The sequence below is a fragment of the Condylostylus longicornis genome, unplaced genomic scaffold (assembly GCF_029603195.1).
Source record: "Condylostylus longicornis isolate FDR11 unplaced genomic scaffold, ASM2960319v2 ptg000088l, whole genome shotgun sequence".
Lineage (NCBI taxonomy): Eukaryota > Metazoa > Arthropoda > Insecta > Diptera > Dolichopodidae > Condylostylus > Condylostylus longicornis.
In genome coordinates this window covers 32,717-95,000 of record NW_026578056.1, presented here as the reverse complement: position 1 = coordinate 95,000, position 62,284 = coordinate 32,717, and the positions used below count along the sequence as shown (strand labels likewise).

Sequence of the window (62,284 nt, the reverse complement as noted above, 5' to 3'; positions counted from 1 at the left end):
AATAATAATAATAATAATAAAATAATAATAATAATAATAATAATAATAATAATAATAATAATAATAATAATAATAATAATAATAATAATAATAATAATAATAATAATAATAATAATAATAATAATAATAATAATAATAATAATAATAATAATAATAATAATAATAATAATAATAATAATAATAATAATAATAATAATAATAATAATAATAATAATAATAATAATAATAATAATAATAAATAATAATAAATAATAATAATAATAATAATAATAATAATAATAATAATAATAATAATAATAATAGTAATAATAATAATAATAATAATAATAATAATAATAATAATATTAGTAATAATAATAATAATAATCACTTCTAAGATACTGAAGTAATTACCAAAGAAGGGTATAACAATGTTGACCTTTTTTTAGAGAAGATAATTTAACTACTGATCAAATTCATAGAATTGCAAACATTATTGAGCCCTAGAGAAAAAGGAAATTTGTGCGACAATTTTTGTAGACGTGGCACAGACAAGGCTTGGCACGAAGGATTAATGTAAAAGTTAGAAAAAATATTATTAGTAATTTAAAATATTAAATAGGAGAGAAAATAATGTAGATACTTTCTCTTCTTATTTAACCGTTAGATTCTTTTTAGAGTCAAACAGGGGGAATATACGACACTTAAAAAAATGAAAGCATGTGCGACTCAGGGCTGATTTGAGTGTAATACTATATCTACTCTTTACAAGGGATGTGCCTCAAAGAGAAAACACAATTGGAACTACATATGCTGACGATACTGCAATTATGGCAGTAGCATCAAATATTAAGGACGCCACAAGAAAAATGCACGTCACCAAATCGGGAAGCGTTAAATCTCTTTCATCCTATATTAAAGAAAATTTGGTGGTTGGTCTAAGGGGACTAGTATCAGAATATAAGGAAGAGGTTTTTGTGGTAAAACATATAACTAACTATGGATTGCCAGGGAATGACATGTTAGTAGCATTCACACTTTCCTCCTTCCTTCGATGAAAAAAAAAAAGAAATTATTTCGCAACAGGGTTATTTCAATTCACAAATGGTTTAATTCAATTCGCAAAAGGGTTAATCCTATTCGCAAAAAGTTTAATTCCATTCGCAAAAAGATTAATTTAATTCGCAAAAATTGCGTATTAGATAAAAAATATGAGTATCTGGCTGTGATAATAGGTGAATCTTTAACATGCAACTGGCAGGTCAAAGAGGTTAATAAAAAAACAAGATGAATTGCAAGTATTTCTAGTCAACGAATTGGTCCACGAATCCCACATTTACTGAAAACATTTATATTATATAACTTATTTCCTAGCACATTACCATACGGTGTAATCATTTGGGGAAACACTTTCATTGTACATATACTCGTACATATGTTACAAAAAACGCAAAGAAAGCAATCAAAAATCTATTTGGTTTACCATACAGAATATCTATATTATATTATATAAGCCAAATCTGATGGCGCAACCATCGTGTTAACATAGAAAAAGAAAACGAAAAAAAAATGATTCTGAATGCTTCAACATTTTAGGTATGTACATCATGTTGCAAAATTGTCCACAGATTTGTTTCAGAATCATTTTACGTGTTGTGTTTATTAAGTGTAATAAGCCTGTTGCGCAGCGTCGGAACGATAACATACGTTTCTTTATAACTTATTCTTAACATTGTTGTTTTGTTATACATTTTCTACAAAATGAATAAAATCAGCAAAGAAATATAAATCGTGCAAAAATCATAATAACGCATATGAAATAAAGTAATACTCAAAACAGAGTTCTTTTTATGTTTGGTTTTACTCATAAACTTAAGTAGGAAAAAAATTTTGCCTTAATTGCAAGCATTTATATTATGTTTTAATAGAAAAAATAATTTTTATATAAATGTAAATCAGTAAATATTCACATAATAATTAAGGTTGAATTCGTTTACAACCGAGGTGATCGAGACATCCAACATATCATAAATATGAGGTAAATAAAACAAAAATACGACACAAGTTTACGTTTTTGCGCATATAAAGAGAAATAGTCATACCATTTCTTGAAATTTAACGTTTACATTCAGGATGTTTACACCATGAACTTATAAATCTTTGCGAATGTCAGGGCTCGGAAACCGAACTCGAAGCCCAATTATGATTTGTTATTATATAAGTGGAAGTAATTGACGGAGTTTTTTGAAATCAAAAATTTCAGTTATGTTTGCTACCAAAACTAACTGACGACCTTTTAAGGGGAATTGGATAGCATAGAGCGAGTCTTTGATAAGAGCTAAATTTACATTTTTCTAGATATCTTAACTAAAAGCGTACTAGCCTCCCTAAAATTTGTGAGGAGTATTTAAAAGGGTTTTTCGTAGTATTATGTAACAATTTAGCTAAACTAGACAATATCTTGCGTTCGGTTATGTGTTGACGACATCAGATTTTTTTTTTAAAGATAATAAACATAATACTTACAAGGAATATTATAACATAATTATTATGTTAGTTGATATGATAAGTTTATATAGAACCTAATGTGTATGTGACATTGTACAGGTGCTAGAGCAAACCAACAACATATAGAAAGGTTATCTCTTTATTTTTTTTTTTGTAGCTTAAGTTTATGTTCATTTCAAATCATTACTTATTGATTGACTATAACGAGCAATGTGGGTATATGAATTTAATGTTTTATATTTTGCGAGTCAACGGCATAGCTGATTTAAGTTTTAGTTTTCCTTCGTTCATTAAATGAATTTTATATATGTAGCTCTTTTACTTATTCATATATTTAGTTTTCCTAAATTGTAGGATTACACCTGTGATGAGTCGCTCACGGTGAGTACGGACTGTACGGACGCTTTTAGACTTGCTCAAGGGTTAAGCGTTGGAACTCAAAGTAACTACTTTTTATATTTTTGTTTATATAGTTAACGTGTTAATTTTGTTTACTGTTAATGTTTTTTACTGTTTTTATTGTCAAAAATACTTGAAATTAGTTCGACTTACACTAGGGGCTTTTAGTCAACAAATACAATACATTATAAATATGTACTACTGAAAATACATGATTATAAAAGTTTAATGCGAATTCTACGTATACGCAAATTAGAATATAAATAAAAAAAAAGTGATAAACCAATAACTGCTAATAGTAACGTTCGTCAATATAACACAAGATCCGCAAACTACTTGCGATGTCAAGCTGTCGATAATAATTGAAGGGGAATAGATTTAGTTACGGCTACAATAAAATTGTACAACAACATAAACATGGAAAAACAAAACATACCAAGCAAAACATTAAAGAATGAAATAAAAAAGGCATACATTACAAACATATAAGAATGAATAAAAGCTGATGATTGAATAATAAACATATAAGAATGAATAAACTTTAAATTTAATTACTTTTCATTATTGAGATACTGTAAATTGTTTTTAATTTCTTACAACTGTTATATTTTCACTTTTTTGGATTTTTATAACGTGATTTATTTTGTTTTAAATTTTACTTTTTTTTTCTACCTTAAATATTAATTTATTGCCTTTCGTAAATTGCATTTTAAATTAGATGAATTGAAATTTTGATTCTTTTCTATAAAATCTTTATATTACACATTCTATACGACCTATTTGAAAGCTCTTTTAAGACAAACAAATGAAAAAAAAAAACAAAAATAAGGTGTGCAAAAAAAGAGTGACTTAATCAACAGGAAATAGAAAAATTACAACAAATCGACAATAATTTCAATCTTCATAAAAAATAGTTTCGAAAATAATCCGAAATTTGTATGTAATCCAAATAAATATAAATATAAAAAATGAAATATAAAAAACGTGAAGCCGTAATGGGATATTCACAATTCGGTTTAAAGTAGGTTCGTTATAAAGACGTGCAAAAGGATGTTTCATATACTTCACAGATTACGAAAAAGTTTTCGATCGAGAATAGCACGATAAACCAGTCGAAACTTTACAAATAGTGAACATCGACCAGAAAAATATAACCTGTATACACAGATGATATTGTAAGACAAACAGCTTCGGTCAAAATTGAAGTGGAAGCAACACGAGAAATTTAGATTTTTATATATGCTAGACAAGGCTCTACAAACATATTCAATTTAAAAAAACTTTGCTAAAAACCACTACAATGAACAGTTTGCTCATATTAACACTGATAAAACGAAATATATGGTCGTAAGCAGAAAAAACATTTTGCGGTGAGGCAGTTTATGTAGGACCAATGAAGTCGAGAGCTGAGTCGGCGGATACTATAGTAACAGTGTCTTGTAGGTTCAACCATGAGAGTTAGGTCTGAAAATCAAGAAAATTTCAATGGGCATGAAGAAATGGCACTGGAATGTCTTCAATAAGAAGACATGTTGAAGACATAAGGTTGCTTAAAATCGGCCCCTTTTTTTTTGTTGTACTCAACGAAGCTGCTATAACATGGTACCTATATTTCTTGGAGCAGGAAAAGTTCCCTGATGAAGTCAGGAAACCAGCGGCGAACCGGAAAACAACAAAGGGTTGGCAAACAATCATCCAGTTTGAAGTCATACACTTTAAACCGGGTATGATAATTGTTGACTGTGCAGATGAGGAGATTGCGGAGTGGCTGACAGGACGTGCACCAGTCCTAGAGAAATGGGATGGCCACACACGGGTTGCTAAGAACGGAGGCGACATCCCGAAATTTACATCTTCGTCTCCACAACTGCGGGACGAGATCTTAACAGAACGGCTTTTTCGATCCAAAATAAAGATTCACATCCGGTTCCGGAAACTGATACACAAGTGAGCCAATCATGAAGATCGGTCATAGGCCAAGTCTTGCAGATCGGGTTGATGACCCGTTAGCTGAGGCCATCTAAAAGAGCGGTCATATATTGCATTATCGCTTGGGAAAAATCCTCGTTAGAGATTTCAGAATGGGCGGAACGTTGCATTTGCCCTATTACCAGAAGTACAAGGCCAAGTGGAGCACTGCAATAAAAAGAAGTAGCCACTCATCATCAAACGCTCATCACATGGAGCAGCAGCGATACAAATTACGCTAATAAGTGAGGCGTTGTTAGAATATATAACTAAAGAAAATGTAGAAATATGTAGGAAATTTTTACTAACAGCAGAAGAGTAGGAGAGCTAGTATATGCTGCGCAAGACAGGGAGGCATACAGGAGTACAAGCAGTAGTCGCTAACATCCATTAGTGAATACGCAGAAGAAGAAGAAGAAAAAGTAATCTTATTGAACCAAGGAGGGCAACCGGTGCGCCTTGGTGACACAAAGGTTAAAAGACCTGAGGCAAGGTTCGCAGATTTTCAATAAAGCTGGGCGAAAGAGATCTTTGACGTGAATACTACAATTTCGCTCTCGCTGTCCTGCATGCTGACTTTAACTGTTGCAAAAACGGTAGTCGCGAAGAGCGCGGAAAGCATATGCGTAACAAGGCGATGTCCACACGGTCCAGTTCTTCCTCCACTGATATGGAACCTTATGGTGGATGGACTACTTGGGTAATTTGGTCGCCAGGGTATAGACGTTTGAGCCTACGCTCATGACATTGTTATTATCGCTAGGCGAAAGTTTAGGAGCATCTTTTTCACATATTGAAGAGGGGCTGCGGGTGACACAAGCCTGGTGTTACACTGTGGGACTCAAATTTAACCCAACAAAGACAATCTTGGTGCTCTTCATTAGGAAAAGAAAGCTAGAACGTCTGCATACTGTACGGGTTTGCGGAGAAACAGTGAAAAGAAAAACGCAGGTGAAACACCTAGTTGTGGTATTTGATTGTAGTTTTCGTTGGTGCAGACACGCAGAAATTAAAAATGTTACGCGGGCCCACTTGGTGTTGAAAGCCAACTCAGGTGAAGCGTTGAGAGCCTCTCATGAGGGGGATGCATAACATGATGGTGGTGCCACTCCATACATACGCAGCTGTGGCTTGGGGAAGAATAGTTTTACTTGAAACAACAAGAAAACTCGAAACGGTTGCAGAGACTTGCATGAGTCTGCATATTTTGGGGCTATGAGGACTTGTCTCGATGTGGAGATGGCAGCGAGGACGGCCAATTTCTAAGTTTGGGAAGAATGGGTTAGCTGAGCTTGGAGCGGAGGATCGGGAACGTATCACCGGCGAAGTTCTGCTCGTTTCACTTCCAAGGAATGATATGGTCAGAAGATATAGCTTCGAAAAAAACTTCACCTGGTTGCTGAGCTGCAGAGAAATACGTACTACCCTGTTGGGTTACACTCCATCTTGTTGTTTGCAGATTAATTAAAGACCAGTGAGAGGGCAGATGCAAGCGTTTTTGGGCCAAGACACAAACACCTCAATCCCATGGGAACGTATCTTAGCGCCTTTCAGACGGAAGTACATGCAATTAACATGTGCGTGTCAATCTTAAATGGAAATATCGAGGCAGGAAATTTTGATTATGTCGTTCAGTCAGGCCATACGAGCGATGAATTATTTCTCGGCATCGTGCGATGTAGCGTGGCGTTGTTTTAAGAGTCGGAATAAATTGGGCAGATGCAGCCAGATCGCACTGTTCTTGGTGCCTGGATATGTGGGCGCGAAAGGAAACAAGGGCGCTGACGCGTTGGTAGGGAAAGGACCAAGCACACCTCTTCTTGGGCTGGAGCCCTTCTAGGGAATGGAACCACATACGGTTCGAAGACAATTAAGGAAGGAAATGGGGAGGCGGTGATTGAGGTGCCGGAGAGGCCCTAAGGCCAAGGATCTTCAAGGAGATTACGACAAGGGGCGCTTTGGTTAAATCATAGGGTCCAGCAAGAATCAAATGAGAATTGATATATCTTGACCAGTACCTTCACGGGGCATTGTTAGCTTTGGAGTCACCTTAAGAACCTTAAAAGTTTAGATCTTGGAAATGAAAGTACTTGGTGAAAATTACTTCTAGGAGAATGCCAGGAATACACCTTCTAGGCGAATTTTGAACCCTACCTTTGCTGGGCAAATTGTTTAGTTTCGTTTGCGTATGTACATATTCACAGCGGAGAAATATCATTTTCATGTGCGTCAGCGGAGAAATGTCATTTTCATACTCTAGGGCTTCATATAACTTCGTCGAAAAGCACATTGTACTGTAGGAGGAAAAGCAGAATTGGCTCCTTTACGCCAGCTTCTATTTAGAAAGGTTCATTGATCTAACGCCTTTACGTAGTGTTAATCCATATATGGTGTATTTGATTCCCTATTTGACCATTCAGTCAAATTTTCTTATGCCATTTTGCGAGTTGACCGTAACAGCAACAACCTTTTGAAAGGTTAGCCAAAACAATGCCTTTGATTGTAAAAAAAACGTCACAGTTTACTGAAGAAAAGAAACGGGCAAAGTTTAATAAAAATGTACCCAGTGAAGAGAACGGGGTAATCTTGTTGAAGAAATGCGAAAAGTACACTTGAATAATCTGGGATTAAAACAGGCGGCAACGTCAACAATGTAGTAATTGTCATCAGAAGAAGAATTTAAGCTTGTTTCAAGAAATGGAAACAATTCAAACTGAGAAAACAGTAAATTACATTTAACGTTCATTTACAAGATGCCCCGTATAGAAGTGCATCTCTGTATATTATTGTGAAGGCACTTATAAGTTTGCAAAACTTTTGTGAAGGAAATATTCAACATGATGCGAGTTAAATTTTAAGTATACTTTCTTTCCTGTGTGAGATAGTTGAACTATAATATAATATGAAAACGTTAGAAAAAATTATTTTCACATGAATATGCGAATTAGTTAAAATCTGTTCAGATTTCAGAATCATATGATTTTAAAAATCGAAAAATTTTTATCTTTTCATTTTCAGAAAACGTTATCATTTTAGGCGACGTAACGTTACAATATGCGCACATTTTACCACAACTGGCAACCCTGTTAACTGATTTTTAATTTGGTATATCACCTTTCCATCTATTATGATTTAGAAATTATTGAGAAAAATTATGTACTGCAAATTTTTTTATACCAAATTCTTCAACGATTTAAAAAATGTACAACAACTGTTCCAAATAGTGTTTCACTTCTGCTATGTAGATTTTTAACTTACCAACAAAGTTTCCTTTATATTTGCGAAAATTAATGACCCTGTGAATATCATATAACATCTTGGATACGGTTTATATTTTATTTTTGATTTCAACAAAAATAAAAGCTATTTATAATAAATTTTATTATATTTATATTAGCTGTTTAACTATGGGTCCGTTGAAACATTGAGCTCTGAACATTGTCTCACTACAAAAATTTTGTCTACTAATGAGATTCTATACAATGGTATATAACAGTGCTCTGAGATGCAAGTCACTCTATAGGTATAAGAATAATGCTGGCGGTGAATCCAGCAGATAACAGATTAAGGTGCAGCAGTTGTGAATCAATTAACGCACCTCTTGAAAGACATCTTTCTATGTTTATAATCAAGCATGCCTTTACTTCCTTACCATTTAAGCATGATTAATTAATAATTAAGCATTCTTTAATTGTTTGTAATCCAATCTATAGTATTATTGACAAATATTGGCAATAAGAAACACTAAAAGGGGTACAAAAAAACACATTCTTTACAGCTCGTGAAATCGATAATAGTTTTTTTTTTGTAAAAAAACATTGCACAAATAAAAGCTTTACTAGGGGCCCCTGTGGTTTGCTTATAAGCAGCATTATCTGTTGTAAAAACAGGATTGTGGCAATCAATTTTAAAATAAGTTTAGAAAAATTTGTAAATATTATGGCATACATATGCAGGTATATACTTGTATATGCATAAATATCATATTGGTTTGAATACTAATGATAAATAAAAGTAATGGAAATATTTTTAATTTAATAAATTTTAAGATGTAATATGTGTCACTGTTAATTACATAGATATGATTAAAATTCAATTTAAGAATTAGTTAACAATTAAGAACGAAAAATTTCCTTCTAAACAACGTTATCTAGATAAGACGTAACGTTATCTAGATAAGTACGTAACGTAACATTATTCGTGTTCTTATATCTCTCACAATTTTTAGTTTTAGTTTTTTTAATTCCATTCCATGTTAAATACAACAACAAAAAATTATTTCACTCTTACTTAACTCATTTAAAATATTTCGCTTCCTTTTGCTTTTTATTTTTGTTTATGGTAGTAAAGCAAAAAAACAAAAAAAATATTACTACTCTTTTTTATTCTCTTTCGCTTTTCGCTTTTCGCTTTTCATTTTTTGTTTTTGTTTTACAGTATGTATAATCAATTGAGTAATGTATCTACCCAGTATTCTCTTTTGCTATTTTCATTTTTTTGTTTTTGTTATTTATTAGATTATATGTATACCTGTTCATGAACTGGAAAAATCTTGTAAAATATAATATAGATAATACCTCTATGATATGAGGTTTAAAAGTTCTCATACTTGAGTGAATATGAAATTAGAGTGAAACACATTCCCGGAAAGATAAAAAAACGATTACAAAAATAGATTTGTGTCAACGAAATTTCGAATTAAGGGAATATAAATAGAAATAAATCATATAAAAATAAAAATACAAAACTTACTTGTACTCTGGACTCTGTTAATCCAATTCGCATGGCAATTTCTTCTCTCATAAATATATCAGGATAATGAGTTTTGGAAAAACACCTCTCTAATTCATTTAATTGTGCTGGTGTAAATCTTGTTCGATGTCTCTTTTGTTTTCCAGATTTGTCAGAATTCTAGAAATTTATAAAAATACCATGAATTTGCTTCGATTTATAAATTATTTTAACATTAACTTGATCCAATTGCATAGTATTGGCATCACAAAGACTTCCGGTCATAGATAGCTTTACACCTACAAACCCACAATCCACAGCTTCTAAAAATTTATTAAATAAAATTAAAATACCTAATTCACAATTATTGTGGAGGTTGAGACGTTGCCTGTAAAAGTTTAGTTGTTTATTTAGTAGTGTTGATAAATTTTAATAATATATTAAAAATCAAAATAATAATAAGAATATTCGCGAAAAAATCATAATCTTTTAATTTTTGTAACGTTTATATAAAGTTCAAATTTGCTACAAAGTGCTTATAGTGAAAATATAAAAATTGCACATATTAACTATTGCTTTGTTTATATATGAGAATTACAATATACTCATTATACCCTGCACTTCGTGAAGGGTATATTAACTTTGGTATGGAGTTTGTAACTACTTGAAGGAGTCATCTGCGGTATGGACATATATATATATTCTTGCTCAGCGTAAAATTCTGCGTCGATTTAGACATGTCCGTCCGTCCGTCCGATCGCACGATAACTCAAAAATGAATAGTGCAATCGACACCAAACTTTCACAAGTTTTTTCTTTTGTGCCAAGGACGAACCCTATTGTTATTGGACTAATTCGGACAACGGGTTCGGGTAGCTGCCATACAACTCCAAGAGTTTATTTTAAATATTTCAAAAACTAATAAAGGTACAAATATAAAATTTTGTATACATGTATCCAATTATATTCTACAATGCAAGTGTAACAACAATACTATTCAAATATTACTATGTAAAAGGGAAAAATATCAAATAGAAAAAAGGAAAAAGAAAAAACAGTAAGATTAACGTAGTAATTAGCTTTTAGTCGTTACAGCAAAGACTGAGATAAGTTCATAACTTGATTGTGTATTATTACATTGTTGTATTTACATTTATCAGGGGATCAATTATCCATCTCTTTTACTAAAAATTTAAGTATTGAAAAAACCGCTTCGGTTGGAGCCTGTTCTTCATAGTATCAGTTTTACTTAGAGAAAGAGCAAATTTCACAACCAAGTCTCAAATCAAAAGTTCATGCAGAATGCAAAGAACAAAAATCTGATGTGGTCAGCACATAACCGACCGCATTGTGTATTGTCTAGTTAAATGAAAGTGTTACAGAATATTATAAAAATGTCTGTTAAATACTTCTTTCCAATTTTTAGGACATTAGTAAGCTTATAGTTAACATACTTAGAAAAATGTAAATTTGGCTCTTAGTAGAGTTTTGCTTTGTGCCACCCGAATTGCCTGAAATGCTCGCCAGTTAGTTCCGGTAACAACCAGAATTCAAATATCAAATTTCAAGAAATTCCATCAATTTGTTCTGTGGATATGGTGAAAAATGTAAAATCGGCCCGCAAATCAGTTCTCGAGCCCTGATCTTTCCAAAAAAGTTATATGTTCATTGCTTTAATATGAGGAACTCATATATTAAATTTCAATGAAATCGGTTGATTATTTCTCTTTATATACACAAAAGTGTATGTTTGGCCCGTAGTAAACGTCTAGTTGCCGATGCCTGATCTTTCCCAAAAATTTACATGTTCATTGTTTTAATACGGGGACTTCATATATTAAATTTCAATGAAATCGGTTGATTATTTCTCTTTATATACACAAAAATGTATATTTGGCCCGTAGTAAACGTCTAGTTGCCGATGCCTGATTTCTTCCAAAACATACGAATTTTTGCGGACGGTCCAGCTGAGCTTATATATAAAATTTCAAGTAAATCGGTTGAATATTTTCTTCAAAATGTTCAAAAATGTAAAACAGGCCCGCTAAAAAGTGCAGTTCCCGAGGCCTGATATATACCAAAAGTTGATCGATCCGTGCCATGGTGGAAACAAACTTACATATAAAATTTCATCAAAATCGGTTCAGCCGAACTTGAGATACACGCGTGCACACACAGACCGACAGACCGACAGACCGACAGACCGACAGACGGACAGACCGACAGACCGACAGACCGACAGACCGACAGGTTGCTAAAAATAGTTTATTTACACTTCCCCACTAAGGAGAAGTACGTTCCCACCGAAAACTCGATATGCAAAATTTGTTGCCATCACATAACCTACCTATTGTTTACACAATACGGTCTGTAAAAAGTATAAATACCCAAAGTGGTAATCCAGCTATGCTCTGCGCAGACTAATTTCTCTATGAAGATCGATCTAAAGTATGTATATTGGCTTGGGTTATTTACCGTACTCACTTTTTTCAATACTGTTTGGGTGGAAATAGAATTTTATTATACGATAAATATATTTTATTTCGAAGAATTTCTTATAAAAAAAAAATCTGATGTGGTCAGCACATAACCGACCGCAATGTGTATTGTCTAGTTAAGTGAAAGTGCTACAGAATATTATAAAAATGTCTGTTAAATACTTCTTTCCAATTTTTAGGACATTAGTAAGCTTATAGTTAACATACCTAGAAAAATGTGAATTTGGCTCTTAGTACAGTTTCGTTTTGTGCTACCCGAATTCCCTGAAATGCCCACCAGTTAGTTTTGGTAATAACAAGAACTCAAATATCAAATTTCAAGAAATTCCATCAATTCGTTCCGTAGATATGGTGAAAAATGTAAAATCGGCCCGCATATCAGTTTTCGAGCCCTGATCTTTCCAAAAAATTTATATGTTCATAGTTTTCATACGAGGAATTTATATATTATATTTAAAAAATCGGTTGATTATTTCTCTTTATATACACAAAAATGTATATTTGGCCCGTAGTAAACGTCTAGTTGCCGATGCCTGATCTTCCCAAAAAATTTACACGTTCATTGTTTTAATACGAGGAACTCAAATATTAAATTTCAATGAAATCGGTTGATTATATCTCTTTATATACACAAAAATGTATATTTGGCCCGTAGTAAACGTCCAGTTGCCGATGCCTGATTTGTTCCAAAAGCTAGGAATTTTCACGGAAGGTCAAACAAAGCTCATATATGAAATTTCAAGTAAATCGGTTGAATATTTTCTTCAAAATGGTGAAAAATGTAAAATCGGCCCGCAAATCAGTTTTCGAGCCCTGATCTTTCCAAAAAATTTATATGTTCATAGTTTTCATACGAGGAATTTATATATTAAATTTCAATGAAATCGGTTGATTATTTCTCTTTATATACACAAAAATGTATATTTGGCCCGTAGTAAACGTCCAGTTGCTGACGCCTGATTTCTTCCAAAAGTTAGGAGGTTTCATCGCCGGTAGAGCAAAACTTATATATGAAATTTCAAGTAAATCGGTTGAATATGTTCTTCAATATGCTCAAAAATGTAAAACAGGCCCGCTAAAAAGTGCAGTTCCCGAGGCCTGATATATACCAAAAGTTGATCGATCCGTGCCATGGTGGAAACAAACTTACATATAAAATTTCATCAAAATCGGTTCAGCCGAACTTGAGATACACGCGTGCACACACAGACCGACAGACGGACAGACCGACAGACCGACAGACCGACAGACCGACAGACCGACAGGTTGCTAAAAATAGTTTATTTACACTTCCCTACTATGGAGAAGTACGTTCCCACCGAAAACTCGATATGCAAAATTTGTTGCCATCACATAACCTACCTATTGTTTACACAATACGGTCGGTAATAAATCATGTCTCATGGAAAAGTCCAGAAAATATAAAATATAAAATGAGGTTTTTAGAGCGCCGTAACGTACTTAGGCGAAATATTAGGCATTCTTCACGAGGAATCTATTCTCAAAGAGCACGAGAATCAAACTTCAAATCAAATAAAACAAACTTCAATGTAAAGGAAGAATAATATGATTTAGTTACGCAAGTGGTACTCAAGTCAATCTAGAGAGTCAAAACTCGTTTAATGATAGTTTGCAGGTTCTGGGGCACAATTTACTGCATAAAACAATAATTAAAACTGATCTTCCTTAGAAGCTGTTGGGGAGGGTCATGTGGAAAACGCCGTGCGGTAAAAGCAGACAAAATATGTGCAAACGCGGAAATCAGAAAAATGCTAGTATAGGTGTAATAAAGTAAAAAATCAGAAAACTAAAAGCAATTACTTAAACTTTAGAATAAGTGAGCCAGAAATATACGCATCTTCTCCAGAAAGAAAGCATAAACTATAATTTTAGTAAAAAACGTTTAAATAATCAAAGAAGCAAATAAAGAAAAAGTTATAACAAACAAGCGGAATTTTGTACAAAGGAGTAGAACCTCGCCAACTAAACTAACTACTTTCTCAAACGAAACGGGAAAAAATAGATTTGACCGTGTTAACTCTGTGACGTCCTTACGAATTTCTTATACTATGTGCGAATAAGTATGCCATTGCTCACTGTGGAAGAGACTACGACTTTAAGTTGTCATAAACCATATTAATTTATGTAAAGTTTTAGTACTGTGCTTCCAATATTTGCTATGATATGGCCAAACTACTATTGAGGTGGTATGGCTGCTCCCAGAAAGAGCCAAGCAATTTTCACGACTTTTATCAAACATATTAATCACTAATATATTTAGTTGGGCAAAATTTCAATACTAAAGCTTTCATAGTTTTTAAGATATAGTTAAATAAATTTTGAAATTGTATGGCAGCTACCACAACCAGTATCCTAATCATATCCAATTTAAATAGTGTTCTGTCATTTACTATAATAAATCATTTGTGAATTTTTTTTTTTTTTTTAATAGATTTAATAGATTTCTTCATAACAAAACGAATTGCGAAAAATTTCATCGAGGTACATGATAACTATGATCTTAATTCCGATCACTTGGTGGTTATTCTTGAACTTAAGGAAAATATAGTTATGAAAAGAGCGAAACCTGCGGTGACAAATGGAACTACAGATTGGTCAAGATTTCGCTTAGAGGTTGAACGACAAATAGATCTAAGGAAAAGAATAAGAACGACCCAGCACATAGATGAGGAGGCCAAAAACTTTACTAAGATTATTTAAAATGCGGCTTGGAGTAGTTCCAAAATTAATGCTATTAGAAGGGGGGGGGCATTAACTATCCTCCACATATACTAGCAAAAGTGAGACGAAGCAAGCGGGCAAGAAAGAGGTGGCAGCAAACGCGTGATCCTACTGATAAAACCAGATAAAATCGTGAATCGCAGCAACTAAGATGCTGTATTAGAAAATACAAAGAGGATTTGGTTGCTAATTATGTTCAAAATTTGACGGCGTGTGAGAAAACCAATTACTCACTGTGGAGAGCAACAAAGAAAATGAAGCAACCTATCAAACATCTCGCTCCTATTAAACACAAAGATGGAAAGTGGGCAAAGATTAACAAGGACAAGGCAAATGCGCTTGCGGATCATTTGGCCGATATATTCTGCCCGCATGACAGCCAAGGCGTGTATGAAAATGAGGAATCTGCTTTTGTTGGGGATAGCGTGACTATTCCAATTGTCAAGGAAAGAGATGTTATAGAAGAAATCACGACTCTTAAACCTAAAAAGACCCCAGGATTTGACCTAATAAAGGCCGATACTTTGAAAGAATTACCCAAAAGGGGTATAACGATGCTTCCGCACCTAATAAATGCATGTATAAGGTTCAATTACGTGCCTGAAATTTGGAAAGTTGCAGAGACATAAACTGCACAAACATACTGCACAAACATGTGATATTCCTGAATCGAAAGGAGTGACAACAGCTACATTCGCTGATGATACAGCAGTTATCGCAGTAGAACGAAATGAAAATGAATCTACACAAAAATTGCAAAGGGCCAGTAATGAGATCTGAAAATGGACTAGAAAGTGGAATATAAAACTTAACGGGGTGAAATCAGTACACGTAAATTTCACTTATAGGATAACTGACAATTCATTTTCGGTTCGGATAATGGCGTCTTAATTCCGCCCGCAAACACGGCGAAGTACTTGGGAATGACGTTGGACGCGAAGCTCAGATGGAAAGAGCACATAAAGAAAAAGAGGTCTCAACTAGAGGAGGAATACAGAAAGTTTGAATATCTTTTGGGGAGGCGTTCTAAATTGACAATACACAACAAAGTTTGATATATAATCAAATATTTAAACCTGTCTGGGCTTACGGTATTCAGTTATGGGGCACTGCGCAGACTCATATCCAATCTACACAAAGATTTCAAAATAGAGTATTACGGGACATTGTAAACGCCCTTTCGTATGTCCGTAATGCCGATATACACGGGGATCTCACGATCCTAAATGTCAGAGACGAAATTAAAAAGCAAGCAGCCAATCATAAAATGCGTTTATCCAATCATGTCAACATCGAGGCGGCTCGATTGGTTGACAATCAAAACTTTGTTAGGAGACTTAAAAGTACGAGATCTCTCAAGTTAGTTTAAAGTTTCTTGTCTGGAACAATGAGTAATTAGTACACTATTGTGCCAGATCAAAAGCTTGTAAATAATCAAAAAGGTTAGAGCAAAATTAATGGTTAATCGTTTCCGACTAGTTTTATAGTTTATTTTGAGGAGGGTGTTTTTTAGTGGATTACAGTTCCACACTACTGCTTTTCGTCCGGCAGTGTCTTTCGAGATTTTTCACCCTTCCTCTCGGAAAAAAAAAAAAAAAATATTAACACTAATTTCACAATTATTGACAATTATGGTTAGTAAAACTAGAAAAAATCGTCAAGGTCGCCATTTTTGTAACTTTTTATGAAAAATGGTAACCTTATTACCGACCGTATTGTGTAAACAATAGGTAGGTTATGTGATGGCAACAAATTTTGCATATCGAGTTTTCGGTGGGAATGCACTTCTCCATGGTAGGGAAGTGTAAGTAAACTATTTTTAGCAACCTGTCGGTCTGTCGGTCTGTGTGTGCACGCGTGTATCTCAAGTTCGGCTGAACCGATTTTGATGAAATTTTACGAGTATATGTAAGTTTATTTACACCAAGGCACGAATTGATCAACTTTTGGGATATATCAGGCCTCGGGAACTGCACTTTTTAGCTGGCCTGCTTTACATTTTTGAACATTTTGAAGAAAGTATTCAACCGATTTACTTGAAATTTCATATATAACCTTTTTCATATATAACCTATGTTTTGGAAGAAATCAGGCATCGGCAACTAGGCGTTTACTACGGGCCAAATATAAATTTTTGTGTATAAAGAGAAATTACCAACCGATTTCATTGAAATTTAATATTTGAATTGATCGTATTAAAGCAATGAACACGTAAATTTTTTGGAAAGATTAGGCATCGGAAACTAGACGTTTACTACGGGCCAAATATAAATTTTTGTGTATAAAGAGAAATTACCAACCGATTTCATTGAAATTTAATATTTGAATTGATCGTATTAAAGCAATGAACACGTAAATTTTTTGGAAAGATTAGGCATCGGCAACTAGACGTTTACTACGGGCCAAATATACATTTTTGTGAATATAAGGTGAAATTACCAACCGATTTCATTCAAATTTAATATATGAATCCCTCGTATTAAAACAATGAGCATATAAATTTTTTGGAAACATCAGGGCTCGAAAACTTAATCGCGGGCCGATTTTACATTTTTCACCATATCTACAGAACGAATTGATGAAATTTCATGAAATTTGATATTTGAGTTCTGAGCATTACCAAAACTAACTGGTGGGCATTTCAGGGAATTCGGATAGCACAAAACGAAACTGTACTAAGAGCCAAATTTACATTTTTCTAGGTATGTTAACTATAAGCTTACAAATGTCCTTAAAATTGGAAAAAAGTACTTAACAGACATTTTTTTAATATTCTGTAACACTTTCACTCAACTAGACAATACACAATGCGGTCGGTTATGTGCTGACCACATCAGATTTTTTTTGTTTGTTAACTTAATATTCAATTTGGTACTTTTTAAATTCAAATAATAAATTTCCTTATTTTGCTACAGTTTAAAAATAAAGATTATTAATTTTAGACTACGTAGAAAAGTGTAAATTTAGTCTTAATGGAAATTTCTTCATGCAACTGCAGAACAGATGGATGACGTAATCAAAGGAACGAGTTAAAGGCAGAAAAATTCATTAAAAAATTTTTCTCCTCGAACTGGAAATGATGGCAAAATTTGTTGCCATCATTTAGTCGGCAATTTCTTCATGTCTCTGTAGCTCAGTTGGTAGAGCGTCCGCCTAGAAAGCGGTAGGTCACTGGTTCGAGTCCAGTTCGAGGAGAAAAATTATTTTGATGAATTTTTCTGCCTTTAACTCGTTCCTTTGATTACGTCATCCATCTGTTCTGCAGTTGCATGAAGAAATTTCCATTAAGATAAATTAGTAGTGTAATAGGCACATTCTTATTGATTCCGCAACTATGATGTTGTATTAGTAAAATTCATAATATAATTAGTGGAATAGGCACTATCCTATAAATACATATGTTCTTGTTATTGTATGTTTCAATGGATTGTATGTAGCAATCAATGCAAGCAAAAAAAAAACAAATACTTAGTAATCATGTGAATTACAGAATAAAACAATGTAGAGAACATTTCGTCGGCAATTTCTTCATACCTCTGTAGCTCAGTTGGTAGAGCGTCCGCCTAGAAAGCGGTAGGTCACTGGTTCGAGTCCAGTTCGAGGAGAAAAATTTTTTTAATGAATTTTTCTGCCTTTAACTCGTTCCTTTGATTACGTCATCCATCTGTTCTGCAGTTGCATGAAGAAATTTCCATTAAGATTAATTAGTAGTGTAATAAGCACATTCTTATTAATTCCGTAACTATAATGTTGTATTAGTAAAATTCATAATTTAATTAGTGCAATAGGCACATTCCTATAAATATATATGTTCTTGTTATTGTGTGTTTCAATAGTAGATTGTATGTAGCAATCAATGTAAACAAAAACAAATACTTAGTAATCATGTGAATTACAGTATAAGCAATGTAGAGAACATTTCGTCGGCAATTTCTTCATGCCTCTGTAGCTCAGTTGGTAGAGCGTCCGCCTAGAAAGCGGTAGGTCACTGGTTCGAGTCCAGTTCGAGGAGAAAAATTTTTTTAATGAATTTTTCTGCCTTTAACTCGTTCCTTTGATTACGTCATCCATCTGTTCTGCAGTTGCATGAAGAAATTTCCATTAAGATTAATTAGTAGTGTAATAAGCACATTCTTATTAATTCCGCAACTATAATGTTGTATTAGTAAAATTCATAATGTAAATTTAGCTTTGTGCATCCCAAATTCCCCGAAAAGCTCGCGAGTTAATTTTGGTAGCAACCAAAGCTCAAATATTAAATTTCAAGTATAATTCGTTCCGTAGGTATGATAAAAATGTAACATTGACCCTCATTTTGGTTTCTGAGCCCGGCTCGTTTCACAATATTTATGTGTTCGTTGTTTTATTGGCAAAACTCTACTATGAGCCAAATTTACATTTTTCTATATATGTTAACTATAAGCTTACTAATGAGCCAAATTTACATTTTTCTAGGTATGTTAACTATAAGCTTACTAATGTCCTCAAAATTGGAAAGAAGTATGTAACAGACATTTTTATAATATTCTGTAACATTTTCACTTAAGTATACAATACACATTGCGGACGGTTATGTGTTGATCACATCAGATTTTTTTTCTATGCTTTTCGATATTCATATATTTTCTTAAAAAATAAAGAGCAATCGGTCATAGAAAGATTTTGTGCAAAAATTAAAGTAATTGCAAACAATTTACACAAATTTATTTTTCTTTTATTTTGAGTCTATTTTAGAGTTGAAAATTTGGAAGGTATCTATAGTAAGGTTTGATATTATAAAGTTTTAAAACCAACCTTTTATAAATTTCTTAAAAAACTGTATAATCAGAGAATTTATGCTTCCTCTGGTTGTATTAATACCAAGGTTTTCATGTAATGAGACATTGGTACTACCGTTGGTTTCTAACACAAAAATTGTATAGATACATAGATATAGTTCAATATGTTTATTTTGTTTATTATTTCTATTAACTATCAAAAATGAAATTAGTAAAAACGAAAACAAAATATTTCGGATATTTTTGTCTATTCGAATAGAATATTGAAAATTCATATACGTGCTATATTGAAATCACATTTTTTTTTTGCGCTTTTCCCTTCTGAGAATAATAAATTAACATGGGTATTATTTACGTACAAACAATTTTACCATAAAAAATATATTAAATTTTAACACCTATATGCGACATTATAACCTGAGGACAAATAAAAAAAATTACAAATATTTTGGTTGACTAAAGTCGGAGTTATCAAATTTTTTAGTGCTTAAAAAAATTATTTACATTTATATTTTAAAAAATTCGTCTTACTCTAAAAATACTTACAGCAAACGATATTTTACGGATCTCTTTTTACATGAGCGTTGTATAGTTTTAAAATCGCAAATAGCCACGGCAAAATGTATGGAATGTTTGAAATGTTTATACGTTTCATAGGCTTCACATTTCGAGTTTACATTTCACAAAAAATACAATATTCTAATTTCCACTCAGATTTAATTTATTCTGTAATGCACAATTCAAAAAGGTATATCTGTAACAATTCTAATATAACCGTGTTATTTTTTTTTATTCACCATAGACATCCACCATTACATCGTAATTTGAACTACTCGTTGTCTCCCTATAATATTATCATAAAAAATGTTCTATTTTAAATCTGGCGTAATTCTTGTAGTTACACACTATCTACAAAACTTAATATTTTCATGCGTATAAAATTATTGCAGTTATGACTTGTTCTAAAACAAAAAGAACTTTTGTTTCTTTTCTTAAGTAAAGTGGCACAATGCTTATTATGGAAATTATGCATATATTATATTTTTAAGCAATTAAAGCAAAATTTCAAAGTGTTTTAGACCTTTTCTAGTGATCTTTATGAAATATAAATTATCACATGGTTTTTTATACCCTGCACCTTCGTGAACGGAATATTAACTTTGGTATGGACTGTGCAACCACTTGAAGGAGTCGTCTCCGGTATGGAAATGTATATATATTCTTTCTCAGCGTAAAATTCCTCCGTGCCCTCCGAATTATACGAAAAGTTCGTCAGTAGCTTCTGGTAAAAACCAGAACTAAAATATTAAATTTCAAGAAATTTCATCTATTTGTTTCGTAAATATGATAAAAAATGTAAAATCGGCGACCAGATCAGTTTCCGAGCCCTGATCTTTGCAAACATCTTATAGGTTCATTGTTTTAGCACCTCGAATTTAAATATTAAATTTCAATGGAATCGGTTTGATTATTTCTTTTTATATACGCAAAAAAGTATATTTGGCCCGCAGTAAACGTCCAGTTTCTGACACCTGATATCTTCCAAAAGTTAGAAGGTTTCGCGGACGATCAAATGAAGTATATATATGAAATTTCAAAAAAAAAAAATAAATTAAAAAACATTACACATACATACGAGTATGTACATATTATATTCGAGTTTATTTTCTAAACTTACTTCTACTAAATCTTTGTTCCAAAATATATATTTTTTGTATTTAGAATTTTTGAAATAAGTAAGCAAAGAAATATTTATAATAAAACATATACTGAAAAGTTCTCTAAAGGCTTAATAATTTAATTATAATAAATTGTTGTTCCTGCCTTTGTGTTTTCTCGAATTTTTTTATTGTTTTAACAAATATTTTAAAAATTTATTAAAAACTTTTCTGAAATTATATCGGACAAAAATGTTTTAAAGAATATAATAATAAACAACACAATTGATTCCAATTTTATTAGTTTAGAAAAGAGATTAAAAATAATAAAAAATATATTAAATTAAAAAGAGAAGAAGATAAGCCATTATAATGAAAACAGACAAAAGATTAACTCGACAGATTTAAAAAATTCATAATTTTGTATAAAAATATGTTTACAAAAAGCTGTCGCAATTATTCCGCTACACGTTTTGTATATTTTGTTTCTACTGCGTATTCGATACATTTTTATAAAATGTACATACAATGTCAAGAGCTCTTAATATATATTATGGAAGGTGACACATTGTAAATTTTACATTTTAACTGTGTTTTGAAGTCAAGGTTACTTAATAAATTTTGAGAATATACTTAATGGCCTGATCTCTTCTTTTTCAACTTATCAAAGTCTGTGATACATCCCATTTAACAACGAATTTTGCTTTATGTAACAATGTTGGTAAATTATTTCTAACCAATTCGTCACTTCACAAGCCAAAGTTTGGAAGGTAAATGTCGCATCTATAACTATAAAGTGTCTGAGCTTCCCAGATTCCGTGATGCGCATAAACCTTACTGTTTTTCATAAATTTTATATCTGAGATATTAGGCTCTTTCAAGTACGTACATCTTGTAATGTGACATCTTCCTGCTCCTTATCATTGGTCTAGTACTAGATCTCATCATTGGTCTAGTACGGATCTAAAATACACCTTGCAGTTCGAAACAGAAAATTTTCAAAAACTTCATTTCATTCATACAACTCTCAAAAATACGATTGATAACATTTGTTACAGATGGTATAAAAAATTGGCAAAAAAATAAAGTTGGGTCAAGCTAATGGTATAAGTTGTAGCACTTTTCCCTTCAACAAGTGATAATACTGCTTTTAAATACAGTCTATGTACACCTTCCACACTATTAAAATTATTTCATTCATAAACGAAACTATTTCTAGGATTGCATATATTTACCGTTAGCTTTCTGCGTTTATAGAAATTTGAAAAAGCTTGCGGTTTCGGAAGTATAAGGCGTCGAAAATTCAAATTTTACACATTTCAAGAGGGAGTGGAGATGAAAAGAAATTTTCTTCTAACGATGTTAACTCTTTATTAGTATCTAAAATCTGCTAAAAAACTAGTTTCACCCTGTCCATCACAGGTTCGAGTAATCACCGTTTTACAGTGAAAAATATATAGTTCTAGATATTTCAAAACGCGGTAGAAGAAGCCAATCACAACTTTCCCACGTTTACAAAATTTGAAAAATGCTTATGGTTTCGCTGTAAAAAATGGTTAAAAATGGCATTTTTAGGGTTTGGTGGAGCTACAGCTTTAAAAAATTTTTTTAAAGTGTTAATAGCAGATTTTTATAATGGTAAATTTTAACGGCCATTTTGTTTTTTTAAAGTTCAACTAAGCTGTGGCATAACATTTCTGCCTTTGCAGATTTAAAAAAATATATGTGGAATCGTTAAAATAAATATGAAAAATATTACTATTATTGAGGCCGCTACATTGTTTTTGTGGAAAACGAAATGTAGTAATTCCAGGGATAAGTTGATGAGGTCTACTCAAAAATCATTGCAAAGCTTTAATTTAAAAATTGACTCCATTATTTGTGTGAATAACCACATTAAAATTTGAACAAAACTAACACTTAAAAGGAAACAAAAAATAAAAATGAATATGTATGTTTGTTTGTGAAAAATAGTATGTATATGATAAAAAGTAATAAAAGGTTCTTTTCAATAAATTCTGTTTATTTACTTTTAGTTATTTTTAATTAAAAAACAGGTAGACCGTTCTGTAAAACCTGTGAATTAGTTATTCATACAAATACCAGCCGATTCTAAGATTCCACAGAAGAAAAATTTTACTTATCATTTTCTGTTTTCTTTCATAAAACATTTGACTTTGAATTGATAAACCAGAAGGTGTGAAATAAAATATAAACGTTCCTTGTAAAGAATTACATAAACTATTTGTTGATATTTCAGTTTATTACAGTAAAATAACGTTGTAAAAAATAAACATATTTAAATAACAAAATGTACGTAACGTATCATTCGTGCACGTTAATATATTTACATCAATGTTGCTATACTAAGTTTTGCATTTTTACCAACCGCTTTACATACGAAATTTTGCGATCGCATCAGAAAACACATGCCGAGTTTTTAATCAGCGTAGTAAACCGATTTAGCCAAAAATAAGTAAGAGATTATAAATTGAAACATTTTTTGGTTAAATGTCACTACGAACACCAAAATCAAGTTTTTCAGAAACTAAAAACTAAAAAGGGGCCTTTTTTCTTTTGGGCACAAAATAAACATAAAAACAATAAAAAAAAAACATAAAAAAAACTGAAACTTTAATATTTTACAAAATATATAATTTTAAAAATGATGTTGATGATTTTGATGCTTATGATGTTAATTTCCATTTTTTATTGAACAATACTATTTTTAATAATAATTTTTTAAATTTGTAAATAATTTTGTTCAAAAACCATTAATTTTTCTTCTTTGAAAAATTTTAGCTATAACCCCCCTTCCTTTAAAAGAAAGAGCCATTTTAAAGAAACCATAAACATTCAAAAGCAAAAAAGTTGCGGCTGGCATTTTTTACAGCTGCACAGCATAACTGAATATTAAAAAGAAATGTCGGTTAGACTTAACCGTTACCTAAAGCCCATTCCTTTTTAAAATAGGTTGTAGAAGTTTGAAACTTTTGTAACTTTTAGATACTAATAACAATTTTTTTCCAATTTTACACCTTCGCAAGTCTCGAAATTTGTAAAAGTCGCATTTTTGATAGCACATATTTCCGAAACTGCAAGTTTTTTCAAATTTCTATGAATCAAAGCTAACAATAAATGACGCAATCAACACTTGAATTCGATCATTATGTTAACACCTCAACTTTTTTTTAAAAGCAGTATTCTCACTTGGAAAATTGCTACTCTACAGACCATTTAAAGTTTTAAACAACTTTATTAATTTTGTTAGCTACTTTTAATAAGAAATATTTTCAATTTGTAAATAATTTATTTTGTTCATAAAAAACTAATAGATATCTATGTGTGAGTGTACACATACATGACAAAATGTGTACATATTAACGCAGTCAGTACTTTTGAAAACAAGTAAAAACATTTTAGTCGGTATAAACCGACTGCATAGTAGCCTGCACTTTGACAATCTGAGTTCAAAAATTTGTATTTCAAATATTTAGAAATAAATTTGATTGTTAAATGGCGATAACTGTCAAACCACTTCCAAATATTTAAACTTAATTTTCAGAGTTGTATGGCAGCTACCCGAACCTGTTCAGCTATTTCATCAAACTTCAGAAATATATCTGACTTGAAATTGGACACATGACTGCCGAGTTTCATAATTCTAGCTTTAATATTTTTCCAAATATTTAAAATAAACTTTCGGAGTTGTATGGCAGCTACCCGAACCTGTCCAGCTATTTCATCAAAACTTCAGAAATATATCTGGCCTAAAATTGGACACACGACTGTCTAGTTTCATGAATCTAGCTTTAATTTTTTCCAAATATTTAAAATTAACTTACGGAGTTGTATGGCAGCTACCCGAACCTGTGCAACCATTCCATTAAAATTTTCAGAACATATGTGAAGTGAAATTAAACACATATTTGCAAAATTTTATATCAATATCTCCATTACTTTTTGAAATATTTAAGAAAAAACTTTTTTGAGTTGTATGGCAGCTATCCAGCGAATTGGTCCAACTACAATAGCAGCCGTCGTTTGAATAAAAGACGAAACCTGTGAAAGTTTGGTGTCGATTGCATTATTCGTTTTTGAGTTATCGTGTGAGCGGACGGACTTGTCTAAATCAACGCAGAATTTTACGCTGAGCAAGAATATATCATATATATTTGTCCATACCGGAGACGACTTCATTAAGTGGTTACAAGCTTCATACCCAAAGTGAATATAAACTTCACGAAGTGCAGGATATAAAAAACATGGTGTCCTTTTGAAAAAAAATGTTGAAAATCAAATCATAAGATTTTATCAAATTTTGGAAAATTTTTGAATTATAAGTATTTTTTATAAGTATGTGGGAATGTGTATCTCTAACAAAAATATTTGTACTTGTGGTTGCATTTTTCAAAAATATACGCTCACAAAGAAACGCTTTTTATTAATTTTTTTTAAGGGATATTTCTACTTTTCAGTTTTTTTGGAAAGAATATTCGTTCAAGTCGTCAATTATAATTTTACTATTTGGTTTTTGTACTTACTTGAATATTTTCATATATTTTGTAATTTACAGAATATTTTCTTAAAAAATAAAAAGTAAAAATTTCCCGTTCAAAAAAACTGAAAAGTAGAACTTAAAAAGCTAAAAAGTAGAAAAATAAAATGTTCACGTTTTTTTGTATTAAATTCTAAGTCTATAAAATAGTTTATGATTGAAGTATTATGAATTCGAGTGTAAAAACTTTAAAATTTTAAAGGATTTTATGAAAAAATTTCAAACAAACATCGCATTTATAGTGTAAAGCATAACTCATAACTTCACTTTTCACTTGAATAAAACGTTTTTTGTCATTTAATTAAAATACTTAGAATAATCAGCATCGAACTAATTTGCCACAACTTAATTTATTTAAACATATTTAAATTAGGAAAATAATTTAATTCTATTTAATTGTCAAAAAACTATTTTTATCAAATCTACAGTAGGGGTTCCATCTTTCTTTGTAAATGCGTGAATTTCGGAACTGTTTTCGTTGAAAATTGAGATTTCAGTTTACTTTGAAAGCGTAATAAAGTAATCAACTTTTGAGACACATCGGGGTCTTAAAGATTCTACTTTTGTTTTTCATTTCACATATTGGCTATTTTTAACAGTACATTTTAAGAATTTGCTTGAAATTTAACCTTTACTAAGAGCCCTACTATTTTGTGTTTGACCAACACTAACGAATTTACTTGAAATTTTATATCCCATTTCTACATATTAATGAAAGAATGTAAAAAACTTTTTGTGGAAAAAGTCTCTATAAGAAGGGGAATAGCCTCAATAAAGAGAAAATGTTTATTACTTCTAATACTTCAATATTTTTATTACTTGCAATACTTCAATGCCATCTTCAAATTCGCCAATATTAAAATTTAAAACACATTGTTTACAGCATTTTCATCTTAATTCCTTATAATAGCTAATAAATTTATTTATGAATTAACTTATATAAATATAATTTGAAGAGCATATAATTTCATCGCTTGTGTGCTGAGCTTAGAAAATTGTGTATATTTGTCTCCTGCTGGAAGGAGAAAAACTCGAATCCGATCCAACAAAATAGACTTTATTACACAACAAATTTAGACTTGATAAGCTACTCTTTATATTTTACTATTCTTTTTAACTTTAAAATTTTTTGCTGATATGCTTTAGAAGAAACTTTTGTTTTTTTACATTCAATCTTTAAATTCATTAAATATTTTTAAATGTTAAATATTAAGGTAAAAAGTAATCAGATCAAATAAATTACCATGCAATTAATGCGTTGTACTCTAAATGCAATGAGAAATGTAAGCACTGAGTTTCAAAAAATGAAAATTGTTTGAAATCAAGGAAGGTCATTATATTTTTCTACAATTTCCAGTTTATTTCTTTTTATCTTTCTCAAAATCCACTTTTACTCCGGTGGGTAAGGAAGTAAAAATACGCACAACAAGCATACTTGCAGTTCGAGTCCACTTACATTCCGGTAAAGTCCTGGTGTGTTTTTAATTAAGCGAGATTATTTAGAACTTAAAGAGATTTGTAAACTAAAGGCAGAAAATTTAAAACTATTGCGTCAGGAGAATACAGTCAATTGGAAATGAATGAAAAAGTTTTGGCTAGAAAAAGCGATTGCATTCTTAAATCCAAAAGAACTCAAAGACCAGTTAACCAGATAGACCCCGGCACTAGAAAACAGTCAGGTGTCGTTCGCCAACGAACTAATCTTAAAGAACGAATTACTTCACTGAACTTAGCTGATTAGTTAACTTCTTTTAAAATGAATCGTCCATCGTTCACTAAGAATTTCAATTCTCTTTTTTAGTTATTAAAATATAATACTGCATATACATAAAATTGAACGACATACTAAATACGCATATTATGCAATACTTATAAAAACGAACGACATACTCTAATATGCAATATTGATAAAAGCAAACGCGAAGTAAAATAAATGAAATACTATACACACAAAAGTGACCGAATCAGTTGCCAAAATAAATACATTACAAATAAAATTGAACGTTATACTAAATTCAATACTCATAAAAACGAACCACATACTTCCATATCACAAAATCTTTATTTCGTTTAAATATTATCAAAATTAAATTTCTTGTATTATTATACACCTGTAATAAATTACAGGTAACAAAATATTATTTAGCTAAAAATATTTTCAAAATACTAAACACATAACAAAATTGTTTTTGAATAAAATGCATAACATATTTACATAAAAAGAAAAAAAACAATTTAATCAATTTTTCTTAAAACTAGTAAATCTTATGACATAAATGTACCTATGTATTCAACTAAATTCTTATAGCTTATAATTAAAATAGCTAGAAAAATGGTTCTTAGTAGAGTTTCGCTTTGTGCTACCCAAATTCCTTGAAATGCTTGCCAGTTAGTTACGGTAACAATCAGAACTCGTATATCAAATTTCAAGAAATTGCATCAATTCGTTCCATTGATATAGCGAAAAATGTAAAATCGGCCCGCAGATCAGTTTTCGAGCCCTGGTCTTCCCAAAAAATTTACATGTTCATTGTTTTAATACGATGAACTTAAATATTAAATTTCAATGAAATCGGTTGATTATTTCTCTTTATATACGCTGTATATAAGAGAACTAATATCCAGTTGCTGATGCCAGATTTCTTCCAAAAGTTAGGAGGTTTCGAGAGAACCTTATATATGAAATTTCATGTAAATCGGTTGAATATTTTCTTCAAAATGGCCCAAACTGTAAAACAGGCCTGCTAAAAGGTGCAGTTCCCGAGGTCTGATATATCCCAAAAGTTAATCAATCCGTGCCATGGTCGAACTTGGGATACACGCGTGCACACACAGAAAATAGTTTGCTAAAAATAGTTTATTTTCACTTCCCTACCATGGAGAAGTGCATTCCCACCGAAAACTCGATATACAAAATTTGTTGTCATCACATAACCTACTTGTTGTACTCAAAATACGGTCGGTAAAAAGAAAAAATAAAAAAAATTACTCATTATAAGTTAACATTCTAACCAATTAAGGATTAAAATAAAAAGTTAAAGTAAAATAAACAAAGGTTTAAAAAAATTATTCAGTTTTTAGATAGGCTTTCAGTTTTTTTCGAGGATTAGAGGGGAGAACTTCCAGAGGGGGGAGAACTTTCTATCTTCAAGGATGTAGAAGTTTTGTAAAAATGTGCACGGACGGACAGAGTGAAGTTAATAAGCACTTTTTTTCACAAATTTTTTGGAAAAGTGCTAAAACGGATATTATATATAAGGAGATGAAACATAAAAAAGGATATTATTCAGTATATTGTCCTCTGCGCGTGCGGAAATAGATTCTTACTGGGAGGTGACCACAACCTCAACCATGTGGATTGGGGTTCTAGATTATCCTCAGCTAGAAGTAGAGAATTAAGGAAAGCTATTCGAAAATTGGGATTTCGAAGAGCTTTCCTTAATTGAGACTATCGCCCTACTGATGCGAAGAAGGTCCCGATCTTATTGATTTTTTTATATCTAAAGGTATTTCGGAAAATTTTTTTAATTTGGAAAATGATGTTAATTCGAATTCCGATCCCTCTGCTATCATATTAACCCTAATGAGAAAATAGCTAAGAAATGGAACGACCCTACTTTAGTTAGCAAAACCATAGATTAGGTAGACTTCCAATATGGTGTTATTAGAAATATAAATCTTAATTCTCGGCTACAGACTAGAGATCAACCAAATTCTGAAGTGGAGGAATTTATTAAATTGATACAGAAGGCCACTTGAAAAAAAGGGTTCCCTCAATTCAAACCTGTATCAGGTGACCACCTAGATGACAAAATGATTGTGAATAGACTTTTTACAACACTCAACAGAAAAATAGAATGTTTTAAATTGGTACCATAAGTAAGAGAATTTTATAAAGGGCTTATCAATAACTAAAGATGGAAGGCATGCATCAATAATGACTAGTGTCAACTGCAGTGCAACAAACGTGGTTATTGTGCCGCTTGTAACACCTGCAGTCTCCAACTGGACAGTGATTTAAGCGGTTATGAGTTCAGCACCATTGACGTCGGTAGTCTATATAGGATCAGCACTGCTATTGCCCTACCAGGACAAATGAGCGAAGATAAACTATTGTTCGAGAGAAGGACTATGACTTAGGTACCTACGGGAAGGGATAAGATGAGGGTGCAGCAAAAAAGTTGTTTAAATGCCTGCTGGACCAAAGAGTAAACATAAGTGAAATTAAAGTGCTTTGCTGTAACTCCTCTCAAAAAGAAGGAACAGATCCAACAGGTCAGTAGAAACACCGCAAAACGATCTAAAGAAATTCGAATTGGAGAGTCGGAATGAGAAACTACTAGTTATAATCCAGTAGCTCCGTGAAGAACCAGCAGACCGTAATGGCTAATAATGCTACGAGAATGTCAAAGCGGAAGCAAAACAACCGGACGTTCCTCATCCAATAGGAAATATTGGAGAGGATCTTCAAAAATCGAGATCAAAGTGTAGAGCCTCAATTTCTGGAAGGTTCGTCTGGATAAGTTGGCTTCTGCAAGTCTTTTAAGAGAAAAGCGGTGCAGACTGGCTCACAGCGGAGATCTACAGCAAAGCTTCGTCGGAATGAACAAAGTTGCGACAGTTGAGGAAGAAAGCATTCCGAAGGTGAAGGTCTTAATAGGCCTTTTCTTTCAATTTGCAAATACATCGCTGAAAAAAAAAGAACTCCCAACTACAAACTGATTAATGGATAGCCATTTCGAATGAAGTAATCGGAGTAAAACCCTCATAACAATCTCGGACGATCTACTGTCTGCTGGAAAGTTGCGGGAATTGGACAGCACCAACAGCTTTCGCTTTGAGCAGGTTCAACCCCGCCAATGCGGAAAGATGAAAAATGAGTAGATGGACACTGACCACATTCCGCTGGAATTGCAGCAGTTGCCGAACCGAAACACCAGCCGATAAACCAATTTGGGACTCCTATAGCTGATGTTTCGGTTGCACCGAGAGAAGCTCCGCGGAGACCTGGGGTGATTGGCCTCGCAGCGAAGGCTGCCTTACCTTGTAAAGTCGTCGGATGCAAACATAACCAATGTGTAAGTTAAGGACATCTGAGTGAACCATCACGACGCTGAAGCAGCATCAAACTGCCTGAGCAGCTGGTTCACCAAAGAGAATTTTGACGTAGACTTTTCAAAAAAGAGTTCAAAACTTTTCGGAAGGAACGTTGAATTTAATAGAAATAATTTTTTTTACGACAACCACCGAAATCCATTTTACAAATTTTCTCCGAAAAAAAGAGTTAGTAAATATTTTTCAGAAGTTCTCATTTATGATCATTCGACATGTTTAAATTAAGCACAAATAAGTGTTTATAAGTGTTCAACCTATACTAATGTCTCAGGTACTCTGTTCAATAAAGCCTCATTTTTCAATATCTTTCTCATGGTCTTCGAGAATCGCAGAATTAAACGTCCATTTTATTCACTATTCTAACGATAATAACAAACATCCTAAATATGAATGAAAAGTAAAAATTTGACACTCTATTAAATTTGACACGGTATTAAAACTCTAATCCACATACAAGAATTTTTGGCTTAGACTCATTGTACCTGACGATTCAAGAATTTTTGGCTTAGACTCATTGTATTCTGTTTAATTTTTGCATTAATTTGAAGTAAAAATTTTGATTGAAGTAAGAATATTTATTAAATTTATTTAAAACTTAATCCAAATGAAGGAAAACGAGTCACAGAACCATTCCCAAAACATGTGTTCTCGGCCTGTAACTATGGTAATTTTTTTTACCACTGCACAGTGACGATTTTATTTGGAAACATAAATATAGTGCACCTTTTACCAAATTTTCGCAATAAGCAGATAAATTTGTTTTTTAAAGAAATTTTTGTGTCATGCATTTTAAACACCACAATCTTAATGTGTTAATTTCTATAAAAAATATTTTAAATTAATTCAATTATCTACAAAGAAAATTAAAATGTGGCATTAATTTATGTAAATAATTTAAATAAATTTTTTTTAATACGGATGTTAAAAATCATCGAAAGACAAAGATAAGCGGACCCAACTTGTCATCAAACCTACCAGTAGTGGGGAACTTAACCCCCACTATTGATAGGTTTGATGACAAGTTGGACTTTAACCCAAACTAAAGGCACCTGGATGGTCATAAACTCCTAAAACTAGTCAATTCTATATTCCGTTCAGGAAGGTACGGAAGTGCTGTCACATCATTATGGATTAATTACGATGGACCTTGTTCTGGAAAGTTTGTATTTGCTTGATGTGTGTTTACTTAGCACAACCCCATAACTGTAAGCTATACATCCTTATAGGCTTTATCATTTCGTTATATAACAACACTTTATAGTACGTTGACAATGCAGACCCATGACCTAAGAGCCAATAGTTTTCTCTATTTTTCTTTTATAATTCTATTCTTTTCTTCTTTACATGTTCTTTCCATCTGAGCTTGACATCCAAACTCATACCTAAGTACGTCGCTGTGTTTCGGATTGATACTTCAGCACCATTCAAACTCAATTGTGGTGCATCGATTTCACTGAAATTTAATATTTAAATTTTAGGTATTAAAGCAATGAATCTTTAAATTTTTTGGAAAGATCAGGGCTCAGAAACTAATCTGGGGGCCGATTTTACATTTTTTACCATATCTACGGAACGAATTGATGGAATTTCTTGAAATTTAATATTTGAGTTATGGCTGTTGCCGAAAGTTACTGACGAACTTTTCGCATAATTCGGACGGCAAAAAATGTAACTCTACTAACAGCCAAATTCACATTATTCAAGGTACGTTAATTACTCGTAAAAGCTTATTAGTGTCCTTAAAATTGTAAAGAAGTCTTTAAAACGAATTTTTATAATATTCTGTAACGCTCTCAGTTAACTAGATAATATAAATTGCGGTCGGTTATTTGCTGACTATATCAGATTTTTTTCTATTACAGTCATCAGCCTTGTTAACAACAATTTTTGAACAACTTTTGATATCATTGGTAGTGGGGAAATCAATCTATATGACTTTGCCTCATTGAAAAATTCCCCCAGTTTTACCTATCATAATAACTTCCGTTACTTTTGAAGCACTAGGAACGTACTTCAGGTTAATTACTGCTACATTAATATCTCGGCAGCAATGAAATCAAAACCAAGAGGCTTATTCAATTTTAGCGACTTTATCACATGGCAAATTTCCTTTTTATTAAATAAAGCTATAGTACTTTCATCCATATCAAAATCTCCTAAAAAAAAAATACTAGAATTCAGTTAGTTTGGTTAAAAAAATTCTTTTCAAGTGATCAGCAAATAGTTCAGCCTTATCCCCGTTGCTTTTTGCCCATGATCCCACTGCTTTTTCGCTTTGTCGACTTCTTGGTACTCTTCGCTGCTTTCCACAACGAATAATTCATTTCTCTAGTTGCCCAAAAACTCTTTTCCCTAATTAAAATAGGACTACCTTCTCTTGAATGGTTATCTTGCTTACCTTCGCGTTAATACGTGCTTTAGGAGCTTTTAGACATTAACAAATAGTTTATTCGTTAGAAGAAAATCTTTTTCCATCTCCAACTTCTCTCAAGTTATCTCCTCTTGAAATTTGTAAAATTTGAATTTTTGACTCCTTATATTTCCGAAACCGCACACGTTTTCAAATTTCTATAAACACAAAAAGCTAGCGGTAAATTCCATGAAACTAAAAAATATAATTATTTTTCTTAACTCACACAATTAACCCTTGAAATCGAGCATTATGTTAACCCCTTTTTATGTTAATTTTTGCTTTATTTCAAAGACTGTATATATACGTCATCCTAAATATATGCAATCCTTGAAATAGTTTTGTATATGAATGAAAATAATTTTTATAGTGTGATAGGTATACATTTTTTTTTTTTTTTTCCTTTGTTCACTCCTAGAAGGAGCATAGGGCTAGTGCATGATTTCTCATACACTAGTTTCATAGCGTCATAGGGTTTAACTAGGTAGGTGACTAGCCTGCCGTAGTTTTTTTTTATTTATATGTATATTAATTATTTGAGGTTATTAATATTTACTATTTATTTTTCTTAGTTTTTTTTTTAATATCGAATATTAGGAATATTTGAAAATTACTTGTATAATATTTTTATTAGTATTGTATATTAAGTTATAATAATATTGAATATAATTTTTATAGTGACCTGACCGGGGTTTGAACCCGAAACCCTTCGGTTAAAGGACCGGTGCCATAACCACTGCACCAATGGTCAGATAATAGGTATACATAGACTGTATTTATAAGCAGAATTTTCACTTGTTGAAGGAAAAAGTGCTACAATACAAACCATTGGTTTGACCCACCTTTTGCACAGGTAATTTTTGTTTTTGAAAGGACAGCTTTGGCGCAAAGAACAAAAAGCCTTATTTAAGTTTTCGAAACAAAATGTAATTACACACAGTAAAAACATAAATTGTCACTAAATCATTGGGCATTTAAAGGATAAAAAAGCAAAATAATACTTAACAATTAAAATTTACTTTTCAATAATGAAGGCGTTGCATAACGAAAAAGAGAAAAACTATTTAACCAAGTAATGTACCGTTTAAAACTTTTTTACAAATTACATACATATAGGTAGGAAACTTATATCGATGTTCTAATAACATAATGTAAAAACTTTAATACTTTCAAAAGCACACAAATTTCTGTTTTAAAAGTTATACCCCGAAAAATTTACCGAGCACCGAACTCTATTGTTACAAAAACCTTACGGTTTTTATACCCTGCACTTCGTGAAGGGTATATTAACTTTGGTATGGAGTTTGTAACTACTTGAAGGAGTCATCTGTGGTATGGACATACATATATACATATATATATATTCCTATCTCAGCGAAAAATTCTGCGTTGATTTAAACATGTCCGTCCGTTCGCCCGATCGCACGATAACTCAAAAACGAATAATGCAATCGACACCAAACTTTCAAAAGCTGTTTCTTTTGTGCTAAGGACGAATCCAATTGTAATTCGGACAACGGGTTCGGGTAGCTGCCATACAACTCAAAGAGTTTATTTTAAATATTTCAAAAACGAATAAAGGCATCAATATAAAATTTTATATTCATGTGTCCAATTATATTCTTCATATGCTCTAAAAATTTTAATGGGATAGCTGCACCGGTTCGGTTGGCTGCCATACAACTCCAAAAGCAAAATTTTTATATTCGGTAAAATAATAAAGTCAGATTCATGAAACTTGGCAGTCATGTGTTTTATTATAGGTCAGATATATTTCTGAAATTTTACTGGAATTGCTTGTCAGGTTCGGGTACCTGGTATACAACTCCAGAAGCTAATTTTAAATATTTGGAAAAATATGATTCATGAAACTTTGCAGTTGTGTGTCGAGTTGTAGGTCAGATATATTACTGAAGATTTGGTTGAATTGCTTGACAGGTTCGAGTAGCTCCTATAGAAGTCTAAAAGCTTATTTTAAATATTTGGAAAAATAATAAAGTCAGATTCATGAAACTTCGCAGTCGTGTGTCCAATTATAGATCAGATATATTTGTGAAATTTTGATGGAATTGCTTGACAGGTTCGGGTACCTGCCATACAACTCCAAAAGCTGATTTTAAATATTTGGAAAAATAATAAAGCCTGATTCATGAAACTTAGCAGTTGTGTGTCCAGTTATAGGTCAGACATATCCGTGAAGTTTCTATAGAATGGTTTCCCAGGTTCGAGCATTTGCTATACAACAACGAAAGGTGCAGGGTATAATTCAATCGGTTTATACCGACTGAAACGTTTTTACTTCTTTTCTTTATAACCCTAACATATAAAATTCCGCAATTAGGGAACGATACCTCTTAAGTTTCTTTAAAAGATTATAACGCTTAAACTGTACCTTAAACAATATATGCAACTGTTTGCACAGTTGTAGTATAAAAATAAAAATTGCTTATCTATATACCCAAGTAACAAAAAATAACCAGCGTTGTAAAATAACTTTACCCAAATTTTGGAATCAAGTTGAAAAATAACAATTAACTATTTAGACAGTAATTTACAATATAGCAGCCGTTTGTTGTGAGTTTTTTTTTTACAAATATGCTTTTTGAAAACTCTTTTATAACTTTTAACGTTTTTTCGACTTTTTAATCTTATTGTGAATCGTATTTTCTAAACCATTTTTTTAAGTTACAACTAAACACAGTGTACACGTTGAACTTTAGCTTAAAAGTCATAATGGGTTTTTTGTTAACTTTTAACGTTTTATAACTTTTAACTTTTTTTGGATATTTTTAAGCTTATTTTAGACAGTATTTTTCAAACCGTTAGTTTTGAGTTAATTTTATATTAATAAATTTTTTTTTATTATTTAATTTTATATTATTAAATATAGCTTACCCATTTACTTTTAAGTTACAATTTAACTTACTGTAACCTTTGTATTATTACTTAAAAGTTATATTAGCTTTTCGTTAGCCCTATTATAACTTTTAATTTTTTTGGATTTATTTAAACTTATTTTAAACCGTATTTTCCGTACCTTTTTCTTAAAATACTTTTAAGTTGAAGTTGAACTTACTGAAAACGTTGAACTGTAACTTGAAAGTAATATCAATACTCTACTACAACTTATTAGTTGATTTTGAATTTTATGTACTGGGATTGAAGCTTAGAAGTAGTGACGCAGATTTTGAATAACTTTTTGGATAATTCTTTAGTAAAATACAATTTTTTTGATTATATAACATAACTTTCTTGGGATTTTTTTGTTATAAAAAAACTCAATTATAACCCACAAAAAAATTAGAATTATATATATAGCTTACAATTATTATTTTTAATTTTTTCTAAAATTGTTTTGTTTTTAATGATTTGTACCCCTTTTAAATAGAAATTACTATACTTATATTATAACGAACTTCGAATTCAGTTTATGTTTCTACATGCTAAAATTTATGTTAACTTTTCAAAACGTTTGTCAAAGCGATTTCAAGTTTTAGCAATTTATTCTTTTTCATCAACTAAATTTGTTTTTCTTGTTTTAAACTGTTTATTTCGAATTATTGTGGGAATTTTAACAATTTTTAATTAAAAAAATTTATGTATTATTTCATATAAAAATGAATTATCATTTTAAGCTTCATGTACAAATAAATCTACAGTGTCTTATTATTTTATAGTATATTTTTTAAAAAAAATTTTCAGGCATCAGGTTGTTTTATTTTCTGAACTTAATGTTATAATAAACCTATAAACTGGCTTCAAATATTGAAATATTATTCTAAAAAGTTGAAAATTTCAGGTGTATTTAATATGATGTACGATCTACTAAAAACATAATTTTTTGTACGATTTCTTACGAGTGTAATAGTTCAACTTAGTACAGATTGATTAATATCAACATTGTTGTCAAAATCATTCCCCACGAAATTTTACAAATGTCTTCATTTCTCAATTATCATTGAAGATCAATAATCTTAATATTTTAATTAATCTTTAATGTTTTTGGAATTAATTTTTTATTTGTATTTAAAACAAACTTTACTAGAAATTAGAAAATTTTAGTTGCTTCGACAGTTGCTCATTAAAAGATACAAAATAAATTTTAAATATTATATGAAGATGCAAAACTCTGGCTGCAAATAAAAATAGTTTTAATATTTCTATACAATACTTGTAAAACTCGGCAATAAAGAAGGAATTGAATTGACTTAGAATTAAAAATTTCACTGAAAAATAATCAAAAAACATATAGAATAAATAATTATCAACATTTTGGTTGGATTGAAGGTAATTTATATTTTGTTAGCTAATAATTAGTTAAGTCATAACCAATTTGAAACTTCACAAATATCCAAAAAGTTAAACTTTAACTATCTTATAGCATTAAGGTAAATTTTTAGCTTGAATATCACTTAAAAAATTAATTTTTTTTTGTTTCGTTCTTTTTATTGAAACCGGATATTTCAGCTAGTTTTAAAAGAAGCGTCGATGGTTAAGCACATAAAATGCAAATCTTTAGAAATATTTAATGAGAATAATACTAGTAAAAGTGAATCTAAAAGTGAAAGAAAGAAGAGCAATTTGATAAAACAGAATACAACACAATTAAATATTTTTAGTTTTAAATCCATCAGCTTACATAAATGTGAAGAAAAATGTGATTGCAATTTTCATTATTCATCTTCAACTGATGACGAAGAAGATTTAAGCCTTAGTTCATGTCTCAAGATATGGTGCATTAAATGTAATATTAAACAAACAAGTATTAAATATTTATGAAAAACTTTAGGTTGTTTTTACCCTCGGAAGGGAAGGCTTCTAAACTCTAGAAGCTTCCATCGGAAGGTGAGGTGAAAAATTAAATAACTGCCCTTCGGAAATTTTTTTAGACTTTAATATAGACGATTTATAGTAAAAGTTCAAAAGGACAATTTTGGCCAATATTATGCTCTCCACACTGTATTAATATCCCACCTTTTGTTGTTGGAGTTTATTATGCGATGTTCAAACCAGCTAATGTATACGAGTTTTTAAAATTATTTATACAGGAGGCTTCAAATAATATGATAATTGTTAAGAGTACAAGTGAAATTTCTTTAAAAATAAGAAATTTTATATGTGACGCTCCAACACGAGATTTTTTAAAGGAAATTAAAGGACACCACGGCTATTTTGCTTGTGAACGTTGCAGTATCAAGGGTGATTATAATTATACGTCCCACTAAATGTGTTTTCCGAATATTTCTAAAATTATGCGAACAGATGATTCATTTCGTAGAAAAATTTATGAAGAACATCACATTAGTATATCACCACTTGAACTTTTGCCCATCGATATGATACACAATTTTCCGTTAGATTATGATTAGATGAACCTAATATGCTTTGGAGTAATGAAAAAATTATTAGTTATTTGGATTAGAAATAGATCGATGAAATCAAGATTTGCAAAATATAAAAAAAATTTTATATGCTATCCAAGCAAAAACTTCTTCTTCTTCTTCTTTAGCTGCCTATCCTTTAGGATGTTAGCGAATCACATTAATCTATCACCGCAATCGTTCAGTTTCTAATATTTCGAAGCCAGGATATTTCTTTTCTACCTATGCCACGTCTACCCTCAATTTTGCCTTGGATAATCAGTTGTAGTATTTCATATTTGTTATTGCGCATAATAGGTCCAAGGTATGCTGATTTACGACACTTGATAATTTGTAGTAACTCGCGTTGAATTTGCAGCCTGTTCAGCACTTCAGTGTTTCGAACCCTGTCGACCCAAGATATTTTTAAAATTCGTCTGTAACACCACATTTCAAACGCCTCGATCTTATTCATATCTGATACTTTCAAAGTCCAAGTCTCCATGCCATATAAAAGTACTGACCAAACGTAACACTTTATTAACCTTAATCTTAGACTAAGATCAAATTCCCTGTTACATAGAACGCTTTTATATCTGCAGAAGGCATCTCTTGCCATTTCTATTCTGCATTTGATTTCTAATGAAGTGTTCCATTTTTCATCTAGCCAATATCCTAGATATTTAAATCGGGTTACTCGCTCTACGTCTAAGCCATTCAGTGTTAGTTTGACCGTATTATCATACGTATTTTTTCTGCTTACTATCATGAACTTTGTTTTAGTAATGTTCATGTTTAGGCCAAATAATTTACTATGGTGGTTGACTTTTTCTAACAGTAACTGAAGATCCTGTAAATTATCAGATAGTAGAGTTGTGTCATCGGCGTATCTTATGTTGTTGATAGTGACACCGTTAACTTTTATACCTTCTTCCATATTAGCTTCCCGAAATATAAATTCAGAATAACAGTTGAAAAGCAGTGGTGACAAAATACACCCCTGTCGAACTCCTCGCTGGATTTCAATTTGTCTTGTTGTTGTATTTTCCATGCGGATTTCAGAAGTTTGGTGCCAGTATAGATTCTGAATACACTGAATATCTTTTTCATCTATGTCCATTGTTTTCAGAATATCGATTAATTTATTATGTTGCACCCTATCGAAAGCTTTCTCGTAGTCAATGAAACATAGGAATACATCTTTCTGTACATCCCTGCAGTTTTGTACTAAAACCTGTATTGAAAAAAGAGCTTCTCTGGTACCCATGCCATCTCTGAAGCCAAATTGCGTGTTGCCCATACATAGTTCCAGTTTTTTGTACAGTCTGCTGTGTATTATTTTCAAAAATATTTTCAATGTGTGGCTCATCAAACTAATTATTCTGTATTCATTGCAAGTTCTGGCATTACTCTTTTTCGGTAAGGTTATAAAACTAGATTTAAGCCAATCTGAAGGATAGATACCTGTATTATATATTTGATTAAATATCCGTTCGAAAATTTCAATATTTTGTTCTTCAATTAATTTTAATACTTCGGCTGGAACTTCATCAGGACCAACAGCTTTATTGTTTTTTAAATTTCTGATGGCGTGCTGGATTTCAACTTTGGTGATCGGTGGACCTGTTAAGTCTTGGTTTGATAAATGTTCTGGAATTGAAGACCTTTCATTGTCAGAAAACAACTCGCGAATGTAGTTTTCCCATATTGTTTTCTTCAGATCGTGATCAGTCACTATTTCGTTTTGATTATCTACCAAAGCAGAATGATTTACTTTACGATGCGCTCCTGTTATTTCTTTAAACTTTTTATGCAAGTTAAAGTCATCGTGTACTCTTTGCAATCTTTCCAGTTCTTCGCACTCTCTAGTGAGCCATTCTTTTTTTGCGGTCCTAATTTTTGCCCTAATTACTTTATGGAGTTCTTTGTATTTTGCGACGTCTCGGTTTTTACATTTACGCCTGCTGCTCATTAACTCAAAAATTTCCTCCGTCATCCATTTTTGCTTTGCAATAAAACGTTTCGGCCCAATTTTATCATTTTTTACCCCATTTAAGATATCTTTTGTCTGCTGCCATAATTCTAGACCATCCATATTTCTATTAGAATTAACAACTTGAAGTTTATTATTAATTTCTGATGCAATTCCCGATTTAATGGATTGGTTTTTAAGCTTATCAAAATCTATGTTATTTTTGTGGGCAGGTTTTCGAGCTTTTGCTAGCTTTATTTTCAATTTTGCTACAAGAAGGTTGTGGTCCGATGGTACGTCAGCCCCCGGCATAGTACTAACTTTCGTGACTGATGTGCTAAACCTCTTGTTAATTAGTATGTAATCTATCTGATTGCGTACCGTGTTTTGATCATTATCTTGAGGTGACACCCATGTATATAACCTTCTCGGTGGTAAATCGAACAAGGTGTTAGTTATTTTCATGCCTCTTTCTTGACAAAACTGAATTAATCTATCTCCTCTCGAATTTCGGGTACCTAGACCAAATGATCCTGTTACATCACAAACTTTATCGTTGCCAACTTTCGCATTGAAGTCTCCCATAATGATGTTTATTTCATGGGGTTTGGTTGATTTTAATAGTTTTTCTATTTCACCATATAATTCTTCTACTTCATCATCTGAGTGATCTATTGATGGGGCATAAATTTGGATAATATTGATTATTAGCGGTTTGGCGTTAATTTTTATTAGCATAGCTCTATCGGAATTAGGAAGAAACGCTATTACCTTATCATCTACGTGTTGAGATAATAATACACCTACTCCTTTTCTATGATTTGGCTCTTTGTTACCTGAGAAAAATACTTTTACATTTTCGGAACAAAATTCGCCTGATCCTTTCCACCAAGTTTCGCTAATACCGAGTATGTCTATCTTACATTTTTTCATTTCGACTATAGTGTTTGCTAATTTCCCTGATTCATATAAACTTCTCACATTCCAATAGAAGCGACTTCTAAACAGTAATATTTCTAATTTAACACTCTTCTAATTATCTAAATTTAACATAATTTAAGTTTGTGTACGCGTTTCTTATTTCAAAGCATGATACTTAATTCAATTTAAAAAAGCCGGAAATAATTAAATTTTGTTTAAATTTTTAAAATTTAGGATACGTGTACAATATACAGTGAAATAAATTTTTTTCAATTTAAAATTTAAAAAATGTATGTATTTATCAAAAATAGTATCTTATTGCAAAGTTTTTTATATGAGGTTAAAGCAAAATTTCGCAAATAGTAGCAGATTCACAATTCAACTTACATTAATTGTATCTTATGAATTGTAAAATATTCCTGGTGGGTTGAATTTTTAAGCTCACCTCTTTCGCGTGAGTTCGAATTCCGTGTGAAAAAGTCGTTCATACGATGTATTTTAAAAGCGTCGAAAGAACGTTTTATAGGTGCATTACTGCAACGTTATTTTTAAGCAGAGAATTGAGGTTTTTCGACAACGTTAGTTACACGCTTAAAAATTTCGTTATAACAACGCTAAATTTACGCGTTCTGCAGATGATTAAAAATATCATTATTACAGCAATAAAACCAAACGTTGTATTACAGTTTTGAAATATCGTCATTATAAAGTTTCACATTTACATATTGTTTGAAGGGTTTTTGAAACCAAATTTTATAGGTTACTTAAATACGTGAACCCACCATAACTTATCAAATCCAGTTAGGAAAACGTTCAATACGAGTTATGAGAACGTATATCTCACCCCATAGAAACTTTTACGTTGATATAACTTGAGTTTAAAAACGGTTTTACAACTTAGTTTTAACCAAAAATTGTTATATGGTTATTTATTATATAAATTCTGATTTCAATTATCGTATTTTTGTTATTATTATTATTTGTATTATTTATTAAACAAAGAAAATGAATGAAACTGAAAACCGTTTTTGCTTAAATATGAAGGTATACCAGGTTTTGATAAAATTAAAAATTACCTTGCAATAAAAATAGTTCTTAGCACTTTTTCAAAAAAATTTTTGAAAAAGGGCTTATTAGTTTCACTCATAGAAAACTGAAATTTTGTACTTACATAGATCTTTACTAGAAAGTTATTTCCATAGAACAAAATTTTTACCTATCTCCCCCCCATCTAGAAGTTATACTCCCCCAAAACCCTAAAAATGCCCTTTTTTAACTATTTGTTGCAATGAAACCATAAGCATTTTTGAAATTTTGCAAACGCAGAAACGCAGCGGCTTGCTTTCCCAAGCGCGGCATACTATAGTTAAACTTTAGAAAAACAAAATGGCCGTTCAAATTTACCGTTATCTAAAGTCTTTTTTTTCCAAATTTTTGATGTCGTTTTTCTTCTAGACCCCAGCCTGTAGAAGCTTAAAATTTTAGGGGCTTTTAGACATTTACAAATAATTCATTTTGTCAGAAGAAAATTTTTTTCCATCTCCACCCTCTCTCAAGTTATCTCCTCTTGAAATTTGTAAAATTTGAATGTTTGACACCTTATATTTCAGAAACCGCATGCTTTTTCAAATTTCTATAAACGCAAGAAGCTAACGGTAAATTCCATGACATTAAAAAATATAATTATTTTTCTTAACTCACATAATAAACCCTTAAAATCGAGCATTATGTTAACCCCTCTTTATATTAATTTTTGCTTTATTTCAAACACTGCATGTATGCATCATCCTAAATATATGCAATCCTAGAAATAGTTTTGTATATGAATGAAATAGACTGTATTTAAAAGTAGATTTTTCACTTGTTGAAGGGAAAAGTGCTACAATACAAACCATTGCTTTGACCCAAATTTATTTATTTTAAACATTAGTTAATCTCAATTAAATTTCTAGGGAAATTTGTATACCTGTGCTTCGGTCGGGCCTTTGTGACGCCTTTGGAGATCTCACGTCCTCTAGTGGACATAATACTGAGATTCGACAGGGGCCTGGAATAGTGCTGATGTAACTGGTTCACGAATCACAAAAGATCTTATGGGGCGAAGTGAGAAGGGCCACGAGAATCTCTGTATCCCCTTGAAAAAAAAAAACCGCCACCACCTGAATTGTAAGTTGATTATATTATATATATGTTATTTATTTAAAAAACTTTGCTGTTCCTGTAACTCATGATCTATTGGATACATTAATTTGAAAACTTTCAATACAAAACTTCGGTAATATGCAAGTTATAAAAAATAAACAAGTTTTCTAGAACAGCAACTTAGGATTGAGTTCGGGAACATAAAGGTATTTAAAATCAGAGATCTTGCCAAACAAAAGGAGGCTTGTGTCAACCTTATAACAACAAGTTTCATTATCGTCAGACAAAATACATATATTTACAAATGATATCATGAAAAAATAATTTTTTTTTGTAGTAATTCACATAACATGTAATTACACATGAAATACTAAATAAAAATTTTTTTATTTTATAGAAATTCAAAGTCTGTTTGATTTAAACCAGTCTCGGTCTTTAAAAATCAGTTTAAGTAATTAGATGGATTTTGAATAAATTTCTAAGTTTTGCTGAGATAGCTTATAATAGAATATTAGTGCTACATATTATGAAGAGAATCGTGAGCGATTCAGAAAACTGAAGCGAGTCCGTTACTTACAAAATCGCGAAAACATAAGAGAACAGCGGTAAAATAATTCAAAATAAACTTTTAATTCAATAAAATATAAGGGTTAATCTTATGGCAAATAAAGTTTATTCAATAAATATAAGTACGTATTTCTTTACTTCACCGTATTCTCTCATTAAATATCAATTGCTTCGTACTCTTGCTGAATAACGAGTATTTCGAGTTCAACAATTTGACTGTAATAACCAAACTGTTTAAAATTAAAAATTAAATAATAAAACAAAAAATAAAACAAAAAATTAAAAGGTAAACTTGGTTAAAATTGTAAGATAATTAAAAGCATTACAAATATTAAAGCATGAATATAAATTACAAATGAAAGTCGAGTTTAAAATGTCATGAAATTTTCATCTTTTCAGCCAAAGCATGAGTGTATTTAAGAGTAAAAACAGAAATACAACTACCTAAAAATGGTTTTTTGCTCACTTCTATAAACTTTCTTTGTTCTACATATTTCTAGCAGTTCTTTAGTATTTTAAATTAAAGAACTCTTTTTAACGAGTTTACATGAATTTTAAACAATTTGCCGCGTGTTTTTTAAATATTTGGCGCGTTTGAGCTAGGATCAATCTATGATCAATTTTACCATACGATAGAATATTTAAAAAATTAACGAAATTTACATTTAAAGATAGGTATTTGGTTTTGGAGTTATTTTAAGAAAAAATTTACAAAATATTTAATTCGATGTTACTTTCAAAAGCTTTCAGCACAAATCAACGCCATTCTTTTATCTTTAAATTGCATATTCAAATTGCAAACTTTATAAACTTATTTAAATATGCAGGAATCTAATAAAATTATAAATTAGATTTCCAATTAAGTTCTCCATTTTTGAGTCTTGAACAATTTTCTTGAACAGTTTGTTAGTTAGTTTCGCCGACAAGCAAAGCTTTCATATTTTATTTAACAAAATAATGATTTTTGTTAAATTTGTACCAAAAATATAAAATTGATTGCCAATAATAATAGATAAATAGCTGTAAAATCAACCTTAAGTGAGTGGACTGCTGATTTGAGGGATCTTATCTTTAGGAAAATGTGTTTACAGTGTAGCATAAAATTTGAAAAAAATACCACAAATGCTTTACCACATAATATATTGTTTTAGTGTTCGCGCAAAAATTTGTAGTAACACTAAAACAAATCTCATATAAACCAAAATTTGATAATTTTATAATTACATTTAATATTTTTTGCAAAATTGCAGATTATTACGCTTTCATGAAAACAGTACAAAAAAATACAATTACTTGCAAAAGTTAAGCAGAAGAATGATAATGTTATGAGTAATTGTATTTAGTATTTTTTGTGCATGTAGAAAATTTGACAAACAGGAGATTTCCTCAGCCTCAGAGCGAAAAAGCACGAGCTCATAAAAAACTGTCATATTGGCAACTTAAGTACATTACAAATCTGGAACTTAATCAAATTTACAAAATATTAATTAAGAAGTCAGAATTTGTAGACACAAAACTTTTGTTTTAAAAACCAATTTTGAAAGGTTCTTCTGTCGTAAGTAATTTTGGAGAAGTGCTTTACACAAATCAAGATAATTTTAAACCAAGTGAGGTAAACAACAATTTAACTAGTAAACATGAAAAAATTTTACTAGAAGAAGGTAAAACTTTTATCATTAAAAAAATATATAACATTGAAAATTTTATCGATACTCAATTTTAAAATTTTAGTGCTAAATGAAATAAAACAATTACGCGAGGACTTAGACGTCCAAAACCAAAATTTTGAAAAGCATGTGGCAGATATTAAGGTATAGTATTGATATGCTTTTAACAGCTAAAAATAATTCGGAAGACAGTTTCGATTTAAATTTAGATGTAATATATATGAGTTTTCCGTTACATACAAAGGATGATCTTGAAATCCTAGAAAATAAATTGCGTACTGAATTACAATTTAAAAATAATTTAGCAATATTATTAATTAGTCCAGTCAATATAAAATAGATAAATAAATATTAAAGCGTTTTCTACTCAACAGATCTTACAACTATCAAATTTAGGAGGATTGGACCAAAAATTTTACGAATACAACTTTAGTGCCTACAGGGAAGTATTGGCAGTAACAATTGAAGCAGCTAGACGTCGTCAAAAAAGTTTTTCAGATTTTGATGGGTCTAAGTTTTTTAAGGAGTATATTAAGCAAGCTAAATTCAGATTAAAAAGGTAATAAGATTTTAAGTTATTTCACTTAATTTTTGATTCTTATTTATTATTTTAAAAATTGAAATGAAAACTCTTTAAAATATAAAGCTTTTAATATTTTAAGGTTTGTTTAATTTAATGACAAACGTAATAATGCACTTTATTTAAATTTTCAGCGTTTCTTCAACACCAGAGAAACCAGTACCATTAAAGTTAATTGTAACAGCATACACTTCAACAGATCTAACTACAACTGCAGCCTTAAAGACATAATCAATAGAAGCGACTTCTAAACAGTAATATTTCTAATTTAACACTCTTCTAATTATCTAAATTTAACATAATTTAAGTTTGTGTACGCGTTTCTTATTTCAAAGCATGATACTTAATTCAATTTAAAAAAGCCGGAAATAATTAAATTTTGTTTAAATTTTTAAAATTTAGGATACGTGTACAATATACAGTGAAATAAATTTTTTTCAATTTAAAATTTAAAAAATGTATGTATTTATCAAAAATAGTATCTTATTGCAAAGTTTTTTATATGAGGTTAAAGCAAAATTTCGCAAATAGTAGCAGATTCACAATTCAACTTACATTAATTGTATCTTATGAATTGTAAAATATTCCTGGTGGGTTGAATTTTTAAGCTCACCTCTTTCGCGTGAGTTCGAATTCCGTGTGAAAAAGTCGTTCATACGATGTATTTTAAAAGCGTCGAAAGAACGTTTTATAGGTGCATTACTGCAACGTTATTTTTAAGCAGAGAATTGAGGTTTTTCGACAACGTTAGTTACACGCTTAAAAATTTCGTTATAACAACGCTAAATTTACGCGTTCTGCAGATGATTAAAAATATCATTATTACAGCAATAAAACCAAACGTTGTATTACAGTTTTGAAATATCGTCATTATAAAGTTTCACATTTACATATTGTTTGAAGGGTTTTTGAAACCAAATTTTATAGGTTACTTAAATACGTGAACCCACCATAACTTATCAAATCCAGTTAGGAAAACGTTCAATACGAGTTATGAGAACGTATATCTCACCCCATAGAAACTTTTACGTTGATATAACTTGAGTTTAAAAACGGTTTTACAACTTAGTTTTAACCAAAAATTGTTATATGGTTATTTATTATATAAATTCTGATTTCAATTATCGTATTTTTGTTATTATTATTATTTGTATTATTTATTAAACAAAGAAAATGAATGAAACTGAAAACCGTTTTTGCTTAAATATGAAGGTATACCAGGTTTTGATAAAATTAAAAATTACCTTGCAATAAAAATAGTTTTTAGCACTTTTTCAAAAAAATTTTTGAAAAAGGGCTTATTAGTTTCACTCATAGAAAACTGAAATTTTGTACTTACATAGATCTTTACTAGAAAGTTATTTCCATAGAACAAAATTTTTACCTATCTCCCCCCCATCTAGAAGTTATACTCCCCCAAAACCCTAAAAATGCCCTTTTTTAACTATTTGTTGCAATGAAACCATAAGCATTTTTGAAATTTTGCAAACGCAGAAACGCAGCGGCTTGCTTTCCCAAGCGCGGCATACTATAGTTAAACTTTAGAAAAACAAAATGGCCGTTCAAATTTACCGTTATCTAAAGTCTTTTTTTTCCAAATTTTTGATGTCGTTTTTCTTCTAGACCCCAGCCTGTAGAAGCTTAAAATTTTAGGGGCTTTTAGACATTTACAAATAATTCATTTTGTCAGAAGAAAATTTTTTTCCATCTCCACCCTCTCTCAAGTTATCTCCTCTTGAAATTTGTAAAATTTGAATGTTTGACACCTTATATTTCAGAAACCGCATGCTTTTTCAAATTTCTATAAACGCAAGAAGCTAACGGTAAATTCCATGACATTAAAAAATATAATTATTTTTCTTAACTCACATAATAAACCCTTAAAATCGAGCATTATGTTAACCCCTCTTTATATTAATTTTTGCTTTATTTCAAACACTGCATGTATGCATCATCCTAAATATATGCAATCCTAGAAATAGTTTTGTATATGAATGAAATAGACTGTATTTAAAAGTAGATTTTTCACTTGTTGAAGGGAAAAGTGCTACAATACAAACCATTGCTTTGACCCAAATTTATTTATTTTAAACATTAGTTAATCTCAATTAAATTTCTAGGGAAATTTGTATACCTGTGCTTCGGTCGGGCCTTTGTGACGCCTTTGGAGATCTCACGTCCTCTAGTGGACATAATACTGAGATTCGACAGGGGCCTGGAATAGTGCTGATGTAACTGGTTCACGAATCACAAAAGATCTTATGGGGCGAAGTGAGAAGGGCCACGAGAATCTCTGTATCCCCTTGAAAAAAAAAAACCGCCACCACCTGAATTGTAAGTTGATTATATTATATATATGTTATTTATTTAAAAAACTTTGCTGTTCCTGTAACTCATGATCTATTGGATACATTAATTTGAAAACTTTCAATACAAAACTTCGGTAATATGCAAGTTATAAAAAATAAACAAGTTTGCTAGAACAGCAACTTAGGATTGAGTTCGGGAACATAAAGGTATTTAAAATCAGAGATCTTGCCAAACAAAAGAAGGCTTGTGTCAACCTTATAACAACAAGTTTCATTATCGTCAGACAAAATACATATATTTACAAATGATATCATGAAAAAATAATTTTTTTTTGTAGTAATTCACATAACATGTAATTACACATGAAATACTAAATAAAAATTTTTTTATTTTATAGAAATTCAAAGTCTGTTTGATTTAAACCAGTCTCAGTCTTTAAAAATCAGTTTAAGTAATTAGATGGATTTTGAATAAATTTCTAAGTTTTGCTGAGAGCTTATAATAGAATATTAGTGCTACATATTATGAAGAGAATCGTGAGCGATTCAGAAAACTGAAGCGAGTCCGTTACTTACAAAATCGCGAAAACATAAGAGAACAGCGGTAAAATAATTCAAAATAAACTTTTAATTCAATAAAATATAAGGGTTAATCTTATGGCAAATAAAGTTTATTCAATAAATATAAGTACGTATTTCTTTACTTCACCGTATTCTCTCATTAAATATCAATTGCTTCGTACTCTTGCTGAATAACGAGTATTTCGAGTTCAACAATTTGACTGTAATAACCAAACTGTTTAAAATTAAAAATTAAATAATAAAACAAAAAATAAAACAAAAAATTAAAAGGTAAACTTGGTTAAAATTGTAAGATAATTAAAAGCATTACAAATATTAAAGCATGAATATAAATTACAAATGAAAGTCGAGTTTAAAATGTCATGAAATTTTCATCTTTTCAGCCAAAGCATGAGTGTATTTAAGAGTAAAAACAGAAATACAACTACCTAAAAATGGTTTTTTGCTCACTTCTATAAACTTTCTTTGTTCTACATATTTCTAGCAGTTCTTTAGTATTTTAAATTAAAGAACTCTTTTTAACGAGTTTACATGAATTTTAAACAATTTGCCGCGTGTTTTTTAAATATTTGGCGCGTTTGAGCTAGGATCAATCTATGATCAATTTTACCATACGATAGAATATTTAAAAAATTAACGAAATTTACATTTAAAGATAGGTATTTGGTTTTGGAGTTATTTTAAGAAAAAATTTACAAAATATTTAATTCGATGTTACTTTCAAAAGCTTTCAGCACAAATCAACGCCATTCTTTTATCTTTAAATTGCATATTCAAATTGCAAACTTTATAAACTTATTTAAATATGCAGGAATCTAATAAAATTATAAATTAGATTTCCAATTAAGTTCTCCATTTTTGAGTCTTGAACAATTTTCTTGAACAGTTTGTTAGTTAGTTTCGCCGACAAGCAAAGCTTTCATATTTTATTTAACAAAATAATGATTTTTGTTAAATTTGTACCAAAAATATAAAATTGATTGCCAATAATAATAGATAAATAGCTGTAAAATCAACCTTAAGTGAGTGGACTGCTGATTTGAGGGATCTTATCTTTAGGAAAATGTGTTTACAGTGTAGCATAAAATTTGAAAAAAATACCACAAATGCTTTACCACATAATATATTGTTTTAGTGTTCGCGCAAAAATTTGTAGTAACACTAAAACAAATCTCATATAAACCAAAATTTGATAATTTTATAATTACATTTAATATTTTTTGCAAAATTGCAGATTATTACGCTTTCATGAAAACAGTACAAAAAAATACAATTACTTGCAAAAGTTAAGCAGAAGAATGATAATGTTATGAGTAATTGTATTTAGTATTTTTTGTGCATGTAGAAAATTTGACAAACAGGAGATTTCCTCAGCCTCAGAGCGAAAAAGCACGAGCTCATAAAAAACTGTCATATTGGCAACTTAAGTACATTACAAATCTGGAACTTAATCAAATTTACAAAATATTAATTAAGAAGTCTTAAATCGATTGTATCAATGATCTATAGCTTTAGCGTTTAAAAACAAAAAATTTTAAAGCTTCTTTCAAAGCAAGGGAAGAGCGAACCAGTGTAATATTTTGGCAATGTCAAAAACCAAAGGTCAATTGACAAATTATCAGCCATAATTCTGAAAAACGAAATACGCTTAGAATTGAAAATTGCGAATTGCAAATTCATACGTTTAGAAATGCAAATTGTAAAACGAACTTTTACTCAGCTAATCAACGTGTAATAAATGCAAAATCAATAAAACTTCATAGGTAATGTACGAAATTAAAACTAAATTTTTTCAAAGGAGTTATTGTAAGGTAATACAGCGAGTGTAAAGTAGAAGAATAGGGTATACAGAAAGGATCTAGCTTTACAAATAACTACTAAATAAAGTGAAAGTCACAAAGAATACTCAATAATTTCACACAAACAATAAAAAAATGTTTTCATGTTTTCGTAATTTTTTCTGATTGCAAAATTTCGGAAAGTAATTTCTACTTGTTGATGGATATATACATGGCATTACCCAAAATTTTGTTCGTAATATATAGATTAAATAGAGACTCTCTACATAAAAACACAAATCTTAATATAGTGGTTAGCTTTAACACAAACAAAAAGTCACAGTATAGACAATTTTGAAAAAAAAATTTGTTTTAGGCACACATTACAAAAATTCGAATATGTGCATATGCCTAAAACTTATTTTGAAATACTTATTTGCGCAATTATTTTTTGATGAAAAAAAAATATAGAGAAAATATATTTCTGCTCTTACAAACAGCTCTTAATAATGTCAGCCAAATACCAACCAAATTTCTATAAAAAAATCTGATGTGGTCAGCACATGTATACTGTCACTTAGTAAAGATTCATTTTGTGCTGTCGGAATCTTACGAAACATTTCGGTTATCTTTCGTCAGTAACTTCTGATGATAACCAGAACTCATATACTAAATTTCAAGAGATTCCATCAATTCGCTCCGTAGATATAGTAGAAAATGTCATGACCTTCCCAAAAAATTTATAGATTCCTTGTTCTAAAACCTCGAATTAAAATATTAAATTTCAATGAAATCAGTTGATGATTTCTCTTTATATACGCAAAAAAGTATATTTTTGGCCCGTAGTAAACCCTTTGTTGCTGACACCTGATTTCTTCCAAAAGTTAAGACGTTCGCGCACAGTCGCGCTTATATATGAAATTTTAAGTAAATCGGTCGAATATTTTTTTCAAAATGATCCAAATTATGAAACAGGTCCATCAAAAAGTCCAGTTACCGAGGCCTGATATATCTCAAAAGTTGATCAATCCTTATCATAGTCAAAATAAATTTGCATATAAAACTTCATAAAAATCGGTTCAGTCCAACTTGAGATACACGCGTACATACACAGGTCGACAGACCGAAAGGTTACTAGAAATGGAAAATTGAAGTTGCTTGTCAAATAGGAGATGTCATTTTATAGAGATGAGTAATATAGAAATTTTTGTCTATAAAAAAATTTAAAAAATGCTACTGCCAAACAACATTGTTCTTTAAATAGAGATAAGCGTTTTATGCGGATGTCTTTATATAAAGATTACACTAAGTCCTGAAAATTGAAAAGCGATTGCTGCATTGTTTCTGATAGCTGTCATACAACCCGAAAAGCTAATATTAAATCGAAGTTTTTGCGGAATGGCTCCGCAGGTTTGCGAAGCTGACATGCAATACTAAAAGCTATCGTTAAATGATTGAAAAAATTGAATTAAATAATTGACGTGTTCGGTATCTGCCACACGAACCTAAAAGCTAATATTAAATATTTTAAATTCTAGTTTTTATAGTGAGATTGTTATAGATGTCACTCTTAATGTAATGTAACTTTAAGTATCGCAATGATAATAACAGCTCATGATGTTTATGTTTATAACAGAACTTAACAATAACATTTGAAAAATCTAAAATTCTTTAAATTTTTCATATACTCGTACTAACTTTTTATTTGTCTATGTTTCTCAATGAATGGGGCTTCAAATTTGGAATTTTCGAACACAGTCTAGTTTTGTTATTTTTATTGATAACTCAGGATTTTGGACAGGTAAAACCAGTTTTGTAATATGAGAATATTTTTTATTAAATTTACTTGTGAAAATTTTATTTTTAAACTCCAACAATAAATGCCTAGCAAGCAAATTTATACATTCATTAATTTTATAGCCTTTCCACTGGTTTGAGGAGCAAAAACATTCGCTTTTGGTAAGAGTCCACTAAAATCCAAACGAAATCTAAGTGCGTTTGATACAGGACGTCTTGCTAGTCTGCATTTAATATCAGAGGGATGGTAGTAGCGCAACCTGGCTTACAATAAAACAATATGAAGTGTTCAATAATTCAAATACAAATGTGGCAGTAAAAACATTTGTATTTGAAATAAAAATACGGCAAAAAAAAACATTTAGCGAAATAAATGAACCCGTTTGGCTACAGTTCAAAAGTTACAAGATTTCCCCCTACCCAAGAAGATATCGGAGAAAACATTATAAAAAAATAAATTCTGAAAAACTATACACCAAAACCTCTGAAGGTAGTACGAGAAGGATGTTACATTAAGAAAATAAACCAATAATAGATTCGTGTATAAACGATTTGATAAATAGTTTAAAAATAAAATCTGAAAACTCATGGCGGAATATATAATATTTTTAATTATGATTCGTTAAGACTGTGAATAGATGAGGAAGAATCGCATAGATCAGCTGTTAAAAATACGTTTTTGATGTATGCCTGATTATATCTTGAAAAATGTTTTTAAATTTTCAAATTAAAAGCAAAATCAATAAATGAAAATTATATAGAGTAAAATCTTTATACGAAATAGATAATACGAAGTAAATAGTTTACAAGTAATTAGTTCACGATTCTTTGCGGTTCACGAGTAATCAATTACATAGTTCTATCAGCTCCCATAACATAAAAAAAGGTTGTCAGTTTGAAAACAAACATGTTTATGCATATAAAATTTACATGTCATAGCTTTCTATTATGTGGATTACTTTAAGTTTTTTAAAAATTTCAAATTTTGATACACTCACTTAATTTTATAAATAAATATTGAACAAAAGGTATATACATAAGATTATGTTTAAAATAATATTTTAAAACTTACCTCGAATTTTAAGATGACTATTCGTGTGTACCATTCTACATTTATTTTTAGTTAGTAATATTTAAATAATAAAGTATAAAGAAAATATTTGCTAATAAAATTACTAAGTTTTCAGATTTTTTTTCGAATACTTCGTATACATGTGTTATTCAAATTTCAGTACATATCACATTATTTTTAAAAAACTATATGCAATTTACACATTCTAAATATGAATGTTTAAAAATTATTAAAGCACTACAAAATTATTATACATTAAGAAACTATTGTGAATATAAGTACCATTTATTTATTAATAATATTGTGAATAATATGTACCGCTTATGCATGTTTCAATTTGCACTCTCACATTATTTTATTTTCACAGATTATTTTGTGAGAAATAAGCCTTACTTACAAAATACAAACAACTCGTATATATACATATATATGTGCATGTTTGAGGGTACATATTTTACAAGCGTTCTCCTATTTTGATGACACATATGCAAACTTATATATAATAATTTTATTTTTTGGAAGGTTTATTGATTGAATCCTTAGTCAGTCATATTACTTAAAAATTTTTTAGATTTCTCATTTAATTTCGCTCTATAACACACTTCCTTTTTAAACAGTTTAATCTTATCCAATTAAGTTTCAAAGTCATATAATTCAATTCTCTATTGTCCTGCATGTTACAAAATTAAAAGGCAAACAAAAACAAATAAGTTGTGTGAACTAATTTACAAAATTTTCAACTGATATTTATTTGTATTACATACGTTATGTTTTTACAAAAACTCAACGAAAATATTATATAATTTTACAATAATGTCGATTTTAAATCCGTTCCATTTTATGTGGAGTAGTTTTAAATTAAAAGAAAATGTATTTTTGCTTTCAGTATGTACAACAATAATCATTTATAGTATAGCCAAATACTTTACATATCCAAATTAAATCATTGTATTTTTTATTTGCGCACATTAACATATATGAGAGTATATTACTTAATTGACAAATCATAGAAATTAATTTATGTATATACACATATACATACGCTTATATAAAAGTACCTGTATTAACTTTTTATTGATTATCTCAACTTCTTTGTTTTTTTCGACTTCCAAAAAACGAACAAATTCATTAATATTTCCTAAAAAACGAATAAATTCATTAATGTTTTTCTTATTTGTTTTTTGTTATATAATATACATATATATGTATATGTACTTTTTTTTCTTTTTAAACTAATTCCTTAAAATCTTGGCAAATGAACTTAATTTCAAAAATATTTAAAGCAAATTTCTTATTTTTTATTTCTACTTGAGATTTACATGACAAAACGCTTTCATTTTAAAAATAGTACTAAAACGAGCACGGCATATTAAACTAAAACTAAAAATAAAACAAATGTAAGTTTAACAATATCATAGATTAATAAAGCAAACCGATTTGAACAGAAGTAAAATTATTTATGTATGTGTTAGAATGAATAGGTATTATATAAAAATGTATAAAGGTTATCTCTGTTCAACTTACAAAAAATAGTACTTTTCTTGTAGGTATTTATTGTTAAACCAATTAAATGAGACACAATTTCTATATGCATACCTATAAATATATAGAGTAAGCAGTATGGGTATTTCATTTGCAGAAGGTTTTTTTACATAATATATTATAATACATAACTGTGTATGCAAGGGGGCGTTTTAAGAGCAGTATAATGTACTTATTTATTTAATTATCAACAAAAAAACAGTGGCGTTGTTTGTAAAGAAGAACATCGAAGAACGCGTAAATAAGTTAAAATAGCAGGGGAAAAATTGAAACTTATGTTAGTACATTACATAATATGTAAGGTTCATAATATGTACATACGAGGATATACATATAAATGCTGACTTTGCAGCATTTCGAATAAATACTCTTTGAACAAAGGGCGAACAGAAATTTGAAAAACAAAATTTTACCTCTAAAAAACTTATCTGCTAGAACATTAAAGTTGTCAGACACAATAAAATATCAAATCGAAGGATAAAATAACACGTACGTTAGGAATATTTTTTATATAAATATAGATATATTTTTACAATTTTTTAGGTCTATATAAATGTACCACTAAAGAACCGAGAAAAAATAAAGTTGGGTCAAAACAATGGTTTGTATTGTAGCACTTTTCCCTTCAACAAGTGAAAATTCTGCTTTTAAAATACAGTCTATGAATACCTATCACACTATAAAATTTATTTTCATTCGTATACGAAACTATTTCTCGGATTGCATATATTTAGGATAGATCTTTGAAATAAAGCAAAAATTAATATAAAGAGGGGTTAACATACTGCTCGGTTTTAAGGTTTAATTGTGTGAGTTAAGAAAAATAATTATATTTTTTAATGTCATGGAATTTACCGTTAACTTTTTGCGTTTATAGAAATTTGAAAAAGCTTGCGGTTTCGGATATATAGGGTGTCAAAAATTCAAATTTTACAAATTTCAAGGGGCGATAACTTGAGAGAGGATGAAGATGGAAAAAAATTTTCTTCTAACGAAATGAACTATATGTTAATGTCTAAAAGCCCCTAAATTTTTAAGCTTCTGCAGGGTCTAGAAAAAAAACGACATCAAAAATTTGGAAAAAAAGGACTTTAGATAACGGTAAATTTGAACGGCCATTTTGTTTTTCTAAAATTTAACTATAGTATATCGCGCTAGGGAAAGCAAGCTGTTGCCTTTCTGCGTTTGCAAAATTTCAAAAATGCTTATGGTTTCATTGCAACAAATAGTTAAAAAAGGGCATTTTTAGGGTTTTGGGGGGTATAACTTCTAGAGAGGGGGAGAACCGTAAAAATTTTGTTCTACGGAAGTAAATTTCTAGTAAAGATCTATGTACACACAAAATTTCAGCTTTCTATCTTTAAGGGTGTAGAAGTTGTGTAAACAGTAATTGAAACTAATAGGCACTTTTTTTTTCAAAAAATTTTTGGAACAGTGCTAAAAAGTGGTTATGATTTCAAATATGATCTATTAGATGTCATTTTTTTGTTATAGTTCATTTCCTACCGATTTTTTACTACTAATAACATTAAAAAAATATGTACGATCGTCAACATTTTCTCGATCAATTCGAAGCTTTCGATAACTTCAAACGGCTTCAAGTGTCCTTCGGAAGTAAATTTACATAGCCGACTGGTTATTCCACAAAAAAAATAGTATACAATTTTTCACGTATAGAACACACGTTTTTCGTCAACTTTTTTTAGCAACTGACAAAGCTTTTCAAAGAGTTTTCAAAAATTAAAAAAATCGACACAAATTAGATTAATTAAACTAAAATACATTTTTCTGTACACGAATTTGTTATAAAATAAGCATGTATTATGCTAGAAAGAAACACATTATCCACTGTACATTACACATACGCTGCTTTTTGTTTTTGCTATTACAAAAGTCTTTTAATAAGGAAAAGTTTGTCAAAAATTTATAAAATTCAGCAAGGTGTAACAAGTTTGAACTACATTACATACTATTGAAAAAATTATATAAAAACCTTTGCGTATATACATATTTAAACAAATTATGTTTTCAGAGCCGATTCACGTTGAAGGCCTTTGAAATTAGTAAAAAAAAAACACGTTAATATCAACATAAAATGCGAAATGCACTAAAATTTGTTTTTTTGTACTCAAAAATTTCATTTTATATTTTGATGGTAGTGTTTACAATATAATATTTAGTTTTTTTTAATTATTAAAAAAATTTAAAAAGTTTGTTCAAATTACTTTTTATTGAATAGATGGTAATTCTTACTATGGAAGGGGACCGAGTTGCAGATGTACTTGTTTTCGAGATACAGTCTGTTGAGAAAAGGGTATCGGATTTTTCTTGCATGTAACTAAATATAACCAAATATTTTCGGTCTTAAAAACCATTTGATTTTAGTCATAGTTTTCGAGATTAGGCCGGTCAAAGTCAGAATTTTAGTATTTTTAAAAAATTCGAAAGTATTTTACTAATTATTTAGTAATTAATTAGTATATATTAGAAAATTCGAAATTTCATTTTATTTTTTTTATGCGCTACAAGGAGAGCTAAAAGTATAACATTTTCCTCTATCTCTTATAGTTTTACTAGTAAAACATGTTAAATATGTTTTAAAAACGAAAAATGTATGTATATGTAAATGTATGAACACTTTTGATATGCTTCGAATTTATATGCACTTATTTATCTGCAGAAAAGATTTGGTATTTTCTTTTTTTAAACATGCTGTAGCTGGAAAACGAATATATCCGCACCCCTACCCTTAAAGCTTTTGCGGGAAATTGATCAAAAAATCATCCCTGAAATTATTTGCCTCTTTTTGCGACACACTCTGTAGAGTATTTGCAGTACAAAAAAAAAGATAATTTTTCTATATATGTACGTATTTATATTACAAATTCAATGTGTACACATTTACGAATGAATTATAATATGCATACACATTCATATATGAATTATAATACCATATACATAATAATAATATCGTATACATGCTATTATTGTAATAATAGCTAAATAATAAGCTATAAAATATAAATTGTCAATTGCTTAACTTAAAGAAAAATTAAAAGAATAAAAAAAAGAAAACAAAAACAAAAAAAACCTTTCATATTTCCATGTCTATATGTAATTTTTGCTTAAACATACATTAATCTGTACACTATTTTTAGATATAACCTATACTAAATTCAATATTTACATATACATACGTATTTATTATTTCAGAAATGTGCAAAATACTTATGTTTATGTGTATTGAATATTATTATATCTAACTTTAAAATATTATTATATTTTATTTATAGGTACCTATGTGTTGAGAATGATATGTAAGAGGTAAATGTATGTGTTGAGGATTCATACAATTCCTTATTTTCATATTGGTCGTGTTCTTCTTTCATCATTTGAATTTTCGTACCACGTTGCGTTCCTAAATCTCACAAACTCAATCTGTAGTTTTGTAGTTATGAAATTTCTTTTTTTAATTCAAAATTTTTTGAGTTTTTCTGTTTTTTTTTTTTTTTTTTGTCATTTATTTATTAAATTTTGAACCATTCACATCATACCAAAGTGCAATATCAAGAGGAAAATAAACACAAAGATATTGGTTTCTCTTTTTTATCACAATACAAAGAATAGTATAAAATAGAAATTGTATTTTTACAAAACAAAATTTAGATTTTTAAAAAGAGGTAAAATTTTTTAAATTGAAGCATTTTCTTCTTCTATTTATTTTTAATTTCCGAATGTGTGTTAGTGAAAATAAATAAGTAATTGAGATTTAATTTATAAATTTTAATTCAAAAGTAGGCAAACATACCTTTACATTATCAATATGAACGTATGTATGTACATTAAAATCGTTTGTTTTTTCACTTTGCCTGCATAACCACAAATTTATTTCAATAATATAAATGCCATTTCAAATACACATAAATACAAAAAATAATGTACTTTTAAATGGAAGTAAAGCAGATCCAAAAAAGAAAAATTTGAAAGAAGACTAACGTAGACAGAGCCATTACCTAGAAAGAAAAATAGGAAATTAGCGACGTGCACGTAGCATGTATGTATTATGTACCACTCTTTTATTGTACATTTTGCTGAAATCATAAAAAAAGCTGTATTTACACATGTTAAGTTAAGATTTTGTTAAGTTAAGTTAGTGAAGTTAAGATTTTATTTGGTTGGATGGAATTTTGATGAAAAATTGATGTGTAAACGTCCAATCAAACCAAGCACAATCGAATGAGAAAAATAGTTGTCCAATTCCAATGAAAATTTTTTGGAAATATTAAAAAAATAAATTGTTATATAATAAAGTTAGGTAAAATATTTTTTAAAAAGTTTTTGAAAATTTACGTTAAAGATGTCTCAAAAAAATACTAGTGGGCAATTTAATTTAACTTATTATATCATTCGAAAAAAAAAGTGCTTAACGGATATTAAATCTAAAGATACTAAAAATTTTTACAAAAATGAAATAACAAATAAAGAGGTAAAAGAGGAAATTATTTAAATTATTTATTTTTTCTTATTTTTATTTCCTTTAATTTTAATTGACTGTATTTGATCATACATTTGATGTGTAAACAGAATTTCTCATCCAATTTCATCCTTGTCAAATTTAATCGTCAAATTTTGTTTAATGTTTGAATACTACTGAACAAAGTCTCATTATGTAAACATTGGATTATGTAAATTCGTACAACCCATTCTAGTAGAGTGACCCAATAGATGGATCACTGTGTAATTTTAAAATTAAAGTAAATACACAATTCATAACGCGGGTTTACAACTCATATTCATATGAGTTACAATTCATATGAACGCAAAAGCAATTTGTTGTAATGGAGAACTTGAATGATTTTACAAAGAAAGTATATAAAATAACAAGCTTTTATTTGCTAATACTATTACTAATTGTTAGTAAATGCATATGCTAATAGTAAAGTTACCAAGTAGTCATTAATGTTAACTTGTTTGAGGCTTTGAATGCATAATATTTAAATATAAATTTGCAAATACGTGTATATGTATATATGATTGATAAAGGCAAGTTTGATATGATTGATGTATGCAAATTCATTGAAGGTAATATTTATTTACCACCGAAAACTCAATATGCGGAATTTGTTGCCATCACATAACCTCCCTTATTGTAGGAATCGCGGTCGGTAATAGTGGACAAAGATAAAATAAGAATATTGATATGTGAATGCACATATCAATATTTAAAGCACATTTAAAGCAGCAAACAGTTATAAAAATAAATGGTTATATAGAATATAACCATGTAAAGTAGAAAGAGACGATAGCCAACTTGTTGCTGTACGAATAGAGCCTTATAAACAAAATTTCGATGTTGGTGTAAAAGTAAATGAAACTAAGTCTGTACAAGTACATTTTACAAATAAAGTTCTTATAAACCTCCCCCGTATTAATTTAAATGGGGTAAATATTGCGCAGGAAAATGCGGCAAAATATCTAGGAATGACAAGCTTAAATGGAAAGACAATGTTCAGAAAAAAACAGAATTAGAATTAAAATATAAAGAAATATAATGGCTTCTAGGTCACAAGTCAAGGTTGCCGATACAGAATAAGGTCCTGCTCTATAATCAAATTATTAAACCGGTTTGGTATCTAGTTGTGGGGATGTTCTAAACCAAAGTATAAAAATAACAAAATTTTCACCTTACTTAATTTAATTTTATTTCAGTTCAATGTTTTTGATACACTCGTTTATTTACAATACTTTGTTCCTTTCTTACCTACACAACTCTTATTACCATCTATTTCTAGATAAAAATTCTCGAACGAGTCGAACTACTTATTAATAGATATACTTTGATGCTAAACAAATACATGTTCAGCAAATACAAACGTTCCAAAATAGGGTCTTACGGAATATGGTGAATGGCTCTTGGCATGTGCGAAATGGAGGATTTGCACAGAGATCTAAAAATTCCATATGTAGTTGGTGAAATCAACGAAATGGCGGTGAGACATAGAGTTCGTCTGGAGCAACATGTCAATATAGAGGCTTCTCAGCTCCTTGTTATCCGGGATTCTCCCAGAAGGCTAAAGACGACTTTTCCTTCCGATTTAGCGCAAAATGCGCTTCACAAAATCGGGGAGCGTTGATTCTCTTTCAATCTATATCAAAGAAAATTTGATGATAAGAAAAAAAAATGTAGTTATGTATGTAAGGGAAAACAGGAAAAAGAAATTTAATGAAACGATGTAACAAAACAAACATTAATTTTTATTTGTAAAATTACATTAATATTTAATTAAATATTTTTACATTAAATATCACATAAATATTTACATTAAATTTTATTTTAAATAATTTAAAACTGTTAGCAGGAAAATCAAAAAACGTGTTTCCTCTTTCAAAGTCTTTAATTCAATGTATTATTTCATAAGTATAATGGTTTTATATAAAAGTATAAAATTATATGAGTGTATAAGTGTATAACAATGAAAGGGTGTGTTCAAAAGTTATACCTTATTTTGTTATACATAAAAATATAATTAGGCAAGGCTTGCACTACTAACAAAAACGTTTCAGTTGGTGTAAACCAATTGAATTATACGCTGCACCTTTCGTTGTTGTATAGCAATTATTCAAACCTGTGAAATCATTCTATAGAAACTT

At 30.1% G+C, this 62,284-nt stretch overlaps 1 protein-coding gene across 1 annotated transcript; it reads right to left on the bottom strand.

Annotated features, from left to right (window-relative positions):
* Nucleotides 1-9,597: 9,597 nt before the first annotated feature.
* Nucleotides 9,598-55,428, bottom strand: LOC129613701 (homeobox protein orthopedia-like; the record flags this gene model as incomplete). The annotated part of the gene is made up of 4 exons (XM_055527873.1): nt 55,307-55,428; nt 54,092-55,229; nt 9,826-9,908; nt 9,598-9,765 (listed from the first exon to the last, which is right to left on the bottom strand). Coding segments are annotated over exons 2-4 (285 nt in total), but the record flags the coding sequence as incomplete, so codon positions are not given.
* Between the last annotated feature and the right edge of the window lie 6,856 nt (nt 55,429-62,284).